At 39.5% G+C, this 72,089-nt stretch overlaps 1 protein-coding gene, 1 long non-coding RNA gene and 1 pseudogene across 2 annotated transcripts; all 3 read right to left on the reverse strand.

Moving 5' to 3' along the window:
* Positions 1 to 6,473: 6,473 nt before the first annotated feature.
* Positions 6,474 to 12,544, reverse strand: LOC145866039 (uncharacterized). The gene is made up of 2 exons (XR_014383128.1): positions 12,000 to 12,544; positions 6,474 to 9,160 (listed from the first exon to the last, which is right to left on the reverse strand). It is a non-coding gene; the product is annotated as an uncharacterized LOC145866039 (long non-coding RNA).
* A 16,060-nt stretch (positions 12,545 to 28,604) lies between these two features.
* On the reverse strand, positions 28,605 to 41,906 carry LOC145865990 (uncharacterized; annotated as a pseudogene).
* An 11,470-nt stretch (positions 41,907 to 53,376) lies between these two features.
* LOC145865991 (uncharacterized) lies at positions 53,377 to 55,062 on the reverse strand. The gene has a single exon (XM_082970876.1). It carries the CDS (start codon positions 55,060 to 55,062, stop codon positions 53,674 to 53,676), a length of 1,389 nt encoding a protein of 462 aa, XP_082827002.1. The 3' UTR covers positions 53,377 to 53,673.
* Positions 55,063 to 72,089: the final 17,027 nt, after the last annotated feature.

Raw genomic sequence — 72,089 nt, forward strand, 5'->3', positions numbered from 1 at the left:
GGTATTCCTGTCCTGAAGATGTCAGCACCAACAGGTTATGGGCCCAGGAGGGAACATGGAAGCCGATGTTATAGATTATATTTCGACGGAGATGAAAAAAACTACGAGTTATGGGAGACAAAGTTTTTGGGGCACTTGGGTTTGCTTGGGCTAAAGGCCGCCATATTGAGCGTGGATGAAGATGAAGAAGACGGAGAGAAAAATGAAGAAGCCTACGCCGAATTGATACAGGTTTTGGATGATAAAAGCCTTTCCCTGATAATGAGAGAAGCAGCAGATGATGGGAGAAAAGCGTTGAAGATATTGAGGGAACATTATGCAGGTAAAGGGAAGCCACGTGTGATTAGCCTCTACACTGAACTAACTTCTCTTCAGAAAGCCGCTGACGAAAGTGTTACGGACTATATCATTCGTGCTGAGACGGCTATTACAGCACTGAGAAATGCTGAAGAGACTTTAAGTGACGGGCTGTTGATTGCAATGATTCTGAAAGGTTTGCCCGAATCATTTAAGCCGTTTGCCATCCACATAACGCAGAGTGACGAGCCGACAACTTTTGGCAAGTTCAAAACCAAGTTGAGGAGCTATGAAAGCACCGAGAAGTTTAGCGCCATTTCCACTGACGACAACGTGATGAAGGCAAGTAACATTAAAGTTAGCTGGCCAAGAGGGAGAGATAAAGAGACCGAGATAACCTGCTTCAACTGTGGCCAGAAAGGGCACAAGGCCCGGCAATGTATCGTTAATGGAGAGCGCAAAGAACGGAGACAGTGGTGTAGTTTTTGCAAGAACTCCACTCATACTGACGCAAATTGCAGACGAAAAATAAGAGACAATGTGAAACAAGCAACAGATGCTGAAAGCCACACATTTGCATTCAGAATAAGTGACTGTCAGGTTAGTGGACTGAAACAGAAAGGGCTGATGGTTGATACGGGAGCAACGTCACATATAGTCACGGACATCGGGAAGTTTAAGGAGTTTGACGAGACTTTCAAACCGGAAAAACATTCCGTGGAGCTGGCTGACGGAACAAGAACGAATGGTGTCGCGGAGAGGAGAGGTGCAGCGGCAACATGGGTCGTCGGGTAAAAACAACGCTGACGAAGGCGCTGTACGTGCCGTCGTTTCCACAGGACATTTTCTCTGTTAAAGCAGCGACAGCCAACGGAGCTTCAGTCAACTTTCGACAGGGGTGTAACAAGCTCACCCACAAGAACGGTACCACTTTTGACATCGAGGAGTACGATAGACTTTACTATCTTAACACTGTAAGTGATGAAAATGATGATGGATGTCATGGGTGCTATGATATTCACACATGGCACAAAATTCTTGGCCACTGTAATTTTGAGGATGTGTCAAAGTTAGAACATGTGACAGAGGGAATGAAAATCACAGGTAAGATTGACAAATCTACCCTCAACTGTGAAATCTGCACTCAGGGAAAATTTGTTCAGAGCAGAAACCAAAAGCGGCTCTTGAGTTTGTGCACACTGATTTGGCTGGCCCTATTGAGCCAGAGGCGAAAGATGGGTTCAGATATACTCTAGCATTTACGGATGATTATTCAGGGGCAGTTTTTGTGTATTTCCTAAAAGCAAAGAGTGATACTGTAAAAGCTACTGAGAAGTTTATTGCTGATGTGGCCCCTTATGGGAAAATAAAGTGTGTCAGGTCAGATAATGGCACAGAGTTCACAGCCAAAGAGTTCCAGTCACTGCTCAGTAAGAACGCCATAAGACATGAAACTTCAGCCCCTTACTCACCCCATCAAAATGGGACCGCTGAGAGAAATTGGAGAACACTGTTCGAAATGGCAAGATGCATGCTACTTGAAAGCAACCTACCAAAGAACTTGTGGACATATGCTGTAATGACTGCTGCAGTAATTCGCAATAGGTGTTACAATAAGCGTGTAGGACAGACTCCACACTACATGTTTACTGGGAGAAAGCCTGATCTTTCAAAGATGAAAGAATTTGGATCTGTTTGCTATGCATATAGACAGAACAAGAAAAAGTTAGACTCAAGATGTGAAAAGGGTATTTTTGTCGGGTATGATAAAAATAGTCCAGCATACCTAGTCTACTACCCAGACACTGGGAAAGTTCTTAAAAACAGATTAGTCAAGTGTGTTACAAAAGGTGTAGTCGAACACCAAACTCAGACAGATTTGGAAAACAGTGATGATCTTCATGGGGAGAGATTTGAAAACCCCATGCCGAAAGCCAAGATGGCAGATCAAAACTCAGAAGAGACACAAGATGTGCAAATTGAGACTTCAGATGGTCAGAGTCCACGATATCCAGACAGAGCGAGGAAGAAACCCCAGTACTTAAAAGACTATGAGTGTAAAGTGAAATGTGATGACCAGATACCACCTAGTGTTGACTACTGCTACAGAGTAATGTGCAATGCACCACAAACCTTCAAAGAAGCAATGATTTCACCAAAATCAGAGATTTGGGCTACTGCTATGAAGGAGGAGATGGATTCCCTTAGGGAAAATGATACATTCACATTAACCACACTGCCAGAGGGTAAAAATGCAGTGGGGGGCAGGTGGGTCTATGCGGTCAAAAAACAATTCAGATGAGACTGAGACATACAAGGCAAGATATGTTGCAAAGGGGTATAGTCAAGTGGCAGGAATAGACTATAAGGAGACTTTTTCTCCAACTGCAAATATGACATCAGTACGCTGTTTGATGCAGCTAGCAGCTCAGTATGACTTAGAGTTACATCAGATGGATGTCAAAACAGCATATCTACATGCTCCTATTGACTGTGAAGTGTACATGGAGCAACCAGAGGGTTTTGAAGTCAGGTCAGATACAGGTGAGCAACTAGTCTGCAAACTGAACAAGTCACTGTACGGCCTGAAACAGTCAGGAAGGAACTGGAACAAAATGTTGCATGATCACCTTAGTGAAAATGGTTTTACACAGAACCCAGCTGATCACTGTGTTTATAACAAACAAACTGCAACAGAAAGGATCATTTTGATAATTTGGGTCGATGATCTAATTATCGCTGCTAGTGATAGTGACTCACTCACAAGTGTAAAAGAAATGTTAAGTGAAAAATGTAAGATGAAAGATCTTGGGAGGCTTGGACATTTCCTAGGCATTGATTTTACACAAAGTGAAGGGAAAATAACGATGAACCAAACAAGGTACATAACCAAGATACTGGAAAGGTTTGGTATGTCAGACTGTAAGACAAGGTCAACACCATGTGAACAAAAACTAAACTTTGATGGTGATGGTGAACTTATTGATTCAAAAAGGTATCGTGAAGTGATAGGCAGCTTGATATATGTGATGACATGTACAAGACCGGATATCAGTTGGATTGTCAGCAAGCTGTCACAATACCTATCAGAACCAAAAGAGCAACACTGGATAACAGCTAAACATGTGTTGAGGTACTTGAAGGGAACAATGAATCAGGAGTTGTGTTACAAAAAGGGGGTGGAAAAACTCAACCTCGTAGCATATAGTGATGCTGATTGGGCAGCAGATCAAAGTGACAGACGAAGCATAACAGGGTATTGTTTTAGTTTAACTAAATGTGGACCTGTCATTTCATGGAGGTCTAAGAAGCAGCCAACAGTAGCTTTATCTACATGTGAAGCAGAGTACATGGCACTGGCTGCTACTACACAAGAAAGTTTGTACCTTGTACAGTTATTGGGCGAGATGGATAGTGAGTGCCAATATACACCAGTAACAATCTTTGAAGATAACCAAGGTGCAATTGCTCTGTCAAAGAACCCAGTATGTCGTCAGAGATGTAAACATGTCGACATCAGATATCATTTCATTCGATCTGCACTCAGTGATGGTAAAATAAGTATTGAATATTGTCCAACGGCAGACATGGCTGCAGATGTTTTGACTAAACCTGTAACGAAGTTCAAAAATGAAAAATTCTTGGGTTACATGTTTGGAATATAAACTGACATTTGTGAGATGAATAACTGTAAGCTAAATGTGTTGATAAAGTTAGGTTGAATACGACTTGTACAGTATAAGAGCAAGTGGGGGTGTTGGCATGTGGACTAATATGTTGTTGAATTGTGTTCTTACACTGGTACAGTCATGCCCTATGAGAGATGTATGACTGCGCATGTGCGAAAATAAATAAAGTGCATTTTCCCCCGTTCTGGTTGAAACACCAATGATGAACATGTGTGTTTATTCCTCCGTTAAGTAAACCGGTATTCCTGTCCTGAAGATGTCAGCACCAACACATGTATTTGAAATGTAGTACCCGGACGGAGAAAATCCAATAAGCGTTTTATAGTTACATCGTTAGGGTAACTTACCCTAAAGTGGACACACTCCCATCAGTTTCTGAGACAACTGCTCAGACTTTGTAGACAGTTTAATAATGCTTAAACCTCATCTTTATCAAATGATCCATTAAAGATACCAACTCAAAACCTACGTTCGTCTACATATGGGTTGTTTAAATTGTATCTAATTATATTCCCAGTATTACTTCATCAAATCTCTAGTAATCATTATACACACATACAATTCATCATATTTTCATAGAATCCATATAAAACGTAAGAAATTCTCAGGTAGTCACGACAACCATTCCATTTGCTTTTTCAGGGACTCTCCATAGCAACGAAGCATCTCTCCAAACATCCTCCCAGCAGAACCAAAAATAAACTTTAGTTTCCATGACAATGACCATGGGATCCTCAACGGTTCTCTAACCTCCCAGAGACCACGGCAAAATCAAGTCTCCCAGGAACTATAGACCTTCCGCTGCTTTCTAAAATATCATCCCGCTTATTATCCACATTTCAATCATCTGATTAAGCATATTTCTATGATACTATGCAAACATCAAATTAAGACTCATTTCCACAACTCTCATATCACAGTCACACAACTCTCATATCACAGTCACACAATGCTATTCCCAAACATACCTAATCAATTAGTTGTTTTTCAACAATATTTTAACCTGCAGGAATATTTTCACATTTATCTAATGGTTAGTTCCTAGGATAATGAAACTCATACATTTACATCTTTCAATACTTCTAAAATGGGGTACAGGTTTAAAATAATTCCAGGTGCACCGTACCATCTTATACTATATCACAAATGGTCTTAACTAGTAAACACAGATTCTAGTTTTCATCCAGTTCACAGATAGCTGACTCAGCCTCAGAGCCTTCTGACTGGGCCCTGTTTACACCTCCACACAGGAATACACACTCAGAGCCTTCTGACTGGGCCCTGTTTACACCTCCACACAGGAATACACACTCAGAGCCTACTGACTGGGCCCTGTTTACACCTCCACACAGGAATACACACTCAGAGCCTACTGACTGGGCCCCGTTTACACCTCCACACAGGAATACACACTCAGAGCCTACTGACTGGGCCCTGTTTACACCTCCACACAGGAATACACACTCAGAGCCTCCTGACTGGGCCCTGTTTACACCTCCACACAGGAATACACACTCAGAGCCTACTGACTGGGCCCTGTTTACACCTCCACACAGGAATACACACTCAGAGCCTCCTGACTGGGCCCTGTTTACACCTCCACACAGGAATACACACTCAGAGCCTTCTGACTGGGCCCTGTTTACACCTCCACACAGGAATACACACTCAGAGCCTCCTGACTGGGCCCTGTTTACACCTCCACACAGGAATACACACTCAGAGCCTACTGACTGGGCCCTGTTTACACCTCCACACAGCAATACACACTCAGAGCCTACTGACTGGGCCCTGTTTACACCTCTACACAGCAATACACACTCAGAGCCTCCTGACTGGGCCCTGTTTACACCTCCACACAGGAATACACACTCAGAGCCTCCTGACTGGGCCCTGTTTACACCTCCACACAGGAATACACACTCAGAGCCTCCTGACTGGGCCCTGTTTACACCTCCACACAGGAATACACACTCAGAGCCTTCTGACTGGGCCCTGTTTACACCTCCACACAGGAATACACACTCAGAGCCTCCTGACTGGGCCCTGTTTACACCTCCACACAGGAATACACACTCAGAGCCTACTGACTGGGCCCTGTTTACACCTCCACACAGGAATACACACTCAGAGCCTATGAGGCTTTTCTAAAAACTCCACTTTGCGTGCTTCGCTCACCTCTTTCTTTTTTAAACTACGTTTGAGATGTGGTATCCACTATATATACTATACTGATGGTATCCACTATATATACTATACTGATGGTATCCACTCGGCTCGCTGCCTCTCAGATCAAAGGTGGGTCCATCTGCTCCGTTCCTGAAGTGTGGTCTCCCTGAGATCCCATGTTTGAGGGATCCCTTGTGCACCATTTACCCAGGTCACCAGGAGCGGTCACCAAGTCAAGATTCACATCCCCATCGCCAAATGTGGTGGTTAATTTCTTTAATATCAATTGAGGAGACAAACTTATCACACAAGTCAGAGTTATTCTTAAACTAAATCTTTATTCACTTATCTGCTGTAAAAACAGTACTCTTTATGTAGAGAGCAGGGTCTGGCCCTGGGGTCATCTCTCCCTGGTACCATATAGAACAGAAACATTAACTCATGTTCTGGAATGCAGTCTCTTTAGGTTTTATCACCCAAAAGACATTGTAAATCTCCTGTCAGTGTTTTCTCCCAGAGGCCCATCCTCAGTAGAACACAGAGACAATAGTTATAAGAACCCTCTATTCTGTTGCATAAAACAACCATTTGATGCAATAAAAGTATTATAACATAATGTTTCACTTTTGCTCTCAGTGTCCACTAAAAGTTGACTAGTAACAACAACTGGGACCTAAAAGACACCCACCATGAGACCCACTAAATCTGCCCAAGAAGAGGAAAACAAAAGAAAAACCCACACCAAACTTAAAGACAGGAAGTAAACCAAAAAGGTGGAGCAACTAAAGGTGTTGACTCTCCACATGTATCAAGACAACTGGAGCACTGGGCCAGACACTCTTAAATAGAACCTGGACCAGCTCAGGTGAAACACCTTCCCACTAACGAGATGGACAAGCCAGCACAGGTGTAACACATACTGACTAACGAGGTGACACCAATCAGTGCGTCCTACGTGCTAACGAGCTAGACGAGCTAATGAGCTAGACGTGGTAACGGGCTAGACGGGCTAACGAGCTAGACGGGCTAACGAGCTAGACGTGCTGACGGAGCTAGACGGGCTAACGAGCTAGACGGGCTAACGAGCTAGACGTGCTAGACGTGCTAACAAGCTAGACGGGCTAACGAGCTAGACGTGCTAACGAGCTAGACGTGCTAAAGTCCAACTTCAAAACATAAATGGAAAAACCAAAGCCTGTAACACCTTCCCCCTTAAGACAACAAATATATCCTACATTTCTTTTGGACAAATTTGCTCACCACCAACAGAAAACAACTTCCATTTCACATGATAATCAACTACAATGCTTCACCTTCACCAATATAAACATGGTGTCTACTGGATGTCAACAATTAAAAACAAGAAAAAACACGTATTTCTAAATAATAATATACAATAGGATTATTAGTTTCTCCTTTTTCTTTCTATAGAATCCTAAATCCCACTAGCTTCTAGAACACTCGTCTTCCTAAAACTCACTAGCTGGAACGAGCCCAAACAAAACTCATCTCCAATACGGAAAAACATGCAGTCAAAATAAATAAAGATCCATAGCAACGCACTAGCTAAACGCAAAACACAAATCTTATATCCATTTGGGGGGAAATCAGGTTGAATCTGCTCTTCAAACTAACACAACAAAACAAAAAACACATGGAAATGGGAGATATATTTTACCTCACTGGTTAGAGGACAACCTGCAGAAGACAGTCAGCTACATTTTGGAGTGATGCATTTAAATTTAGGGATCCCTAAACAAAGGAACACAACACTTATTTGTCATAACTCATCGATATCATGTTGAAATCAATTGTGCCGAGAGGAGGGAGATGAGGTTGCACGTCCTGTTAAAACTAACAGCTCAAAAACCACACGGAATCTGGGAATAATGTGTACATCCCTGGTTAGAGGACAACTTGTAGAAAACAGCTAGCTACCTTTTGAAGTGTTGCATTTTGATTCAAGTGGGTCACCAATATGGTAAGTGTAACAGAACTCTTTTTTTGTTAGTCACTTTTTGTTAAATCTCATAAATAGTAACTCTTCCATTTCAGAGCCTGGATTTTCCCCCTGAGGCTAATATCCATATCATGTTGAAATCAATAGAACAGGGGACAAACGTTTAGGGTTCTACATTGTGACATCATTAAAATACTCCTTCTACAATGTTTAAACATTCTACATTGTGACATTATTTCATTGATATCATGAAACAACTCCATGTATTTTCTGATGTTTAATCAGAGATCTTTTACTAGAGTATCTCTTCCCACATTGATTGCAGCTATAAGGTTTCTCTCCTGTGTGTGTTCTATGGTGTCTAGTCAGCATGCTAGAACAAGTAAAACTCTTCCCACATTGAGCACAGCTATAAGGTTTCTCTACCGTGTGTGTTTTCTGGTGGTATATCAGGCTGCTTAGCAGAGTAAAACTCTTCCCACATTGATTACAGCCAAAAGGTTTCTCTCCTGTGTGTGTTCTCTGGTGTGCTGTCAGGCCGCCAGGTGAAGCAAAACTCTTCCCACATTCATCACAGCTATACGGTTTCTTTCCTGTGTGTGTTCTCTGGTGTGATATCAGGGTGATTAAAATAGGAAAACTCCTCCCACATTGATCACAGCTATAAGGTTTCTCTCTTGTGTGTGTTCTCTGGTGTGATATCAGGCTGGTTGACAGAGGAAAACTCTTCCCACAGTCAGAGCAGAAGTAAGGTTTCCTTTTGTGTGATTTCTCAGGTGTATTTTGAGTTCTGATGAAGATTTAAAAAATTTCCCACAATCAGAGCAGCAGTGAGAATTATCCCTTGTGTGAATTCTCCGGTGTGATATAATGCCTGATGAGGTGCATCTTTTCCCACAGTCAAAGCAGCGGTGAGATCTTTTCCCTGTGGTTCTCCGCTGGCGTTTCTTGAGGTGTTCTGATGTGGAGAGACTCTTCTCTGCCCTGTCAGCATCATGAGGTTGTTGAGGCTCCCCAGAGGATCCCCGATAGTCACGTCTCTCTCCTGTGAGAACAACAAAGTCAGACAGATGGTTAAAGGCCCACAACAACAGAAATCCACTGTTTATTTGAGGTAAAAGGTGATGCCCAGATCATACCCATGAAGTTGTACAACAGTTGACTTCTGTTAACTGTCTTAATGGTCAAATCATTTAACTAATGAGGAAACCACTAGTTATGGATGTAGTATATCTGGTAATGAGGAAACCACTAGTTATGGATGTAGTATATCTGGTAATGAGGAAACCACTAGTTATGGATGTAGTATATCTGGTAATGAGGAAACCACTAGTTATGGATGTAGTATATCTGGTCATGAGGAAACCACTAGTTATGGATGTAGTATATCTGGTAATGAGGAAACCACTAGTTATGGATGTAGTATATCTGCATGGAGCAAAAATGGTGAGCAAAGATTTAAATTTTTCACAATGTATTCTGAATATTACAGCACACTATCAGGAGTGCTACTCAAGGAAACTCACATTAAGCTCTGTGTCTATTCACTAATTCACCACCATGGGGGAAAACTCAGGGGAGTTCTCATAGGCTGACAGCAAAATTAGCCTCCTTTTCCAGGTTGCTTATGAGTGCATTTCACATTACTTTGGATTATAATTGTAAGGCTCGTTTGAATCTCCTGCTTAATATGTTTGTGTTATTGTCGCAAATCAACTGCTTTATACTTAAAAAACACTTCAACCAGTAAAATGCTCTTTGGCTTTTCCATCAGCCTGACAATGAGGGTTTGTACACCAAGTGTTTAACAAATTGGCTCATAACTTCACCTAACAATAACATAGACCTACTGTAGGACCCATAACTTCACCTAACAACATAGACCTACTGTAGGACCCATAACTTCACCTAACAACAACATAGACCAACTTTAGGACCCATAACTTCACCTAACAACAACACAGACCTACTGTAGGACCCATAACTTCACCTAACAATAACATAGACCTACTGTAGGACCCATAACTTCACCTAACAATAACATAGACCTACTGTAGGACCCATAGCTTCCCCTAACAACAACATAGACCTACTGTAGGACCCATAACTTCACCTAACAACAACATAGACCTACTGTAGGACCCATAACTTCACCTAACAATAACATAGACCTACTGTAGGACCCATAACTTCACCTAACAATAACATAGACCTAGGACTATAAATCATTTAATATTTCAGGTGAAACATGGAAACTAACATGTCTTTGTCATGACATTTCATAACCTGATCACCAGATGATTTTGTGAATAATCCCACTAGGCTACTCTGTAATGTGTTGTCATTCTAAATGTCCTGAATATAGGAAAATAGCTCTGTGTGTTGTACAATAGCCTATCCATCAAGGAACAGTTCTCTACACATTATGAGCGAAGTATCTCTGTGTCCAGACAGACTAACGAGACCCTACAGTACATCAACCAGACAATAGCACATTATAAACATGAATTTGTTAGGGATGTTGGATCCAATGTGCAGCACAGCATAACTGTCTTTACCAGAGTAATGAATGAAGAAGCACTTTGGTTGTTGTTGCATGTCGTGATGTTTGTCATGTGACTGTCATTCAGAAAATGATTTCCTGGATCAGCTGATGATAGTTGAACATGTGACTGTAACTAAACAGCTACAGTATTAAGTATTATGTGTAATTATTGAAGAACCGCATTAATGACAGTATCCATTTGGGTGTTGTCAATAAAGTTAAGGTGACTCTCGGTTTTTACCATTGGATTTAGCAAACTCTGAAATTATTTAGTATTTCTGTGCCCATGAAAACTGTTTTCCCAGCGTAACACAAGGAGACACTAAATGTTACATAGGTAGAGAGCATTTCAGAGATCTGAATACAAAAAACTGTCCTAACAGGACAATAACCTAAACCACAAGGCCAAATCTACACTGGAGGAGCTTACCAAGATGACATTGAATGTTCCTGAGTGGCCTAGTTACAGTTTGGACTTAAATTGTCTTGAAAGTCTATGGCAAGACTTGAAAATGGCTTTCTAGCAATGATCAACAACATACTTGACAGAACAGGAAGGATTTTAAAAAGAATAATGAATATTCACATGAATATTAGTCTCCTATTGGATGACATCACGACTTCCCATCAAGCCAACTCATTGAAGGCCTTACTATGACATCACTCACCCCTTCTAGTTTGCAGTTGTCTAAAAAAACTATTTTGCTCAAAACATTTATTTGTTTCCCTTTAGTGTGTTTATAATTTACTGTATTTATATCACTTTTCAACAGGAAAGGACGTCATGAACAATTCATACAGTACAAAAACATATTTGAGTGTAGAATGCCCTTTTAAAAATCACACATTAGTTCAACAACTGCAGAGTTTGTGTCCCTGTTTTATAAGATAGTACTCACTGTATTTACTGGTGTTAACCAGAACAATGTCCCTGTTTTATTAGATAGTACTCACTGTATTTACTGGTGTTAACCAGATCAATGTCCCTGTTTTATAAGATAGTACTCACTGTATTTACTGGTGTTAATCAGATCAATGTCCCTGTTTTATTAGATAGTACTCACTGTATTTACTGGTGTTAATCAGATCAATGTCGCTGTTTTATAAGATAGTACTCACTGTATTTACTGGTGTTAATCAGATCAATGTCCCTGTTTTATTAGATAGTACTCACTGTATTTACTGGTGTTAATCAGATCAATGTCCCTGTTTTATTAGATAGTACTCACTGTATTTACTGATGTTAATCAGATCAATGTCCCTGTTTTATTAGATAGTACTCACTGTATTTACTGGTGTTAATCAGATCAATGTCCCTGTTTTATTAGATAGTACTCACTGTATTTACTAGTGTTAATCAGTTCTCCAGTCTTCTCTTCTTCGTCCTCCTCTAATGTGACAGTAATCTCCCCCTCTTCATCTTTCACTCCAAAAACTGCATCTTCCTCCTTTTCTTTCACAGTAACATCCTCCTCCTCTTTCACTCTGAACGCGTCTTCCTCTTCTTTCACTGTAACGTCTTTCTCTTCTTTTTTCACGGTAACAGCCTCACCCTCTACTTGTTTTTGTATTGTAACAGCCTCCTCTTCCTCCTCCTCTTTCACGAGAGCTTCTTTCTCCGTCCAGCAGACCTCCTCTTCTTTAGCAGGAGGAGAGTAGATTAGTGAACTCATGGTCGGGGATGTTAGCTAGCTAGGCTAATGCTAACTTAACCAGCCAGCTAGTTGACTTACAACGTAAATATTAAATTAAATGGGGTAGCAAGTTGTTTCCACATAAGTATGTTTAAATCATAGTGACAAATAAACCACGAAATTGTCTAAAGAACTTGAATGTTCCGACTTTGTCGGCTAGCGAGCTACCGAGGTGGCTGCAGTTGTTGAAGAAGCGTTCCGTCCACTAAATTATACGTCACACTAGAAACATCGCCTGAAAGACACATATCGCCATCTGCTGTCTGGAGGGAGGAAACGCAGTTGAGGAGGGAAAACTTTTTTTATTCTTCATTGAATTATAATATTATAAAGCAGTTTAGGGAAACGTTTTTTTCTCTCCATTAAATATGAATATTATATCAACACGTACAAAGAGCAACAAGTGTTGTTTGATTAGTTCAGATTTTTTTATTGAGAATTTAAAACAAACTTAACCTCTACTCCACATCTGTATTTCTGATTCAGTCAAATAACTAGATATCAAAATAAGCACCTAGTTATTGATACCCTTGATAAAGATGAGCTAAAATTACTGTATGAAATAAATAAATTAACTTTACCCACTACTAGGATATTTTAGCCCAAAACCTGGTTACCTCTCTGCTAGGAGGCTGAGACTTGGCCATAAGAGGATCTTCCAGCAAAACACATCAACATCCACCAAGAAATGGTTAATTGGGCACAAAATCAACATTTTCAATGGCCATCTCAGTCTTCGGACTTTAACTCCATTGAAAACCTGTGGTTTGAATTGATCAGGGCAGTCCATAAGACAGACTAAATAAATCAAGGACCTGGAGAGATTCTGTATGGAGGAATGGTCTAAGATACCACCCAATGTGTTCTCTAATCTCATAAAACATTTCAGTGTCGTTATTCTCCCAAGGGGAGGGTGCTGGAGTACTGAAAACATGGGAGGCAATAATTCAGACCCCAACCTTTTGAGAATTACATTTTAAACTAAATCTCTTTCTCTGAGCAATTGTATTAGTATAAAATAATATAGGACTAGCTATAGGACTAGGTCTATACTGCTCCTACATGGTGTAACAATACATCATGTAGATGTATATAATGAACAGACTAGGTCTATACTGCTCCTACATGGTGTAACAATACATCATGTAGATGTATATAATGAACAGACTAGGTCTATACTGCTCCTACATGGTGTAACAATACATCATGTAGATGTATATAATGAACAGACTAGGTCTATACTGCTCCTATATGGTGTAACAATACATCATGTAGATGTATATAATGAACAGACTAGGTCTATACTGCTCCTACATGGTGTAACAATACATCATGTAGATGTATATAATGAACATACTAGGTCTATACTGCTCCTACATGGACTAACAATACATCATGTAGATGTATATAATGAACAGACTAGGTCTATACTGCTCCTACATGGTGTAACAATACATCATGTAGATGTATATAATGAACAGACTAGGTCTATACTGCTCCTACATGGTGTAACAATACATCATGTAGATGTATATAATGAACAGACTAGGTCTATACTGCTCCTACATGGTGTAACAATACATCATGTAGATGTATATAATGAACAGACTAGGTCTATACTGCTCCTATATGGTGTAACAATACATCATGTAGATGTATATAATGAACAGACTAGGTCTATACTGCTCCTACATGGTGTAACAATACATCATGTAGATGTATATAATGAACAGACTAGGTCTATACTGCTCCTACATGGTGTAACAATACATCATGTAGATATATACTACCGTTCAAAAGTTTGGGGTCACTTAGAAATGTCCTTGTTTTTTAAAGAAAGCACATTTTTCATCCATTAAAATAATAATACAATTTATCAGAAATACAGTGTAGACATTGTTAATGTTGTAAAAAAATTAAGAAACAAAAAAATTAAACAAATTCACCTTTATTTAACCAGGTAGGCCAGTTGAGAACAAGTTCTCATTTACATCTGCGACCTGGCCAAGATAAAGCAAAGCAGTGCGACACAAACAACAACTTGTTCTTTAACAAAGCTTTTGTAAACAGTGTTGTTGCATAACAATCAGGCAGTAGAACAACAATAATCATCACCCTCTTGACCAATCTACCCTCCCCTTAACATTGGGTTGATTCAGACCCTGTCAGTGTACCAGGTGGACATTGGGTTTGATTCAGACCCTGCCAGTGTACCAGGTGGACATTGGGTTGATTCAGACCCTGTCAGTGTACCAGGTGGACATTGGGTTGATTCAGACCCTGTCAGTGTACCAGGTGGACATTGGGTTTGATTCAGGCCCTGCCAGTGTACCAGGTGGACATTGGGTTTGATTCAGACCCTGCCAGCATGGCCAGAAATGTATTCCAAGGTCAGTAACTTATAACCACAGAACCACCACAGACCTTTCATGCATGACTAAAAACACCTAAGTATTAGATTTACTGCCATGGTCTAGTATGTCATCGCCTCAGACACCATTCACAATGCTGGCTGAGGTACTAGTAAAACATGACATATTATTTCCTAACCATTCACAATGCTGGCTGAGGTACGAGTAAAACATGACATATTATTTCCTAACCATTCACAATGCTGGCTGAGGTACTAGTAAAACATGACATATTATTTCCTAACCATTCACAATGCTGGCTGAGGTACGAGTAAAACATGACATATTATTTCCTAACCATTCACAATGCTGGCTGAGGTACTAGTAAAACATGACATATTATTTCCTAACCATTCACAATGCTGGCTGAGGTACGAGTAAAACATGACATATTATTTCCTAACCATTCACAATGCTGGCTGAGGTACGAGTAAAACATGACATATTATTTCCTAACCATTCACAATGCTGGCTGAGGTACTAGTAAAACATGACATATTATTTCCTAACCATTCACAATGCTGGCTGAGGTACGAGTAAAACATGACATATTATTTCCTAACCATTCACAATGCTGGCTGAGGTACGAGTAAAACATGACATATTATTTCCTAACCATTCACAATGCTGGCTGAGGTACGAGTAAAACATGACATATTATTTCCTAACCATTCACAATGCTGGCTGAGGTACGAGTAAAACATGACATATTATTTCCTAACCATTCACAATGCTGGCTGAGGTACGAGTAAAACATGACATATTATTTCCTAACCATTCACAATGCTGGCTGAGGTACGAGTAAAACATGACATATTATTTCCTAACCATTCACAATGCTGGCTGAGGTACGAGTAAAACATGACATATTATTTCCTAACCATTCACAATGCTGGCTGAGGTACTAGTAAAACATGACATATTATTTCCTAACCATTCACAATGCTGGCTGAGGTACTAGTAAAACATGACATATTATTTCCTAACCATTCACAATGCTGGCTGAGGTACGAGTAAAACATGACATATTATTTCCTAATTGTAAAAAAAATCCCCACTGTTTAACCAGAACAACATGAGTTGTGTCCTTCAAAGTGTTAGTCCATAATCATATTCAGCTACTTAGATGTCATGTATTGTCATGTTCTCTATAATGAAACATCACCACTGTAGATGTCATGTATTGTTATGTTATGTTCTCTATAATGAAACATCACCACTGTAGATGTCATGTATTGTCATGTTATGTTCTCTATAATGAAACATCACCACTGTAGATGTCATGTATTGTTATGTTCTCTATAATGAAACATCACCACTGTAGATGTCATGTATTGTCATGTTATGTTCTCTATAATGAAACATCACCACTGTAGATGTCATGTATTGTCATGTTATGTTCTCTATAATGAAACATCACCACTGTAGATGTCATGTATTGTTATGTTCTCTATAATGAAACATCACCACTGTAGATGTCATGTATTGTCATGTTCTCTATAATGAAACATCACCACTGTAGATGTCATGTATTGTCATGTTCTCTATAATGAAACATCACCACTGTAGATGTCATGTATTGTCATGTTCTCTATAATGAAACATCACCACTGTAGATGTCATGTATTGTCATGTTCTCTATAATGAAACATCACCACTGTAGATGTCATGTATTGTCATGTTCTCTATAATGAAACATCACCACTGTAGATGTCATGTATTGTCATGTTCTCTATAATGAAACATCACCACTGTAGATGTCATGTATTGTCATGTTCTCTATAATGAAACATCACCACTGTAGATGTCATGTATTGTTATGTTCTCTATAATGAAACATCACCACTGTAGATGTCATGTATTGTCATGTTCTCTATAATGAAACATCACCACTGTAGATGTCATGTATTGTTATGTTCTCTATAATGAAACATCACCACTGTAGATGTCATGTATTGTTATGTTCTCTATAATGACACATCACCACTGTAGATGTCATGTATTGTTATGTCATGTTCTCTATAATGAAACATCACCACTGTAGATGTCATGTATTGTTATGTCATGTTCTCTATAATGAAACATCACCACTGTAGATGTCATGTATTGTTATGTCATGTTCTCTATAATGAAACATCACCACTGTAGATGTCATGTATTGTCATGTTATGTTCTCTATAATGAAACATCACCACTGTAGATGTCATGTATTGTTATGTTCTCTATAATGAAACATCACCACTGTAGATGTCATGTATTGTTATGTTCTCTATAATGACACATCACCACTGTAGATGTCATGTATTGTTATGTCATGTTCTCTATAATGAAACATCACCACTGTAGATGTCATGTATTGTTATGTTATGTTCTCTATAATGAAACATCACCACTGTAGATGTCATGTATTGTCATGTTATGTTCTCTATAATGAAACATCACCACTGTAGATGTCATGTATTGTTATGTTCTCTATAATGAAACATCACCACTGTAGATGTCATGTATTGTCATGTCATGTTCTCTATAATGAAACATCACCACTGTAGATGTCATGTATTGTTATGTTCTCTATAATGAAACATCACCACTGTAGATGTCATGTATTGTCATGTTATGTTCTCTATAATGAAACATCACCACTGTAGATGTCATGTATTGTTATGTCATGTTCTCTATAATGACACATCACCACTGTAGATGTCATGTATTGTTATGTCATGTTCTCTATAATGAAACATCACCACTGTAGATGTCATGTATTGTTATGTTCTCTATAATGACACATCACCACTGTAGATGTCATGTATTGTCATGTTATGTTCTCTATAATGAAACATCACCACTGTAGATGTCATGTATTGTTATGTTCTCTATAATGAAACATCACCACTGTAGATGTCATGTATTGTTATGTCATGTTCTCTATAATGAAACATCACCACTGTAGATGTCATGTATTGTTATGTCATGTTCTCTATAATGAAACATCACCACTGTAGATGTCATGTATTGTCATGTTCTCTATAATGAAACATCACCACTGTAGATGTCATGTATTGTTATGTCATGTTCTCTATAATGAAACATCACCACTGTAGATGTCATGTATTGTCATGTTATGTTCTCTATAATGAAACATCACCACTGTAGATGTCATGTATTGTTATGTTATGTTCTCTATAATGAAACATCACCACTGTAGATGTCATGTATTGTCATGTTCTCTATAATGAAACATCACCACTGTAGATGTCATGTATTGTCATGTTCTCTATAATGAAACATCACCACTGTAGATGTCATGTATTGTCATGTTATGTTCTCTATAATGACACATCACCACTGTAGATGTCATGTATTGTTATGTCATGTTCTCTATAATGAAACATCACCACTGTAGATGTCATGTATTGTTATGTTATGTTCTCTATAATGAAACATCACCACTGTAGATGTCATGTATTGTCATGTTCTCTATAATGAAACATCACCACTGTAGATGTCATGTATTGTCATGTTCTCTATAATGAAACATCACCACTGTAGATGTCATGTATTGTTATGTCATGTTCTCTATAATGAAACATCACCACTGTAGATGTCATGTATTGTTATGTTCTCTATAATGAAACATCACCACTGTAGATGTCATGTATTGTTATGTTCTCTATAATGAAACATCACCACTGTAGATGTCATGTATTGTTATGTCATGTTCTCTATAATGAAACATCACCACTGTAGATGTCATGTATTGTTATGTTCTCTATAATGAAACATCACCACTGTAGATGTCATGTATTGTTATGTTCTCTATAATGACACATCACCACTGTAGATGTCATGTATTGTCATGTTATGTTCTCTATAATGAAACATCACCACTGTAGATGTCATGTATTGTTATGTTCTCTATAATGAAACATCACCACTGTAGATGTCATGTATTGTCATGTCATGTTCTCTATAATGAAACATCACCACTGTAGATGTCATGTATTGTCATGTTCTCTATAATGAAACATCACCACTGTAGATGTCATGTATTGTTATGTCATGTTCTCTATAATGAAACATCACCACTGTAGATGTCATGTATTGTCATGTTATGTTCTCTATAATGAAACATCACCACTGTAGATGTCATGTATTGTCATGTTCTCTATAATGAAACATCACCACTGTAGATGTCATGTATTGTCATGTTATGTTCTCTATAATGAAACATCACCACTGTAGATGTCATGTATTGTCATGTTCTCTATAATGAAACATCACCACTGTAGATGTCATGTATTGTCATGTCATGTTCTCTATAATGAAACATCACCACTGTAGATGTCATGTATTGTCATGTTATGTTCTCTATAATGAAACATCACCACTGTAGATGTCATGTATTGTCATGTTATGTTCTCTATAATGAAACATCACCACTGTAGATGTCATGTATTGTTATGTCATGTTCTCTATAATGAAACATCACCACTGTAGATGTCATGTATTGTTATGTTCTCTATAATGAACCATCACCACTGTAGATGTCATGTATTGTTATGTCATGTTCTCTATAATGAAACATCACCACTGTAGATGTCATGTATTGTTATGTTCTCTATAATGAAACATCACCACTGTAGATGTCATGTATTGTCATGTTATGTTCTCTATAATGAAACATCACCACTGTAGATGTCATGTATTGTCATGTTATGTTCTCTATAATGACACATCACCACTGTAGATGTCATGTCATGTCATGTTCTCTATAATGAAACATCACCAAGTGAAATAAAGTTGATCAGATATTCTTAATAGACATTAAATAAAAAATGGTTGTTCAGAAATCATTAATTATCATGTTGCTCTGATGAAATGAACTAAATATTTCACAATCATTACCACTGCTGATATTCACAGAGAATAATTACAAGGATCATATTTCACAATCATTACCACTGCTGATATTCACAGAGAATAATTACAAGGATCATATTTCACAATCATTACCACTGCTGATATTCACAGAGAGTAATTACAAGGATCATATTTCACAATCATTACCACTGCTGATATTCACAGAGAGTAATTACAAGGATCATATTTCACAATCATTCCCACTGCTGATATTCACAGAGAATAATTACAAGGATCATATTTCACAATCATTACCACTGCTGATATTCACAGAGAATAATTACAAGGATCATATTTCTCAGTTGCATTGACCTGCAGACATCAGACACCACCTCTCCCTTATGCACATGTGACTGAAATGGAACCAATCACAAAAATCCCTGACACAGCTTTGATGGCCCAATAAAAACGAAACTGCACGTTTCTGCCAGCCAATGGGATAATTCCAGTGCAGTACATGTGTAGAGGGGTAATTCCAATTCAGGAAGTTCCTACCGTTTAACTTTTTGTCTGAACATTATAATATACATTTTACTCAACTATGTTACCCACTCCAGTCAGCAGATGGCGGTGTGGGAATTTAAGGTAATGCTGTTGGTGTGACGTATAATGTAGTGGACGGAACGCTTCTTTCAACAGCAGCAACAGTTAGTCAGCCACCTCAGTAGCTTGCTAGACAAAATAGCCAAACCAATAAAGCTCTTTAGATGCTTTCGTGTATATTAGCCACTGTGTTTTAAACCCACTACTGTCGTCTAGTTAGTTATCCGATTTAATTTCATATTTACGGTGTTGTTGTTATTATTCAGCTAGCGGGCTGGTTAAGTTAGCATTAGCCTAGCTAGCTAACATCTCCGACCATGCGCTCACTAAGCTACTCTCCTCCTGCTAAAGAAGAGGTCTGTTGGACGGAGAAAGAAGCTCTCGTCAAAGAGGAGGAGGAAGAGGAGGCTGTTTCAATGCAAAAACAAGTAGAGGGTGAGGCTGTTACAGTGAAAGAAGAAGAGAAAGACGTTTCAGTAAAAGAAGAGGAAGATGCGTTCAGAGTGAAAGAGGAGGAGGATGTTACTGTAAAAGAAGAGGAGGAAGATGCAGTTTATGGAGTGGAAGAGGAGGGGGAGATGACTGTCACATCGAAGAAGGAAGAAGAGGAAGAATCTGGATATCTGGGCCCGGTTTCCCAAAGGCATGTTAAGGCATCCAATGGTTTTAACAATGAACGGGCCCTGATAAACACTAGTAAGTACTGTCTTAAATACAGAGTCACAAACTCTGCAGTTGTTGAACTGATGTGTGATGTTAAAGCTGAAATATGCAATAGCTACATCCATATTGCGACTTTTAAATTATTAATTTATAGCCATTGATTCTTGAAGAATATAACACATGCCTCATGAGCTTAGTTCGACTGTTGTACCCCATCAGAACCCCAAATAAGCTTTTTTTTACTCCAATGTTTAGAAATGTAAACCAACACTGTATAGCCTCAACATAGTTAAAACTATAATGTTGATATCATGGATGGTCAGTCCTTGCATCCATAGGTCAGTCTATGAATTTGAAAGTAGTTACATTTCTCCAACCCCATAATCATCTTATAACCAAAACAGTGGTGGAATGACAGCTTTGTTGTTGTATGAACTGCAGATTGCTGGGTTGTGTGGGTTTTTTAAACAGTAACAAAATGGCTGCCCAGAGGCTTGGTTTGGTAAACAGCTGAGGGATGGGGGAAGGAGGAGTGTAACCACTCAAATTTATTCATCCAGGATGTCATAATGATAGTTTAACCAGGTTTCTAGGCTATATAGTATATTCTAGAATTCATCCATGATGTCATAATGATAGTTTAACCAGGTTTCTAGGCTATATAGTATATTCTAGAATTCATCCATGATGTCATAATGATAGTTTAACCAGGTTTCTAGGCTATATAGTATATTCTAGAATTCATCCATGGTGTCATAATGATAGTTTAACCAGGTTTCTTGGCTATATAGTATATTCTAGAATTCATCCATGATGTCATAATGATAGTTTAACCAGGTTTCTAGGCTATATAGTATATTCTAGAATTCATCCATGATGTCATAATGATAGTTTAACCAGGTTTCTAGGCTATATAGTATATTCTAGAATTCATCCATGGTGTCATAATGATAGTTTAACCAGGTTTCTTGGCTATATAGTATATTCTAGAATTCATCCATGATGTCATAATGATAGTTTAACCAGGTTTCTAGGATGTATAGTATATTCTAGAATTCATCCAGGATGTCATAATGATAGTTTAACCAGGTTTCTAGGATATATAGTATATTCTATAACTGCCAGTGTAGATTTCCTGTGGAGGCAAATTATTAGAGCTGTTGATAAGTCATTGTATAATATTCAGACAATTGTTTTTCATGCCATTACATTAAAGGCAAGACATACCTAGATTCAATTACATTCATGAATTGGTTTGAAACCTTTGTTTTAAACCCTTCTCAAAATTGGTGCCTTGCCGGATTTGTAAAAAATGGTTTGTCATGAAACTCTATTTTTTAAATGTATTTAAATGTAACCTTTATTTAACTAGACAAGTCAGTTAAGAACAAATTCTTATTTACAATGACTGCCTACCCCGGACAACGCTGGGCCAATTGTGCGCCGCCCTATGGAACTCCCAATCACGGCCGGTTGTGATACAGCCTGGATTTGAACCAGGGTGTCTGTAGTGAAGCCTCAAGCACTGAGATGCAGTGTCCGCTGCGCCACTCGGGAGCCCCAAAATCACTATAACCTGACTGGAGGGAGCCAGTCATCACTATAACCTGACTGGAGGGAGCCAGTCATCACTATAACCTGACTGGAGGGAGGGAGCCAGTCATCACTATAACCTGACTAGAGGGAGGGAGCCAGTCATCACTATAACCTGACTGGAGGGAGCCAGTCATCACTATAACCTGACTAGAGGGAGCCAGTCATCACTATAACCTGACTGGAGGGAGCCAGTCATCACTATAACCTGACTGGAGGGAGCCAGTCATCACTATAACCTGACTAGAGGGAGCCAGTCATCACTATAACCTGACTAGAGGGAGCGAGCCAGTCATCACTATAACCTGACTAGAGGGAGCCAGTCATCACTATAACCTGACTGGAGGGAGCCAGTCATCACTATAACCTGACTGGAGGGAGCCAGTCATCACTATAACCTGACTGGAGGGAGCCAGTCATCACTATAACCTGACTAGAGGGAGGGAGCCAGTCGTCACTATAACCTGACTAGAGGGAGCCGACCAGTTCTGAAAGCCTTTTGCCGTACCCTCATCCTACTCCTCTGGTGATGTAGACGTTATCCCAGGCCCTGTGTGTCCCCAGGCGCTCTCATTTGTTGACTTCTGTAACCGTAAAAGCCTTGGTTTCATGCATGTTAACATCAGAAGCCTCCTCCCTAAGTTTGTTTTACTCACTGCTTTAGCACACTCCGCCAACCTTGATGTCCTTGCCGTGTCTGAATCCTGGCTTTGGAAGGTCACCAAAAATTCTGAAATTTCCATCCCCAACTACAACATTTTCCATCAAAATGAGAGGAGTTGCAATCTACTGCAGAGATGGCCTGCAATGTTCTATCATACATTCCAGGTCTAAGCCCAAACAGTTCAAGCTTTTAATTAAAAAAATGAATCTCTCCAGAAATAAGTCTCTCACTGTTGCCGCCTGTTACAGACCCCCCTCAGCTCCCAGCTGCCCTGGACACCATATGTGAATTGATTGGCCCCCATCTATCTTCAGAGTTTGTTCTGTTAGGGGACCTAAACTGGGATATGCTTAACCTCTCTAGGGGGTGTGGGACGCTACCGTCCCACATGGCCAACATCCAGTGAAATTGCAGAGCGCCAAATTCAAAAACAGAAATACTCATAAGAATTCATAAAACATACAAGTGTTATACATCGGTTTAAAGATTAACTTCTTGTTAATCCAACCACGGTGTCAGATTTCAAAAAGGCTTTACCGTGAAAGCATACCATGCGATTATCTGAGAACAGTGCCCAGCAGACAAATCATTACAAACAGTTACCAGCCAAGTAGAGGAGTTACACAAGTCAGAAATAGCGATAAAATGAATCACTTACTTTTGATGATCTTCATATCGTTGCAACTCACAAGACTCCCATTTACTCAATAAATGTTTGTTTTGTTCGATAAAGTCTCTCTTTATATCCAAAAACCTCCGTTTTGTTCATGCGTTTTGTTCAGTAATCCACAGGCTCAAAGGCAATCACAACAGCCAGACGAAAAATCCTAAAAGTATCAGTAAAGTTCGTAGAAACATGTCAAACGATGTTTATAATCAATCCTCAGGTTATTTTTAGCCTAAATAATATATAACATTTCAACCGGACAATAACGTCGTCAATATAAAAGGTAAACAAGAAAGGTGCGCTCTCGGTCTCGCGCATGAAAAATCTCTGAGATACTGAATGGTCCACTCATTCAGAGTGGTCTTACACTCTCATTTTTCAGGATGCAAGCCTGAAACTATTTCTAAAGACTGTTGACATCTAGTGGAAGCCCTAGGAAGTGCAATTTGAGACCTAAGTCAATGGAATCTGTATAGGCAGTCAATGGAAAACTACAACAACAACAAATCCCACTTCCTGGATGTATTTTTCTCAGGTTTTCGCCTGTCATATCAGTTCTGTTATACTCACAGACATTGTTTTGGAAACTTTAGAGTGTTTTCTATCCAAATCTACCAAGTTTACTTTGGCACGCTTTTCATCCGGAGGTGAAAACAGTGCCCCCTACCCTAGTGAGGTTAACACCCCCGGCCGTCCTACAATTCAAGCTAGATGCCCTCAATCTCACACAAATTATCAAGGAACCCACCAGGTACAACCCCTAAATCTGTAAACATGGGCACCCTCATAGATATTATCCTGACCAACTTGCCCTCCAAATACACCTCTGCTGTTTTCAATCAGGATCTCAGCGATCACTGCCTCATCGCCTGCATCCGTTATGGGTTTGCGGTCAAACGGCCACCCCTCATCACTGTCACATGCTCCCTAGAACACTTCTGCGAGCAGGCCTTTCTAATCGACCTGGTATACATATTCGTCGCCAAACCCACTGGCTCCAGGTCATCTATAAGTCTTTGCTAGGCCGACTTCACTCAGCTCACTGGTCACCATAGCAACACCCACCCATAGCACGCGCTCCAGGAGGTATATCTCACTGGTCATCCCCAAAGCCAACACCTCCTTTGGCCGCCTTTCCTTCCAGTTCTCTGCTGCCAATGACTGCAACGAATTGCAAAAATCGCTGAAGTTGGAGACATATATCTCCCTCACTAACTTTAAGCATCAGCTATCTGAGCAGCTTACCGATCGCTGCAGCTGTACACAGCCCATCTGTAAATAGCCCATCTGTAAATAGCCCATCCAACTGCCTACCTCATCCCCATGTTTTTATTTACGTTTTTTTGCTCTTTTGCACACCAGTATTTCTACTTGAACATCTATCACTCCAGTGTTAAATTGTAATTACTTCACTACTATGGCCTATTTATTGCCTTACCTCCGTACTCCATTTGCACACACTATATATAGATTTTTCTATTGTGTTATTGACTGTTCGTTTGTTTATCCAACGTGTAACTCTGTTGTTTTTGTCGCACTGCTTTGCTTTATCTTGGCCAGGTTGCAGTTGTAAATGAGAACTTGTTCTCAACTAGCCTACCTGGTTAAATAAAGGTGAAATACATTATTTATTTTTTTTAATCTTAGCTTTATTGACAACACTCAAATGGATACTGTCATTAACGTAGTTCTTCAATAATTACACATAATACTTAATAACTGTAGATGTTTAGTTACAGTCACATGATCAACTATCAGAAGATCCAGGAAATACTTTTCTGAATGCCAGTCAAATTACAAACATCACGACATGCAACAACAACCAAAGTGCTTCTTCATTCATTACTCTGGTAAAGACAGTTATGCCGCGCTCCACGTTGGATCCAACATCCCTAACAAATTGATGTTTATAATGTGTTATTGTCCTGCTTGATTTACTGTAGGGTCTCGTTAGTCCGTTTGGAAACGGAGATACTTAGCTCATAATGTGTAGAGAACTGTTCCTTGATGGATAGGCTATTGTTCAACACACAGAGCTATTTTCCTATATTTGTTGTTAAGTTATGGGTCCTACAGTAGGTCTATGTTATTGTTAGGTGAAGTTATGGGTCCTACAGTAGGTCTATGTTGTTGTTGTTAGGTGAAGTTATGGGTCCTACAGTAGGTCTATGTTAATTGTTATGTGAAGTTATGGGTCCTACAGTAGGTCTATGTTATTGTTAGGTGAAGTTATGGGTCCCTACAGTAGGTCTATGTTATTGTTATGTGAAGTTATGGGTCCTACAGTAGGTCTATGTTATTGTTAGGTGAAGTTATGGGTCCTACAGTAGGTCTATGTTTGTTGTTAGGTGAAGTTATGGGCCAATTTGGCAAACAGTGTACAAACCCTCATTGTCAGGCTGATGGAAAAGCCAAAGAGCATTTTACTGGTTGAAGTGTTTTTTAAGTACAAAGCGGTTGATTTGCGACGACGGACACAAACATATTAAGCAGGAGATTCAAGCGAGCCTGACAATTATAATCCAAAGTAGTGTGAAATGAACTCATTAGCAACCTGGTAATGGAGGTTACTCCCCTGAGCAAAAATCTTTTCTCACCAGCAAACATAGAAAAGGGCCTCCAATCTTAGATGTTACTACTAATGTGAAAACAAGACAAAATATGACTATTGTTGCTCATTTTAAGACAAATGTCAAGTAATCATTACATTCAATTACAGATGTCAATTGTTGTACAACATCATGGCTACGCTGTTGGCATGACCTTTTACAGTGGATTTCTGCTGTTTGTGGGCCTTTACCCATCTGTCTGACTTTGTTGTTCACACAGGAGAGAGACGTGACTATCGTGGATCCTCTGAGGAGCCTCAACAACATCATGATGCTGACAAGGCAGAGAAGAGTCTCTCCAGATCAGAACACCTCAAGAAACACCAGCAGAGACCCACAGGGAAGATAATTAACCTCTCTGACTGAGGGAAGAGATTCACCTCATCAGGCATTAAAATTCATCGGAGAAGCCACACAGTAGAGAAAGCTTATTGCTGTACTCAATGTGGGAAGAGTTTTGATACATCTAGCCATCTTATTGTACACCAAAGAACACACACAGGAGAGAAACCTTTTAGCTGTGATGAATGTGGGAAGAGTTTTACTCATCGAAGCAGCCTGATATCACACCAGAGAGAAACTTTCTAGCTGTGATGACTGTGGGAAGAGTTTTACTCGTTCAACCAGCCTGAAATTACACCAGAGAACACACACAGGAGAGAAACCTTTTAGCTGTGATCAATGTGGGAAGAGTTTTACTCATCGAAGCAGCCTGATATCACACCAGAGAAACACACACAGGAGAGAAACTTTCTAGCTGTGATGAATGTGGGAAGTGTTTTACTCAGCTAATCAACCTGATAACACACAAGAGAACACACACAGGAGAGAAAACCTTTTAGCTGTGATCAATGTGGGAAGTGTTTTACTCATCGAAGCAGCCTGATATCACACCAGAGAATACACACAGGAGAGAAACCGTATATCTGTGATGAGTGTGGGAAGAGTTTTACTTGCCTTCGCAATCTGACTCTTCACCAGAGAACACACACAGGAGAGAAACCCTATAGCTGTACTCGATGTGGGAAGTTTTTTTTTAAATCTAACCATCTGACGATACACCAAAGACGACACACAGGAGAGAAACCCTATAGCTGTACTCAATGTGGGAAGAGTTTTGTTCAATCTGGCGAACTGAAGATACACCAGAGAACACACACAGGAGAGAAACCTTATAGCTGTGGTCAATGTGGGAAGCGTTTTGGTCAATCTGGCCAGCTGACATCACACCAGAGAACACACACAGGAGAGAAATCTTATAGCTTGTGATCAATGTGGGACAAGATTTGCTTGGCTAACCAGCCTAGTATCACACCAAAGAACACACACGGGAGAAAAACCTTATAGCTGTGGTCAATGTAACAAGAGATACTCCGATAAAAGACATCTGATCAAACATCAGAAAATACATGGAGGAGTTGTTTCATGATATCAATGATATAATGTCACAATGTAGAATGTTTTAACATTGCAGTAGGAGTATTTTAGTGATGTCACAATGTAGAATGTTTTAACATTGTAGTAGGAGTATTTTAGTGATGTCACAATGTTACAACGAACTGAATCGTCAATGGAGGTCTTCCTCTTTATATAGCCTGCTACAGCATGCGAATACTATTAACTCACAAAGGGGCATAACGTTACATGTACAATACTATCCCATTTTGAAACGTTACATGAACAATACTATCCCATTTTGGAAACGTTACATGTAAAATACTATCCCATTTTGGAAACGTTACATGTACAATACTATCCCATTTTGGAAACGTTACATGTAAAATACTATCCCATTTTGGAAACGTTACATGTACAATACTATCCCATTTTGGAAATGTTACATGTGCAATACTATCCCATTTTGGAAATGTTACATGTGCAATACTATCCCATTTTGAAACGTTACATGAACAATACTATCCCATTTTGGAAACGTTACATGTACAATACTATCCCATTTTGGAAACGTTACATGTACAATACTATCCCATTTTGGAAACATTACATGGACAATACTATCCCATTTTGGAAACGTTACATGGACAATACTATCCCATTTTGGAAACGTTACATGGACAATACTATCCCATTTTGGAAACGTTACATGGACAATACTATCCCATTTTGGAAACGTTACATGTACAATACTGTCCCATTTTGGAAACGTTACATGGACAATACTATCCCATTTTGGAAACGTTACATGTACAATAATATCCCATTTTGGAAACGTTACATGTCCGCCCCCTTGTGGAGGGAAATTAATATCTTAGATGGTAGCTGTAGATGGGATTCAAATGCATAATGGTATTAATACAGTGTCTAGACTACCTCTTTTGTATAAATGCCCTTCAGAATCCAAACACAGTATTGCCACGCAGTAAAATGTTGAGTAAAATCTTTCAAGTCAGCCTGTCACACAATGCTATTCTCAAACATAACTAATATTAATAATCAATTAATATTTTAACCTACAGGAATATTTTCATTTTTCACATTTCTATGTCAAGGTTAGTTCCTAGGATTTTGCAACTCATACATTTATATCTTTCAATACTTCTAAAATGGGGTACAGGTGTAAAATAATTACAGGTTTAAAACAATTACAGGTTTAAAATAATTCCAGGTGCACCTTACTAGCTTATACTATATCATAAACTGTCTTAAATAGTAAACAAAGATTCTAGTTTTCATCCAGTTCACACAGATAGCTGACTCAGCCCTGTTTACACCTCCAAGGTGCCCCCCACTTAGGAATACACACTCAGAGGCTTTTCTAAAAACTCCACTTTACGTGCTCACCACCAACAGAAAACAACTTCCATCCACTACAATGCTTCACCTTCACCAATATAAACATGGTGTCCACTGGCTGTCAACAATTAAAAACAATTAAAAAAATAATAATTACCACGAGCTTCTAGAACTCTCGTCCCCTTGGAATGAACCCAAACAAAACTCATATCCAATACGGAAAACTAACTTCTTAATAATTTGTAGAGAACAGCTAGATACATTTTGAAGTGTTGCATTTTGATTCAAGTGGGTCACCAACGTGGTAAGTGTAACACAACTCTTTTTTTGTTAGTCATTTTTTGTTAAATCACATAAATAGTACTCTTTCAATTCAGAGCCTGGATTTCCCCCTGAGGCTAATATCCATATCATGTTGAAATCAATAGAACAGGGGACAAACGTTTAGGGTTCAACATTATGACATCATTAAAATACTCCTACTACAATGTTAAAACATTCTACATTGTGACATTATTTCATTGATTGAGGTATTTTATCAGATTATCTCTGGTCACACTGATCACAGCTGAGGTTTCTCCTGTATGTGTTATATGGTGTGAAGTCCGCTTGTTAGACATAGTAAAACTCTTCCCACATTGAGCACAGCTATAAGATTTCTCTCCTGTGTGTGTTTTCTCTGGTGTGACATCAGGCTGGTTGACTGAGTAAAACTCTTCCCACATTGATTACAGCTAAAAGGCTTCTCTCCTGTGTGTGTTCTCTGGTGTTTAGTCAGACAGCTTTTCTCATTAAAGCTCTTCCCACATTGAGCACAGCTATAAGGTTTCTCTCCTGTGTGTGTTCTCCGGTGTTTAGTCAGACAGCTAGATGTAACATAACTCTTCCCACATTCATCACATCTATAAGATTTCTCTCCTGTGTGTGTTCTCTGGTGTTTAGTCAGACTGTTAGATGTAACAAAACTCTTCCCACATTCATCACAGCTATAAGATGTCCTCTCCTGTGTGTGTTCTCTGGTGTTTAGTCAGACTGCTAGATTTAACATAACTCTTCCCACATTCATCACATCTATAAGGTTTCTCTCCTGTGTGTGTTCTCTGGTGTTTAGTCAGACTGCTAGATTTAACATAACTCTTCCCACATTCATCACATCTATAAGGTTTCTCTCCTGTGTGTGTTCTCTGGTGTTTAGTCAGACTGTTAGATGTAACAAAACTCTTCCCACATTCATCACAGCTATAAGGTTTCTCTCCTGTGTGTGTTCTCTGGTGTGATATCAGGCCAGTTGACCTAGTAAAACTCTTCCCACATTGAGCACAGTTATAAGGTTTCTCTCCTGTGTGAGTTCTCTGGTGTGATATCAGGCTGGTTGATTGAGTAAAACTCTTCCCACATTGAGTACAGCTAAAAGGTTTCTCTCCTGTGTGGATTCTCTGATGAATTTTAATGCCTGATGGGGAGGTGAATCTCTTCCCACAGTCAGAGCAGCAGTGAGTTCTCTTCCCTGTGGATCTCTGCTGGTGTTTCTTGAGGTGTTCTAATGTGGAGAGACTCTTCTCTGCCTCTTCAGCATCAAGAGGTTGTTGAGGCTCCCCAGAGGATCCACGATAGTCACGTCTCTCTCCTGCATGAACAACAAAGTCAGACAGATGATTAAAGGCCCACAAAATGAGCAAGAATAGTCATATTTTGTATTGTTTTCACATTAGTAGTAACATCGATGATTGAGGGCGATGCACACACAATCTGATTGTAGAAACTCCTCCCTGCTAATGAGGAAACCGCTAGTTATGGATGTAGTATATCTGGTAATGAGGAAACCACTAGTTATGGATGTAGTATATCTGGTAATGAGGAAACCACTAGTTATGGATGTAGTATATCTGGTAATGAGGAAACCACTAGTTATGGATGTAGTATATCTGGTAATGAGGAAACCACTAGTTATGGATGTAGTATATCTAGTAATGAGGAAACCACTAGTTATGGATGTAGTATATCTGGTAATGACGAAACCACTAGTTATGGATGTAGTATATCTGGTAATGAGGAAACCACTAGTTATGGATGTAGTATATCTGGTAATGAGGAAACCAGTAGTTATGGATGTAGTATATCTGGTAAATAACCACTAGTTATGGATGTAGTATATCTGGTCATGAGGAAACCACTAGTTATGGATGTAGTATATCTGGTAATGAGGAAACCACTAGTTATGGATGTAGTATATCTGGTAATGAGGAAACCACTAGTTAATGGGATGTAGTATATCTGCTAATGAGGAAACCACTAGTTATGGATGTACTATATCTGCTAATGAGGAAACCACTAGTTATGGATGTAGTATATCTGCCTGGAGCAAAAATGGTGAGCTAAGATTTTAGTTTTTCACGATGTATTCTGAATATTACAGCGCAAGATCAGGAGTGCTACTCAAGGAAACTCACATTAAGCTCTGTGTCTATTCACTAATTCACCACCGTGGGGGAAAACTCAGGGGAGTTCTCATAGGCTGACAGCAAAAATAGCCTCCATTTACAGGTTGAGTACATTTCACATTACTTTTGGATTATAATTGTAAGGCTCGTTTGAATCTCCTGCTTAATATGTTTGTGTTATTGTCGCAAATCAACTGATTTATAGTTAAACACTTCAACCAGTTAAATGCTCTTTGGCTAGCTTTTCCATCAGCCTGACATAGTAGAGGTCCACCCATAACATCACCACCAATAACATAGTAGAGGTCCACCCATAACATCACCACCAATAACATAGTAGAGGTCCATAACATCACCACCAATAACATAGTAGAGGTCCATAACATCACCACCAATAACATAGTAGAGGTCCACCCATAACATCACCACCAATAACATAGTAGAGGTCCACCCATAACATCACCACCAATAACATAGTAGAGGTCCACCCATAACATCACCACCAATAACATAGTAGAGGTCCACCCATAACATCACCACCAATAACATAGTAGAGGTCCACCCATAACATCACCACCAATAACATAGTAGAGGTCCACCCATAACATCACCACCAATAACATAGTAGAGGTCCATAACATCACCACCAATAACATAGTAGAGGTCCATAACATCACCACCAATAACATAGTAGAGGTCCACCCATAACATCACCACCAATAACATAGTAGAGGTCCACCCATAACATCACCACCAATAACATAGTAGAAGTCCATAACATCACCACCAATAACATAGTAGAGGTCCCATAACATCACCACCAATAACATAGTAGAGGTCCACCCATAACATCACCACCAATAACATAGTAGAGGTCCACCCATAACATCACCACCAATAACATAGTAGAGGTCCACCCATAACATCACCACCAATAACATAGTAGAGGCCCATAACATCACCACCAATAACATAGTAGAGGCCCATAACATCACCACCAATAACATAGTAGAGGTCCACCCATAACATCACCACCAATAACATAGTAGAGGCCCATAACATCACCACCAATAACATAGTAGAGGTCCACCCATAACATCACCACCAATAACATAGTAGAGGTCCACCCATAACATCACCACCAATAACATAGTAGAGGTCCACCCATAACATCACCACCAATAACATAGTAGAGGTCCATAACATCACCACCAATAACATAGTAGAGGTCCACCCATAACATCACCACCAATAACATAGTAGAGGTCCACCCATAACATCACCACCAATAACATAGTAGAGGTCCACCCATAACATCACCACCAATAACATAGTAGAGGTCCATAACATCACCACCAATAACATAGTAGAGGTCCACCCATAACATCACCACCAATAACATAGTAGAGACCCACCCATAACATCACCACCAATAACATAGTAGAGGTCCATAACATCACCACCAATAACATAGTAGAGGTCCACCCATAACATCACCACCAATAACATAGTAGAGGTCCACCCATAACATCACCACCAATAACATAGTAGAGGTCCATAACATCACCACCAATAACATAGTAGAGGTCCATAACATCACCACCAATAACATAGTAGAGGTCCATAACATCACCACCAATAACATAGTAGAGGTCCACCCATAACATCACCACCAATAACATAGTAGAGGTCCACCCATAACATCACCACCAATAACATAGTAGAGGTCCATAACACCACCACCAATAACATAGTAGAGGTCCACCCATAACATCACCACCAATAACATAGTAGAGGTCCATAACATCACCACCAATAACATAGTAGAGGTCCACCCATAACATCACCACCAATAACATAGTAGAGGTCCACCCATAACATCACCACCAATAACATAGTAGAGGTCCATAACATCACCACCAATAACATAGTAGAGGTCCATAACATCACCACCAATAACATAGTAGAGGTCCATAACATCACCACCAATAACATAGTAGAGGTCCACCCATAACATCACCACCAATAACATAGTAGAGGTCCACCCATAACATCACCACCAATAACATAGTAGAGGTCCACCCATAACATCACCACCAATAACATAGTAGAGGTCCACCCATAACATCACCACCAATAACATAGTAGAGGTCCATAACATCACCACCAATAACATAGTAGAGGTCCACCCATAACATCACCACCAATAACATAGTAGAGGTCCACCCATAACATCACCACCAATAACATAGTAGAGGCCCATAACATCACCACCAATAACATAGTAGAGATCCATAACATCACCACCAATAACATAGTAGAGGTTGACCCATAACATCACCACCAATAACATAGTAGACGTCCACCCATAACATCACCACCAATAACATAGTAGAGGTCCATAACATCACCACCAATAACATAGTAGAGGTCCATAACATCACCACCAATAACATAGTAGAGGTCCATAACATCACCACCAATAACATAGTAGAGGTCCACCCATAACATCACCACCAATAACATAGTAGAGGTCCATAACATCACCACCAATAACATAGTAGAGGTCCACCCATAACATCACCACCAATAACATAGTAGAGGTCCACCCATAACATCACCACCAATAACATAGTAGAGGCCCATAACATCACCACCAATAACATAGTAGAGGTCCACCCATAACATCACCACCAATAACATAGTAGAGGTCGACCAATAACATCACCACCAATAACATAGTAGAGGTCCACCCATAACATAACCACCAATAACATAGTAGAGGTCCATAACATCACCACCAATAACATAGTAGAGGTCCATAACATCACCACCAATAACATAGTAGAGGTCCACCCATAACATCACCACCAATAACATAGTAGAGGTCCACCCATAACATCACCACCAATAACATAGTAGAGGTCCACCCATAACATCACCACCAATAACATAGTAGAGGTCCATAACATCACCACCAATAACATAGTAGAGGTCCATAACATCACCACCAATAACATAGTAGAGGTCCACCCATAACATCACCACCAATAACATAGTAGAGACCCATAACATCACCACCAATAACATAGTAGAGGTCCACCCATAACATCACCACCAATAACATAGTAGAGGTCCACCCATAACATCACCACCAATAACATAGTAGAGACCCATAACATCACCACCAATAACATAGTAGAGGTCCACCCATAACATCACCACCCATAACATAGTAGAGGTCCATAACATCACCACCAATAACATAGTAGAGGTCCATAACATCACCACCAATAACATAGTAGAGGTCCACCCATAACATCACCACCAATAACATAGTAGAGGTCCACCCATAACATCACCACATATAACATAGTAGAGGTCCATAACATCACCACCAATAACATAGTAGAGGTCCACCCATAACATCACCAACAATAACATAGTAGAGGTCCATAACATCACCACCAATAACATAGTAGAGGTCCACCCATAACATCACCACCAATAACATAGTAGAGGTCCACCCATAACATCACCACCAATAACATAGTAGAGGTCCATAACATCACCACCAATAACATAGTAGAGGTCCACCCATAACATCCCCACCAATAACATAGTAGAGGTCCACCCATAACATCACCACCAATAACATAGTAGAGGCCCATAACATCACCACCAATAACATAGTAGAGATCCATAACATCACCACCAATAACATAGTAGAGGTCCACCCATAACATCACCACCAATAACATAGTAGAGGTCCATAACATCACCACCAATAACATAGTAGAGGTCCATAACATCACCACCAATAACATAGTAGAGGTCCACCCATAACATCACCACCAATAACATAGTAGAGGTCCATAACATCACCACCAATAACATAGTAGAGGTCCATAACATCACCACCAATAACATAGTAGAGGTCCATAACATCACCACCAATAACATAGTAGAGGTCCACCCATAACATCACCACCAATAACATAGTAGAGACCCATAACATCACCACCAATAACATAGTAGAGGTCCATAACATCACCACCAATAACATAGTAGAGGTCCACCCATAACATCACCACCAATAACATAGTAGAGGTCCATAACATCACCACCAATAACATAGTAGAGGTCCATAACATCACCACCAATAACATAGTAGAGGCCCATAACATCACCACCAATAACATAGTAGAGGTCCACCCATAACATCACCACCAATAACATAGTAGAGGTCCACCCATAACATCACCACCAATAACATAGTAGAGGTCCACCCATAACATCACCACCAATAACATAGTAGAGGTCCACCCATAACATCACCACCAATAACATAGTAGAGGTCCATAACATCACCACCAATAACATAGTAGAGGTCCACCCATAACATCACCACCAATAACATAGTAGAGACCCATAACATCACCACCAATAACATAGTAGAGGTCCACCCATAACATCACCACCAATAACATAGTAGAGGTCCATAACATCACCACCAATAACATAGTAGAGGTCCATAACATCACCACCAATAACATAGTAGAGGTCCATAACATCACCACCAATAACATAGTAGAGGTCCATAACATCACCACCAATAACATAGTAGAGGTCCACCCATAACATCACCACCAATAACATAGTAGAGGTCCACCCATAACATCACCACCAATAACATAGTAGAGGTCCACCCATAACATCACCACCAATAACATAGTAGAGACCCACCCATAACATCACCACCAATAACATAGTAGAGGTCCATAACATCACCACCAATAACATAGTAGAGGTCCACCCATAACATCACCACCAATAACATAGTAGAGGTCCACCCATAACATCACCACCAATAACATAGTAGAGGTCCATAACATCACCACCAATAACATAGTAGAGGTCCATAACATCACCACCAATAACATAGTAGAGGTCCATAACATCACCACCAATAACATAGTAGAGGTCCACCCATAACATCACCACCAATAACATAGTAGAGGTCCATAACATCACCACCAATAACATAGTAGAGGTCCACCCATAACATCACCACCAATAACATAGTAGAGGTCCACCCATAACATCACCACCAATAACATAGTAGAGGCCCATAACATCACCACCAATAACATAGTAGAGGTCCATAACATCACCACCAATAACATAGTAGAGGTCCATAACACCACCACCAATAACATAGTAGAGGTCCACCCATAACATCACCACCAATAACATAGTAGAGGTCCATAACATCACCACCAATAACATAGTAGAGGTCCACCCATAACATCACCACCAATAACATAGTAGAGGTCCACCCATAACATCACCACCAATAACATAGTAGAGGTCCATAACATCACCACCAATAACATAGTAGAGGTCCATAACATCACCACCAATAACATAGTAGAGGTCCATAACATCACCACCAATAACATAGTAGAGGTCCACCCATAACATCACCACCAATAACATAGTAGAGGTCCACCCATAACATCACCACCAATAACATAGTAGAGGTCCACCCATAACATCACCACCAATAACATAGTAGAGGTCCACCCATAACATCACCACCAATAACATAGTAGAGGTCCATAACATCACCACCAATAACATAGTAGAGGTCCACCCATAACATCACCACCAATAACATAGTAGAGGTCCACCCATAACATCACCACCAATAACATAGTAGAGGCCCATAACATCACCACCAATAACATAGTAGAGATCCATAACATCACCACCAATAACATAGTAGAGGTCGACCCATAACATCACCACCAATAACATAGTAGAGGTCCACCCATAACATCACCACCAATAACATAGTAGAGGTCCATAACATCACCACCAATAACATAGTAGAGGTCCATAACATCACCACCAATAACATAGTAGAGGTCCATAACATCACCACCAATAACATAGTAGAGGTCCACCCATAACATCACCACCAATAACATAGTAGAGGTCCATAACATCACCACCAATAACATAGTAGAGGTCCACCCATAACATCACCACCAATAACATAGTAGAGGTCCACCCATAACATCACCACCAATAACATAGTAGAGGCCCATAACATCACCACCAATAACATAGTAGAGGTCCACCCATAACATCACCACCAATAACATAGTAGAGGTCGACCAATAACATCACCACCAATAACATAGTAGAGGTCCACCCATAACATAACCACCAATAACATAGTAGAGGTCCATAACATCACCACCAATAACATAGTAGAGGTCCATAACATCACCACCAATAACATAGTAGAGGTCCACCCATAACATCACCACCAATAACATAGTAGAGGTCCACCCATAACATCACCACCAATAACATAGTAGAGGTCCACCCATAACATCACCACCAATAACATAGTAGAGGTCCATAACATCACCACCAATAACATAGTAGAGGTCCACCCATAACATCACCACCAATAACATAGTAGAGGTCCACCCATAACATCACCACCAATAACATAGTAGAGACCCATAACATCACCACCAATAACATAGTAGAGGTCCACCCATAACATCACCACCAATAACATAGTAGAGGTCCATAACATCACCACCAATAACATAGTAGAGGTCCATAACATCACCACCAATAACATAGTAGAGGTCCACCCATAACATCACCACCAATAACATAGTAGAGGTCCACCCATAACATCACCACCAATAACATAGTAGAGGTCCATAACATCACCACCAATAACATAGTAGAGGTCCACCCATAACATCACCAACAATAACATAGTAGAGGTCCATAACATCACCACCAATAACATAGTAGAGGTCCACCCATAACATCACCACCAATAACATAGTAGAGGTCCACCCATAACATCACCACCAATAACATAGTAGAGGTCCATAACATCACCACCAATAACATAGTAGAGGTCCACCCATAACATCCCCACCAATAACATAGTAGAGGTCCATAACATCACCACCAATAACATAGTAGAGGTCCACCCATAACATCACCACCAATAACATAGTAGAGGCCCATAACATCACCACCAATAACATAGTAGAGATCCATAACATCACCACCAATAACATAGTAGAGGTCCACCCATAACATCACCACCAATAACATAGTAGAGGTCCATAACATCACCACCAATAACATAGTAGAGGTCCATAACATCACCACCAATAACATAGTAGAGGTCCACCCATAACATCACCACCAATAACATAGTAGAGGTCCATAACATCACCACCAATAACATAGTAGAGGTCCATAACATCACCACCAATAACATAGTAGAGGTCCATAACATCACCACCAATAACATAGTAGAGGTCCACCCATAACATCACCACCAATAACATAGTAGAGACCCATAACATCACCACCAATAACATAGTAGAGGTCCATAACATCACCACCAATAACATAGTAGAGGTCCACCCATAACATCACCACCAATAACATAGTAGAGGTCCATAACATCACCACCAATAACATAGTAGAGGTCCATAACATCACCACCAATAACATAGTAGAGGCCCATAACATCACCACCAATAACATAGTAGAGGTCCACCCATAACATCACCACCAATAACATAGTAGAGGTCCACCCATAACATCACCACCAATAACATAGTAGAGGTCCACCCATAACATCACCACCAATAACATAGTAGAGGTCCATAACATCACCACCAATAACATAGTAGAGGTCCACCCATAACATCACCACCAATAACATAGTAGAGACCCATAACATCACCACCAATAACATAGTAGAGGTCCACCCATAACATCACCACCAATAACATAGTAGAGGTCCATAACATCACCACCAATAACATAGTAGAGGTCCATAACATCACCACCAATAACATAGTAGAGGTCCATAACATCACCACCAATAACATAGTAGAGGCCCATAACATCACCACCAATAACATAGTAGAGGTCCACCCATAACATCACCACCAATAACATAGTAGAGGTCCATAACATCACCACCAATAACATAGTAGAAGTCCACCCATAACATCACCACCAATAACATAGTAGAGGTCCACCCATAACATCACCACCAATAACATAGTAGAGGTCCACCCATAACATCACCACCAATAACATAGTAGAGGTCCATAACATCACCACCAATAACATAGTAGAGGTCCACCCATAACATCACCACCAATAACATAGTAGAGACCCATAACATCACCACCAATAACATAGTAGAGGTCCATAACATCACCACCAATAACATAGTAGATGTCCACCCATAACATCACCACCAATAACATAGTAGAGGTCCACCCATAACATCACCACCAATAACATAGTAGAGGTCCACCCATAACATCACCAACAATAACATAGTAGAGGTCCACCCATAACATCACCACCAATAACATAGTAGAGGCCCATAACATCACCACCAATAACATAGTAGAGGTCCACCCATAACATCACCACCAATAACATAGTAGAGGTCCACCCATAACATCACCACCAATAACATAGTAGAGGTCCATAACATCACCACCAATAACATAGTAGAGGTCCATAACATCACCACCAATAACATAGTAGAGGTCCACCCATAACATCACCACCAATAACATAGTAGAGGTCCACCCATAACATCACCACCAATAACATAGTAGAGGTCCACCCATAACATCACCACCAATAACATAGTAGAGGTCCACCCATAACATCACCACCAATAACATAGTAGAGGTCCATAACATCACCACCAATAACATAGTAGAGGTCCATAACATCACCACCAATAACATAGTAGAGATCCATAACATCACCACCAATAACATAGTAGAGGTCCACCCATAACATCACCACCAATAACATAGTAGAGGTCCATAACATCACCACCAATAACATAGTAGAGGTCCACCCATAACATCACCACCAATAACATAGTAGAGGTCCATAACATCACCACCAATAACATAGTAGAGGTCCACCCATAACATCACCACCAATAACATAGTAGAGGTCCATAACATCACCACCAATAACATAGTAGAGATCCACCCATAACATCACCACCAATAACATAGTAGAGATCCACCCATAACATCACCACCAATAACATAGTAGAGGTCCATAACATCACCACCAATAACATAGTAGAGGTCCACCCATAACATCACCACCAATAACATAGTAGAGGTCCACCCATAACATCACCACCAATAACATAGTAGAGGCCCATAACATCACCACCAATAACATAGTAGAGGTCCACCCATAACATCACCACCAATAACATAGTAGAGGTCCACCCATAACATCACCACCAATAACATAGTAGAGGTCCATAACATCACCACCAATAACATAGTAGAGGCCCATAACATCACCACCAATAACATAGTAGAGATCCATAACATCACCACCAATAACATAGTAGAGGTCCATAACATCACCACCAATAACATAGTAGAGGTCCATAACATCACCACCAATAACATAGTAGAGGTCCACCCATAACATCACCACCAATAACATAGTAGAGGTCCATAACATCAACACCAATAACATAGTAGAGGTCCACCCATAACATCACCACCAATAACATAGTAGAGGTCCACCCATAACATCACCACCAATAACATAGTAGAGGCCCATAACATCACCACCAATAACATAGTAGAGGTCCATAACATCACCACCAATAACATAGTAGAGGTCCATAACATCACCACCAATAACATAGTAGAGGTCCACCCATAACATCACCACCAATAACATAGTAGAGGTCCACCCATAACATCACCACCAATAACATAGTAGAGGCCCACCCATAACATCACCACCAATAACATAGTAGAGGTCCACCCATAACATCACCACCAATAACATAGTAGAGATCCACCCATAACATCACCACCAATAACATAGTAGAGGTCCACCCATAACATCACCACCAATAACATAGTAGAGGCCCATAACATCACCACCAATAACATAGTAGAGGTCCATAACATCACCACCAATAACATAGTAGAGGTCCACCCATAACATCACCACCAATAACATAGTAGAGGTCCATAACATCACCACCAATAACATAGTAGAGGTCCACCCATAACATCACCACCAATAACATAGTAGAGGTCCATAACATCACCACCAATAACATAGTAGAGGTCGACCGATTATGATTTTTCAATGCCGATGCCGATTATTGGAAGACCAAAATAAGCCAATACCGATTAATTGGACCATTTTTTATATATATTTGTAATAATGACAACTACAACAATACTGAATGAACACTTATTTTAACTTAATATAATACATCAATAAAATCTATTTAGTCTCAAATAAATAATGAAACATGTTCCATTTGGTTTAAATAGTGCAAAAACACAGTGTTGGAGAAGAAAGTAAAAGTGCAATATGTGCCATGTAAAAAAGCTTTTAACATATAACTATTTCTCTCTATATCATTTGAAATTCATATACATTTTTATTTATTTATTTAATTTATATATTTTCTTACCTTTAGTGGCTTAACTGCCTGTTCAGGGGCAGAACGACAGATTTGTACCTTGTCATCTCGGGGATTTGAACTTGCAACCTTTCAGTTACTAGTCCAACGTTCTAACCACTAGGCTACCCTGCCACCCAGAATGTTCTTATAGGCACTTTAGTATTGCCAGCCTAATCTTGGGAGTTGACAGGCTTGAAGTCATAAACAGAGCTGTGCTTCAAGCATTGCAAAGAGCTGCTGGCAAACGCAGGAAAGTGCTGTTTGAATGAATGTTTGAATGAATGCTTACGAGCCTGCTGCTGCCTACCACCACTCAGTCAGACTGCTATATCAAATATCAAATCATAGACTTAATTATAATATAATAACACACAGAAATACGAGCCTTAGGTCATATTCAATTTAATATCGCTCTTCAAAGACCCAGGAAGGGGTGGAGCCAAACAGGTGTTGTACCTCGTTTCCCTCCTTCAGGGAACAGTAATTATAGTCATAAAGTTACACTCCCTTTCAGTCGGTCAACTTCGGTACAACATACTATGGGGAAATACAATCATTCCCCAACTGACCCAAACAGATACTAAATGAAACGGCCCCTGGCAGACCACCCAGACCTGACCCCGCAAGATGCGTCAGTTTTGTCAATTTATTAATTGTCTTTTGTTTGAAACACTCCTGTCAATGTTGAGTAAGGACGCACACCTGGTTACCCATATAGAAGTAGGACTAGTCTACCTGGTTACCCATATAGAAGTAGGACTAGTCTACCTGGTTACACATATAGAAGTAGGACTAGTCTACCTGGTTACACATATAGAAGTAGGACTAGTCTACCTGGTTACACATATAGAAGTAGGACTAGTCTACCTGGTTACACATATAGAAGTAGGACTAGTCTACCTGGTTACACATATAGAAGTAGGACTAGTCTACCTAATTACCCATATAGAAGTAGGACTAGTCTACCTGGTTACCCATATAGAAGTAGGACTAGTCTACCTGGTTACCCATATAGAAGTAGGACTAGTCTACCTGGTTACACATATAGAAGTAGGACTAGTCTACCTGGTTACACATATAGAAGTAGGACTAGTCTACCTGGTTACCCATATAGAAGTAGGACTAGTCTACCTGGTTACACATATAGAAGTAGGACTAGTCTACCTGGTTACACATATAGAAGTAGGACTAGTCTACCTGATTACACATATAGAAGTAGGACTAGTCTACCTGGTTACCCAGATAGAAGTAGGACTAGTCTACCTGGTTACACATATAGAAGTAGGACTAGTCTACCTGGTTACCCATATAGCAGTAGGACTAGTCTACCTGGTTACCCATATAGAAGTAGGACTAGTCTACCTGGTTACACATATAGAAGTAGGACTAGTCTACCTGGTTACACATATAGAAGTAGGACTAGTCTACCTGGTTACCCATATAGAAGTAGGACTAGTCTACCTGGTTACACATATAGAAGTAGGACTAGTCTACCTGGTTACCCATATAGAAGTAGGACTAGTCTACCTGGTTACACATATAGAAGTAGGACTAGTCTACCTGGTTACACATATAGAAGTAGGACTAGTCTACCTGGTTACCCATATAGAAGTAGGACTAGTCTACCTGGTTACACATATAGAAGTAGGACTAGTCTACCTGGTTACCCATATAGAAGTAGGACTAGTCTACCTGGTTACACATATAGAAGTAGGACTAGTCTACCTGGTTACCCATATAGAAGTAGGACTAGTCTACCTGGTTACACATATAGAAGTAGGACTAGTCTACCTGGTTACCCATATAGAAGTAGGACTAGTCTACCTGGTTACACATATAGAAGTAGGATTAGTCTAATAGCCTACAGCTGTGTCTGTCCCAAACTCACTGGCGCAGGAAACTCTGTGGGCCCAGAATATTTTATACAATGTTGCAAGCTTGCCTTCTTCAGTTTCAGGCTACCCAGTTGATAGTAGATACAATGTTTCAAAATCATTGTAGACAGGCCATGTGCAGCCAATGTGATTTATAAGGTATTTATTTTGATCAGGATATTTTCTAACTGCAGTCTGCAATGTTTTTATTTGTTGGCTATTTTTACATAGTTGGCAATAAAAGTTACTTTTAGATTTGTATAATTTATATTTAGATTTAGATAGAATGTAGATTAATCACAGACAATGATTTTGAGATACTATTAGGAATTAAAATGAAACTGTTCCATGAAAATGAAAATATGAAAATCATAACTGGCACCAGATCAGTAGAAATGGTCAGATAAATTGGCACCAAATGGAAAAGGTTGCTGACTGCTGGTGTAGTCTATTACCAGAAACTATAGGAGCATAACGACTGTAGTCTATTACCAGAAACTATAGGAGCATAACGACTGCTGGTGTAGTCTATTACCAGAAACTATAGGAGCATAACGACTGTAGTCTATTACCAGAAACTATAGGAGCATAACGACTGCTGGTGTAGTCTATTACCAGAAACTATAGGAGCATAATGACTGCTGGTGTAGACTATTACCAGAAACTATAGGAGCATAACGACTGCTGGTGTAGTCTATTACCAGAAACTATAGGAGCATAACGACTGCTGGTGTAGCCTATTACCAGAAACTATAGGAGCATAACGACTGCTGGTGTAGTCTATTACCAGAAACTATAGGAGCATAACGACTGCTGGTGTAGCCTATTACCAGAAACTATAGGAGCATAACGACTGTAGTCTATTACCAGAAACTATAGGAGCATAACGACTGCTGGTGTAGCCTATTACCAGAAACTATAGGAGCATAACGACTGCTGGTGTAGCCTATTACCAGAAACTATAGGAGCATAACGACTGCTGGTGTAGCCTATTACCAGAAACTATAGGAGCATAACGACTGTAGTCTATTACCAGAAACTATAGGAGCATAACGACTGCTGGTGTAGTCTATTACCAGAAACTATAGGAGCATAACGACTGCTGGTGTAGTCTATTACCAGAAACTATAGGAGCATAACGACTGCTGGTGTAGCCTATTACCAGAAACTATAGGAGCATAACGACTGCTGGTGTAGTCTATTACCAGAAACTATAGGAGCATAACGACTGCTGGTGTAGTCTATTACCAGAAACTATTGGAGCACAACGACTGCTGGTGTAGCCTATTACCAGAAACTATAGGAGCACAACGACTGCTGGTGTAGTCTATTACCAGAAACTATAGGAGCATAACGACTGCTGGTGTAGTCTATTACCAGAAACTATAGGAGCATAACAACTGCTGGTGTAGTCTATTACCAGAAACTATAGGAGCATAACAACTGCTGGTGTAGCCTATTACCAGAAACTATAGGAGCATAACGACTGCTGGTGTAGTCTATTACCAGAAACTATAGGAGCATAACGACTGCTGGTGTAGTCTATTACCAGAAACTATAGGAGCATAACAACTGCTGGTGTAGCCTATTACCAGAAACTATAGGAGCATAACGACTGCTGGTGTAGTCTATTACCAGAAACTATAGGAGCATAACGACTGCTGGTGTAGTCTATTACCAGAAACTATAGGAGCATAACAACTGCTGGTGTAGCCTATTACCAGAAACTATAGGAGCTTTGTGGGCTATACTCGGCCTTGTCTTCGGACGGTAAGTTGGTGGTTGTAGACATCCCTCTAGTGGTGTGGGGGCTGTGCTTTGGCAAAGTGGGTGGGGTTATATCCTGCCTGTTTGGCCCTGTCCGGGGGTATCATCGGATGGGGCCACAGTGTCTTCTGATCCCTCCTGTCTCAGCCTCCAGTACTTATGCTGCAGTAGTTTATGTGTCGGGGGGCTAGGGTCAGTCTGTTACATCTGGAGTATTTCTCTTGTCTTATCCGGTGTCCTGTGTGAATGTAAATATGCTCTCTCTAATTCTCTCTTTCTCTCTTTCTTTCTTTCTCTCGGAGGACCTGAGCCCTAGGACCATGCCTCAGGACTACCTGGCATGATGACTCCTTGCTGTCCCCAGTCCACCTGGCCATGCTGCTGCTCCAGTTTCAACTGTTCTGCCTGCGGCTATGGAACCCTGACCTGTTCACCGGACGTGCTTGTTGCACCCTCGACAACTACTATGATTATTATTATTTGACCATGCTGGTCATTTATGAACATTTTAACATCTTGACCATGTTCTGTTATAATATCCACCCGGCACAGCCAGAAGAGGACTGGCCACCCCTCATAGCCTGGTTCCTCTCTAGGTTTCTTCCTAGGTTTTTGGCCTTTCTAGGGAGTTTTTCCTAGGGAGTTTTTCCTAGCCACCGTGCTTCTTTCACATGCATTGCTTGCTGTTTGGGGTTTTAGGCTGGGTTTCTGTACAGCACTTTGAGATTTCAGCTGATGTACAAAGGGCTATATAAATAAATTTGATTTGATGATAACGACTGCTGGTGTAGCCTATTACCAGAAACTATAGGAGCATAACGACTGCTGGTGTAGCCTATTACCAGAAACTATAGGAGCATAACGACTGCTGGTGTAGCCTATTACCAGAAACTTTAGGAGCAGAACATCAGAATGTACGAAGGCCAGCAGCAGCGGGAGGAGTAGGCTAAGGAAGAGGTTTTTCTGATGGTTAGGCTATCTTGTTTCAGAGGGGTGTCATCAATAGCCCATAATGACAAAGTGAAAACAGGTAAAAAACAGAAATACCTTATTTACTGAAGTATTCAGACCCTTTGCTATGAGACTCGAAATTGCTTTCAGGTGCATCTTGTTTCCATTAATCATCCTTGAGATGTATCTACAAGTTGTTCGGAGTCCACCTGTGGTAAATTCAATTGATTGGATATGATTTGGAAGGCACATACCTGTCTATATAACGTCCCAGAGTTGACAGTGCATGTCAGAGCAAAAACCAAGCCATGAGGTCGAAGGAACTGTCCGTAGAGCTCCAGGACAAGCTTGTGTCGAGGCACAGATCTGGGGAACGGTACCAAAAACAAATTCTGCAGCATTGAAGGTCCCCAAGAACACAGTGACCTCCATCATTCTTAAATGGAATACTCTTCCTAGAGCTGGTCACCCGGCCAAACTGAGCAATTGGGGGAGAAGGGCCTCGGTCAGGGAGGTGACCACAAACCTGATGGTCACTCTGACAGAGCTCCAGAGTTCCTCTGTGGAGATGGGAGAACCTTCCAGAAGGACAACCATCTCTGCAGCAGTCCACCAATCAGACCTTTATGGTAGAGTGGCCAGACAGAAGCCACTCCTCAGTATAAAGCATATGACAGCCCTCTTGGAGTTTGACAAAAGGCACCTTAAGACTCTAAGACCATGAGAAACAAGATTCTCTGACTTGATGAAACCAAGATTGAACTCATTGGCCTGACTGCCAAGAGTCACATCTGGAGGAAACCTGGCACCATCCCTACGGTGAAGCATGGTGGTGGCAGCATCATGCTGTGGGGATGTTTTTCAGCAGCAGGGACTGGGAGACTAGTCCGGAAAGTATTATGTGAAATTATTTTGATGTGATATTTAAATATTGTGTGAAATTACTCTGAATTGATATGAAAGTACAGCAATTTATGCTTCTAGAAAAGTATTGCAATTGAGAATCAATTCACATTTAGATGGATTATTTGACTATTTTACCTGAACAGAGCCAGTCTACCTCTGAAAATAACATACAGTCCTTGGACCTTGAGGAGTAACGGGGGCAGCAATCAGCAGTAGAAACAATAACAAAGCGAACTCCCTGCCCGTTTCAGTAAAAAGCTGAGGGATGGGGCTGGAGAAATGTAACCATTCATGATATCAACATTCTAGTTTTAACCATGTTTTGAGGATATACAGTGTTTGTTTATATTTACTGACAAACATTGGAGTAAAAAAATGCTTATATTTTGGGTTCTGATGGAGTACAACAGTTGAACTAAGCTCATGAGACATTTCTAAGTGATTTATTCAGGAAACAGATGGGTACATATCATTAATGTATAAGTCCCAAAATGGATGTAACAACTGCTGATTGCCCCTTTAAGAGAACATCTTGGGCTAATCTAATAGGAGATATTGAGGACTACAGTATTTCAGGCATTGTCATTGGATGTATTTGATCAATTGTTAACGTTTTGTTGATGGTCCACTCTTGATGTTCTACACGTTACAGTGTAGCTTCAGCCATTCCTACAGAACAACATTAAAGTGTAGAACCCCTTTACTGCAGAGACGGTTCTTACTGGTGTTAAACAGATCTCCAACCTCCTCTTCTACCTCCTTCTCCTCTTTCAATGTGACAGTCATCTCCCCCTCCTCATCTTTCACTCCAAAAACGACATCCTCCTCTTCTTCCTCTTCTTTTACTGTAACATCCTCCTCCTCTTTCACTCTGAACGCGTCTTTCTCTTCTTCTTTCACGGTAACAGCCTCACCTTCTACTTGTTTTTGTATTGTAACATCTTTCTCTTCCTCCTCCTCTTTCACGAGAGCTTCTTTCTCCGTCCAGCAGACCTTCTCTTCTTTAACAGGAGGAGAGTAGCTTAGTGAACTCATGGTCGGTATGTTAGCTAGTTAGCATTAGCGACTAGGCTAGTTCTAAGCTAACTTAGCAAACCAGCTAGCTGACAAACAACGTAAATATATCATTAAATGGGCCAACAAGTACATACGACAGAAGTGTGTTTAATACACAGCGACTAATATACACCAAACCAGTGTAAAGAGCGTGAATGTTGTAGCTATGTTTGCTAGAAAGCTACCGAGGTGTCTGACTAGCTGTTGTTGTTGAAGGAGCGTCCCGTCCACTAGATTATACGTCACACTGGCAGCATCGCCTGAACCTAAAAGACGCACATCGCCATCTGCTGACTGGACTGGGCAACGCAGTTGAGGAACCAAACGTTTATTTTTCATTTATTTCATAAAAGTGTAATATTATATTAAGTCGTTCAAAGAGAAGCATGTGTTGATTGATTCGTTTTTAATGAGTGAGAATTTAAAGCCAACTTTACACCCACTACATATTTGCATTGAACCATACTTCTGACATGGATCATTTTCACCCCAGAGGCATATCTTTTATCATAGACAAAATGTGGTTTATTCAATTGTTCCAATTTTTCATGACTTTGTCAATCAACTTGTTCTTAATAAATCTATATCATGGTTTAGTGTTTCTGTATCAATATGGACTTTTAACAAATTCAAATCCTTTGGAGTCATTTTGACCCCAGACAAAAGCACCTTTGATAAATAGGACGTTTATTTCAAATCAAAATCACATTTTATTGGTCACATACACGTGTTTAGCAGATATTATTGCGGGTGTAGCGAAATGCTTGTGTTTGTAGCTCCGACAGTGCAGTAATATCTAACAAGTAATATCTAACAATTTCACAACATATACCCAATACACACATATCTAAGTATTTGAATCTAAGTTTCTCTATAGACATGATCCATCCCACCAGATGGTGGAGGGGCACCTGTATCAGTGGTTTTGACCAGATAGACACCTGCAGACACACAGTATAGTGCCTCCCATGTACTCTCCTAAGATTGGACCTTTCTATACCACGTATCACATGACTGTGTACAAAACTGCCAATGGTAGAAAACTCTGCCAGCGGTTTACAATGCATTCGTGAAGTATTCAGACCCCTTCACTTTGGAGGAGAGAGCAGCTGTAACACAGTACCTGGTCTAGTTCATGACATTGAGGAGGAGAGAGCAGCTGTAACAGTACCTGGTCTAGTTCATGGCATTGAGGAGGAGAGAGCAGCTGTAACACAGTACCTGGTCTAGTTCATGGCATTGAGGAGAGAGCAGCTGTAACAGTACCTGGTCTAGTTCATGGCATTGAGGAGGAGAGAGCAGCTGTAACACAGTACCTGGTCTAGTTCATGACATTGAGGAGGAGAGAGCAGCTGTAACACAGTACCTGGTCTAGTTCATGGCATTGAGGAGGAGAGAGCAGCTGTAACACAGTACCTGGTCTAGTTCATGACATTGAGGAGAGAGAGCAGCTGTAACACAGTACCTGGTCTAGTTCATGACATTGAGGAGAGAGCAGCTGTAACAGTACCTGGTCTAGTTCATGACATTGAGGAGAGAGCAGCTGTAACACAGTACCTGGTCTAGTTCATGACATTGAGGAGGAGAGCAGCTGTAACAGTACCTGGTCTAGTTCATGGCATTGAGGAGGAGAGAGCAGCTGTAACACAGTACCTGGTCTAGTTCATGGCATTGAGGAGGAGAGAGCAGCTGTAACACAGTACCTGGTCTAGTTCATGGCATTGAGGAGAGAGCAGCTGTAACACAGTACCTGGTCTAGTTCATGACATTGAGGAGGAGAGAGCAGCTGTAACACAGTACCTGGTCTAGTTCATGACATTGAGGAGTAGAGAGCAGCTGTAACACAGTACCTGGTCTAGATCATGACATTGAGGAGGAGAGAGCAGCTGTAACAGTACCTGGTCTAGTTCATGACATTGAGGAGGAGAGAGCAGCTGTAACACAGTACCTGGTCTAGTTCATGACATTGAGGAGGAGAGAGCAGCTGTAACACAGTACCTGGTCTAGTTCATGGCATTGAGGAGGAGAGAGCAGCTGTAACACAGTACCTGGTCTAGTTCATGGCATTGAGGAGAGAGCAGCTGTAACACAGTACCTGGTCTAGTTCATGACATTGAGGAGGAGAGAGCAGCTGTAACACAGTACCTGGTCTAGTTCATGACATTGAGGAGTAGAGAGCAGCTGTAACACAGTACCTGGTCTAGTTCATGACATTGAGGAGGAGAGAGCAGCTGTAACACAGTACCTGGTCTAGTTCATGGCATTGAGGAGGGGAGAGCAGCTGTAACACAGTACCTGGTCTAGTTCATGACATTGAGGAGGAGAGAGCAGCTGTAACACAGTACCTGGTCTAGGTCATGACATTGAGGAGGAGAGAGCAGCTGTAACAGTACCTGGTCTAGTTCATGACATTGGGAAAGGGACAAGGGGGATACTAAGGTGGACCAAGAGTCTGTTGATTGGTCAGTCATTGGGTTAATTTGTTTTACAATATGTTCAAATCAAATCAAGCTTTATTTATACAGCACATGTCAGACATGGATGCAACACAATGGCTTCACAGGAAAAAACTATGAAAATAATCCGAAATATTTAGTACACAAATATGAGGATAAAAAACAATAATAACAACTGAAAGACTAATAAGCATTGTAAGGAAATGCCATTGATTAAAATATCAACAATATGATGCTATATTCAACCCAAAATATAACTTGTTTTTTAGGAGGGGCTCTGAAAGACACTATGGGGGTGTCCACTGGAAGTTGACTAGTAACAACAACTGGGACCTAAAAGACACCCACCATGAGACCCACTAAATCTGCCCAAGAAGAGGAAAACAAGAGAAAATCCCACACCAAACTTAAAGACAGGAAGTAAACCAAAAAGGTGGAGCAACTAAAGGTGTTGACTCTCCACATGTATCAAGACAACTGGAGCACTGGGCCAGACACTCTTAAATAGAACCTGGACCAGCTCAGGTGAAACACCTTCCCACTAACGAGATGGACAAGCCAGCACAGGTGTAACACATACTGACTAACGAGGTGACACCAATCAGTGCGTCCTACGTGCTAACGAGCTAGACGTGCTAACGGGCTAGACGTGCTAGACGTGCTAACGAGCTAGACGTGCTAACGAGCTAGACGTGCTAACGTCCAACCTCAAAACATAAATGGAAAAACCAAAGCCTGTAACACCTTCCCCCTTAAGACAACAAATATATCCTATAGTTTGCTCACCACCAACAGAAAACAACTTCCATTTCACATGATAATCAACTACAATGCTTCACCTTCACCAATATAAACATGGTGTCTACTGGCTGTCAACAATTAAAAACAAGAAAAAACACGTATTTCTAAATAATAATATACAATAGGATTATTTGTTTCTCCTTTTTCTTTCTATAGAATCCTAAATCCCACTAGCTTCTAGAACTCTCCTCTTTCTAAATACCACTAGCTTCTAGAACTCTCGTCTTCCTAAAACTCACTAGCTTCTAGAACACTCGTCTTCCTAAAACTCACTAGCTTCTAGAACTCTCGTCTTCCTAAAACTCACTAGCTTCTAGAACACTCGTCTTCCTAAATCCCACTAGCTTCTAGAACTCTCGTCTTCCTAAAACTCACTAGCTTCTAGAACTCTCGTCTCCTTGGAACGAGCCCAAACAAAACTCATCTCCAATACGGAAAAACGTGCAGTCAAAATACATTGTGATCCATGGTAACGCATTGTCTAAACACAAAACTTTTTAACTGCCCACCCTTGAGACAATCAGCAACCAAGTTGTCCTCACCACAGACATGTCTGATTTCAAGAGGAAACTCCTGCAATATCCGTAGTAACTTTCCACCTCATTGCAGAGCTTCTCTCTCTTTTCAGTGTTCACTAGATAGGCATGTTGTTGGATCGGGGCCCAGTCCCCAATGTCATGTTCTAGTACATTTGGGTTGGCACATCTGAGAATGAACCCTGATATTTTAAAAGCAGGGCAACAATGTCAATATAATTGTACCAAAAATTGTCAGTTGGTTGCATGAATAAATATCATCAATAAATCGATTACTAAATCTGATCATGAAATGTAAATATGAAATATTTGTTTGCATAGTCATATTTTCAACGTCTTATCAATGACATGTTGCTAGGTGGGATATCCCCAATGTCAAAACACAGTTTTAACGTGTCCTAATCAATAACCAATAAGCAGAAACAGTTGGGATATATTGAAAACCTAAACATAACATGTGCTATATACACAAACATCTGCCACAATAATCATATTACTTAAACAAGCACCTTATAAACTGCACAAGTAGCAATAAATCACTGATATCGATTAGGGGGGAAATCAGGTTGTACGTGCTGTTGAAACTAACACAACTAAAAAAACACATGGAAATGGAGATATATTTTACCTCACTGATTAGAGGACAACCTGCAGAAGACAGTCAGCTACATTTTGGAGTGATGCATTTAAATTTAGGGGTCCCTAAACAAAGGAACACAACACTTATTTGTCATAACTCATCGATATCATGTTAAAATCATTTGTGTGACAGGAGGGAGATGAGGTTGCACGTCCCGTTAAAACTAACAGCTCAAAAACCACACGGAATCTGGGAATAATGTGTACATCCCTGGTTAGAGGACAACTTGTAGAAAGCAGCTAGCTACATTTTGAAGTGTTGCATTTTGATTCAAGTGCGTCACCAACGTGGTAAGTGTAACACAGCTCTTTTTTTGTTAGTCACTTTTTGTTAAATCACATAAATAGTACTCTTCCATTTCAGAGTCTGGATTTTCCCCCTGAAACTAAAATCAATAGAACAAATATAATATAATATTTAGGCAAATATTTAGGGTTCTACATTGTGACATCATTAAAATACTCCTACTACAATGTTAAAACATTCTACATTGTGACATAATTTCATTGATATCATGAAACAACTCCTTCATGTATTTTCTGATGTTTAATCAGAGATCTGTTATCAGAGTATCTCTTCCCACATTGATCACAGCTAGGAGATTTCTCTCCTGTGTGTGTTCTCTGATGTGATACTAGGCTGGTTAGCCAAGAAAATCTTGTCCCACATTGACTACAGCTATATTGTTTCTCTCCTGTGTGTGTTCTCTGGTGTATAGTGAGATAGCTAGACGTAGAAAAACTCTTCCCACATTGAGTACAGCTATAAGGTTTCTCTCCTGTGTGTGTTCTCTGGTGTATAGTGAGATAGCTAGACGTAGAAAAACTCTTCCCACATTGAGTACAGCTATATGGTTTCTCTCCTGTATGAGTTCTCTGGTGTTTAGTGAGATGGCTAGACGTAGAAAAACTCTTCCCACATTGAGTACAGCTATATGGTTTCTCTCCTGTGTGTGTTCTCTGGTGTATAGTGAGATAGCTAGACGTAGAAAAACTCTTCCCACATTGAGTACAGCTATAAGGTTTCTCTCCTGTGTGTGTTCTCTGGTGTAATATCAGGCCGTCTGACCGAGTAAAACTATTCCCACATTGATTACAGCTATAAGGTTTCTCTCCTGTGTGTGTTTTCTGGTGCTTCTTCATATTGTGTGAAGTTGAGAATATTTTTCCACAATCTGAACAGTGGAAAGATTTCTCTCCTGTGTGTGTTTTCTGGTGTAGAGTCAGAGAGCCAGATGCAGCAAAACTCTTCCCACATTGGTTACAGCTATAAGGTTTCTCTCCTGTGTGTGTTCTCTGGTGTAATATCAGGCCGTCTGACCGAGTAAAACTCTTCCCACATTGATTACAGCTATAAGGTTTCTCTCCTGTGTGTACTCGCTGGTGTTTAGTCAGATGGCAAGATGAAATATAAGTCTTCCCACATTGATCACAGCTATAAGGTTTCTCTCCTGTGTGTGTTCTCTGGTGTATTATCAGGCTGTCTGGCCGAGTAAAACTCTTCCCACATTGATTACAGCTAAAAGGTTTCTCTCCTGTGTGTACTCGCTGGTGTCTACTCAGATGGCAAGATGAAATATAAGTCTTCCCACATTGATCACAGCTATAAGGTTTCTCTCCTGTGTGTGTTCTCTGGTGTGATAACAGGTTGCTTGACTGAGTAAAACTCTTAACACATTGATCACAGCTGTACGGTTTCTCTCCAGTGTGAATTCTCAGGTGTACTTTTAGTGCTTTTAAACTTGAGTAACTCTTCCCACAATCAAAACAGTGGTGAGATTTCTCTCCTGTGTGTGTTCGCTGGTGTATTTTAAGTTCTGATGAAGATTTGCAATGTTTTCCACAGTCAGAGCAACAGATACATTTCTTCCCTGTGGGTCTTCTCTGACTCGTTAGCATCATGATGTTGAGGCTCCCCAGAGGATCCATGATAGTCACGTCTCTCTCCTGTGTGAACAAGTCAGACAGATAGTTAAAGGCTCACAACAGCAGAAATCCACTGAAAAAGGTGATGCCAACAGCGTAGCCATGATACTGTACAACAATTGACGTCTGTAATGAATGTTAAAATTACTTGACAATTGTCTTAAGACAGTCAAGTGAGCAACAATAGTCATATTTAGTCTTGTTTTCACATTAGTAGTAACTAGAAATAAGTAAAAGGTGTTGAACTCCTAAGCAGTGTGCCAGGCGACTTTTGTTCTCAAATATAGGCACCTTTCTGTGTTTGCTAAAATTGCGACAAGGGCGATGCGCACACAATTTGATTGCAGAAACACCTCCCTGCTAATGCAGAAACCGCTAGTTATGGATGTAGTATATCTGCCTGGAGCAAAAATGGTGAGCAAGTGGCCTAAGCTGTGCCATTAGAGATTCTGGGTTCGAGTCCAAGCTCTGTTGCAGCCGGCCGCGACCGGGAGGCCCATGGGGCGACGCACAATTGGCCCACCGTCGTCCGCGTTAGGGGAGGGTTTGGCCGGCAGGGATATCCTTGTCTCATCGCACACTAGCGACTCATGTGGCAGGCCGGGCGCAGTGCACACTGACCAGGTCACCAGGTGTACGGTGTTTCCTCCGACACATTGGTGCTGCTGGCTTCCGGGTTGGATGGGCATTGTGTCAAGAAGCAGCGCGGCTAGGTTGGGTTGTGTTTCAGAGGACGCATGGCTCTCGACCTTCGCCTCTCCAGAATCCGTATGGGAGTTGCAGCGATGAGACAAGACTGTAAGTACCAATTGGGGAGAAAAAAGGGGTGAAAAAAATATATATATTTAAAAAATGGTGAGCAAAGATTAGTTTTCACAATGTATTCTGAATATTACAGCACTAGATCAGGAGTGCTACTCAAGGAAACTCACATTAAGCTCTGTGTCTATTCACTAATTCACCACCGTGGGGGAAAACTCAGGGGAGTTCTCATAGGCTGACAGCAAAAATAGCCTCCATTTCCAGGTTGATTATGATTATTATTATCATTTGACACTACTTTGGATTATAATTGAAAGGCTCGTTTGAATGTCCTGATTTAATATAATGTTTGTGTTATTGTCGAAAATGTACTACTTTATATTTAAAAACGACTTCAACCAGTAAAATGATCATTGGCTAGTTTTCCATCAGCCTGACATCAGCCTGACAATGAGGTTTTGTCCACTAAGTGTATGCCAAAATGGTCTATAATCTCACCTAACAATAACATAGACCTACTGTAGGACCCATAACTTCACCTAACAACAACATAGACCTAGGACTATAAATCATTTAATATTTTAGGTGAAACAAGGAGACTAAAATGTCTTTGTCATGACAATTCATAACCTGATCACCAGATAATTTTGTGAATAATCCCACTAGGCTACTCTGTAATGTGTTGTCATTCTAAATGTTCTGAATAAAGGAAAATAGCTCTGTGTGTTGTACAATAGCCTATCCATCAAGGAACAGTTCTCTACACATTATGAGCTAAGTATCTCCATTTCCAAATGGACTAACGAGACCCTACTGTAAATCAAGTAGACAATAACGCATTATAAACATCAATTTGTTTGGGATGTTGGATCCAACGTGGAGCACGGCATAACTGTCTTTACCGGTGTAATGAATGAAGAACTACATTTGACTGGCATGCAGAAAATGATTTCCTGGATCAGCTGATGATAGTTGAACATGTGATTGTAACTAAAAGGCTACAGTATTAAGTATTATGTGTAATTATTTACGAACCGCATTAATGACAGTATCCATTTGGGTGTTGTCAATAAAGTTAAGGTGACTCTCGGTAAGAACCATTGGATTTAGTAAACTGAAATAATTTAGGATTTCTGTGCCCATGAAAACTGTTTTCCCAGCGTAACATAAGGAGACACTAAATGTCACGTAGTTAGAGAGCATTTCAGAGATCTGAATACAAAAAAACTGTCCGACAGCAAGATCCAGTATATAAGTTCATCATATTACAAGCCTAACGTTATGACTATAACTACTGTTCCCTGAAGGAGGGAAACTAGGTACAACATACTATTAAATCCTCATGTTATGACTATAACTACTGTTCCCTGAAGGAGGGAAACTAGGTACAACATACTCTTAAATCCACACGTTATGACTATAACTACTGTTCCCTGAAGGAGGGAAACTAGGTACAACATACTATTAAATCCACACATTATGACTATAACTACTGTTCCCTGAAGGAGGGAAACTAGGTACAACATACTATTAAATCCTCATGTTATGACTATAACTACTGTTCCCTGAAGGAGGGAAACTAGGTACAACATACTATTAAATCCACACGTTATGACTATAACTGCTGTTCCCTGAAGGAGGGAAACTAGGTACAACATACTATTAAATCCACACCTCGCTGGAAGCCCCGCATTCCACAGGTGATGAGCGTGAGACTCGGATATATTCCTTAAATGATTTAATCCTTAAATTTAATACCTCACTTCACCGACCCAGGAAGTGGCGGAGCCAAACAGGTGTTGTAACTCGTTCATAACTGGCACGCAGATCGGTAGAAATGGTAAGATAAATTGGCACTTCAAACGGAAATGAAAAAAGTTTGCCTATTTTACCGGAAACTTCAGGAGCATAACGTCAGAATTAACGAAGGCCAGCTGCAGGTGGGGAATTGGTTATTTTCTTCTGGTTATATTGATCTCTGGCTTCCTCAAGTCATTTGTGTGTGTTAATTATTTAATCAAACGCTTGAAGCATCAGTTCAATTTAAGTTCTGCACATACAATTGATTTTATTAAACACATGGGGTGTGTCTATATGAACAAATACACGTCGTAAAATTTCAACCAATCAATTGGTAGAAAGAATACAGTAGGTTGTATCTCTCTAGGTCATGCCAGTAGGTTACAGCAGGTTGTAACTCTCCAGGACATGCCATACCGACAACTTTGATAAAAACACTATTGGAGTTGTCTCCAGATCGCTATGCATATTCATGCTAGTAGCTTAGCATCTCTCTCCATTGAATACAGGCGGTTGACGACAACAACCCTCATAGAATATAAACAATAGATTACAATATTAAGATGTATCCACCAATCCAAAGACAGGATAGGCGGGAGCGAGACAACCCACAATGCTGCTTTGTGGACAACGACTCCCCTTGTCAGGGCGGAGAGACATCTTGTCAGTATATCCATAATCTTTGGTGTAGCCAACCCAACTCTCACATGGCTCTAATGGGGGGAACGGTGTGTAGTAAAACATCACTACATTAAAATCACTACATGCCGTGGCCCCCCAGTCTGCGGTCAGCAGATAGACCCTCCTGAAATATATATGTTAAGTCACTTTTTGGAAACGGAACGGAGAAAACAAGGGGTAGCTTGTCTCTACGTCGTCTGATTCTAGACATATCAGTCATCATCCCAGGACCCTCCGTTGAAGAGGTATTGACGAGCCAACTCCGAATATCCAAAGTTAAAAACTAATTGAAGGCGGTACTTACTGGTGTTAATCAGATCTCCCGTCTCCTCCTCTTCATCTTCCAATGTGACAGTAATCTCTCCTTCCTTCTTCACTCCAAAAACAGCATCATCCTCTTCTTCCTCTTGTTTAACTGAAACGTCTTTCTCTTCATCTTTCACTGTAACAGCCTCACCCTCTACTTCTTGTTTTACTGTGACATCCTCCTCTTCCTTCTCCTCTTTCACGACAATGTTCAGCCCCAGAGCTTCTTTCTCCGTCCAGCAGACCTCCTCTTCTTTAACAGGAGGGGAGTAGTTTAGGGAGCTCATGTTCGGGGATGTTAGCTAGCTAGCTATCATGAGCGACTAGGCTAATGCTAACTTAACCAGCCAGCTACTATAGTTGACTAATAAAAAAATAACATAATATTAAATTAAATAGGTTAACAAGTAGATACGACAGAAGTGTGTCTAAAACACAGTAGCTAATATAGACTGAAAGCGTATAAATAGCTTGAATCTTTCGGCTATGTTGGCTAGCAAGCTACCGAGGTGGTTGACGAGCTGTTTATGAAGAACCGTCCACTAGATTATACGTCACGCTGCAGAATCGCCTGAAAGACGCACATCGCCGTCTGCTGACTGGAGGGAAACGCAGTTGAGGATCAGATTTTATTTTCAGACAAATATTATTTTACATTAATTTAATTAAATAATACTATTATATTGAGACATACAAAGACAGGAATGTGTTGGTTGATTAGTGAGAATAAAACATGTTTACTACAGCACATTTAAGGCAGTTTCATTCAGTCAAACAACATATAAATAAGTAGCCAGCTACTGTAGGTCTATACTGCTCCTACATGGTGTAACAATACATCATGTAGATGTATATAATGAACAGACTAGGTCTATACTGCTCCTACATGGTGTAACAATACATCATGTAGATGTATATAATGAACAGACTAGGTCTATACTGCTCCTACATGGTGTAACAATACATCATGTAGATGTATATAATGAACAGACTAGGTCTATACTGCTCCTACATGGTGTAACAATACATCATGTAGATGTATATAATGAACAGACTAGGTCTATACTGCTCCTACATGGTGTAACAATACATCATGTAGATGTATATAATGAACAGACTAGGTCTATACTGCTCCTACATGGTATAACAATACATCATGTAGATGTATATAATGAACAGACTAGGTCTATACTTCTCCTACATGGTGTAACAATACATCATGTAGATGTATATAATGAACAGACTAGGTCTATACTGCTCCTACATGGTGTAACAATACATCATGTAGATGTATATAATGAACAGACTAGGTCTATACTGCTCCTACATGGTGTAACAATACATCATGTAGATGTATATAATGAACAGACTAGGTCTATACTGCTCCTACATGGTGTAACAATACATCATGTAGATGTATATAATGAACAGACTAGGTCTATACTGCTGCTACATGGTGTAACAATACAGTGCATTCGGAAAGTATTCAGACCCCTTCACTTTTTCCACATTTTGTTACATTACATCCTTATTCTAAAAGGATTAACACTACCGTTCAAAAGGTTGGAGTCACTTAGAAATGTTCTTGTTTTTGAAAGAAAAACACTTTTTTTGTCCATTAAAATAACATCAAATTGATCTGAAATACAGTGTAGACATTGTTAATGTTGTAAATGACTATTGTAGCTGGAAACAGCTGATTGTTTATGGAATATCTACATAGGCGTACAGAGGCCCATTATCAGCAACCATCACTCCTGTGTTCCAATGCCACGTTGTGCTAGCTAATCCAAGTTTATCATTTTAAAAGGCTAATTGATCATTAGAAAACCCTTTTGGAATTATGTTAGCACAGCTGAAAACTGTTGTGCTGATTTAACTAAGCTTTTGTAAACAGTGTTGTTGCATAACAATCAGGCAGTAGAACAACAATAATCATCACCCTCTTGACCAATCTACCCTCCCCTTAACATTGGGTTGATTCAGACCCTGTCAGTGTACCAGGTGGACATTGGGTTGATTCAGACCCTGTCAGTGTACCAGGTGGACATTGGGTTTGATTCAGACCCTGTCAGTGTACCAGGTGGACATTGGGTTGATTCAGACCCTGTCAGAGTACCAGGTGGACATTGGGTTGATTCAGACCCTGTCAGTGTACCAGGTGGACATTGGGTTGATTCAGACCCTCTCAGTGTACCAGGTGGACATTGGGTTGATTCAGACCCTGTCAGTGTACCAGGTGGACATTGGGTTGATTCAGACCCTGTCAGTGTACCAGGTGGACATTGGGTTGATTCAGACCCTGTCAGTGTACCAGGTGGACATTGGGTTTGATTCAGACCCTGTCAGTGTACCAGGTGGACATTGGGTTTGATTCAGACCCTGCTAGTGTACCAGGTGGACATTGGGTTTGATTCAGACCCTGCCAGCATGGCCAGAAATGTTTTCCAAGGTCAGTAACTTATAACCACAGAACCACCCCAGACATTTCATGCATGACTAAAAACACCAAAGTATTAGATTTACTGCCATGGTCTAGTATGTCACTGCATTAGACACCATTCACAATGCTGGCTGATGTACGAGTAAAACATGACATATTATTTCCTAACCATTCACAATGCTGGCTGAGGTACTAGTAAAACATGACATATTATTTCCTAACCATTCACAATGCTGGCTGAGGTACTAGTAAAACATGACATATTATTTCCTTACCATTCACAATGCTGGCTGAGGTACGAGTAAAACATGACATATTATTTCCTAACCATTCACAATGCTGGCTGAGGTACGAGTAAAACATGACATATTATTTCCTAACCATTCACAATGCTGGCTGAGGTACGAGTAAAACATGACATATTATTTCCTAACCATTCACAATGCTGGCTGAGGTACTAGTAAAACATGACATATTATTTCCTAACCATTCACAATGCTGGCTGAGGTACGAGTAAAACATGACATATTATTTCCTAACCATTCACAATGCTGGCTGAGGTACGAGTAAAACATGACATATTATTTCCTAACCATTCACAATGCTGGCTGAGGTACTAGTAAAACATGACATATTATTTCCTAACCATTCACAATGCTGGCTGAGGTACGAGTAAAACATGACATATTATTTCCTAACCATTCACAATGCTGGCTGAGGTACGAGTAAAACATGACATATTATTTCCTAACCATTCACAATGCTGGCTGAGGTACGAGTAAAACATGACATATTATTTCCTAACCATTCACAATGCTGGCTGAGGTACGAGTAAAACATGACATATTATTTCCTAACCATTCACAATGCTGGCTGAGGTACGAGTAAAACATGACATATTATTTCCTAACCATTCACAATGCTGGCTGAGGTACGAGTAAAACATGACATATTATTTCCTAACCATTCACAATGCTGGCTGAGGTACGAGTAAAACATGACATATTATTTCCTAACCATTCACAATGCTGGCTGAGGTACTAGTAAAACATGACATATTATTTCCTAACCATTCACAATGCTGGCTGAGGTACTAGTAAAACATGACATATTATTTCCTAACCATTCACAATGCTGGCTGAGGTACGAGTAAAACATGACATATTATTTCCTAACCATTCACAATGCTGGCTGAGGTACGAGTAAAACATGACATATTATTTCCTAATTGTAAAAAAAATCCCCACTGTTTAACCAGAACAACATGAGTTGTGTCCTTCAAAGTGTTAGTCCATAATCATATTCAGCTACTTAGATGTCATGTATTGTCATGTTCTCTATAATGAAACATCACCACTGTAGATGTCATGTATTGTTATGTCATGTTCTCTATAATGAAACATCACCACTGTAGATGTCATGTATTGTTATGTTCTCTATAATGAAACATCACCACTGTAGATGTCATGTATTGTCATGTTATGTTCTCTATAATGAAACATCACCACTGTAGATGTCATGTATTGTTATGTTATGTTCTCTATAATGAAACATCACCACTGTAGATGTCATGTATTGTCATGTTATGTTCTCTATAATGAAACATCACCACTGTAGATGTCATGTATTGTCATGTTCTCTATAATGAAACATCACCACTGTAGATGTCATGTATTGTTATGTTCTCTATAATGAAACATCACCACTGTAGATGTCATGTATTGTTATGTTATGTTCTCTATAATGAAACATCACCACTGTAGATGTCATGTATTGTCATGTTCTCTATAATGAAACATCACCACTGTAGATGTCATGTATTGTTATGTTCTCTATAATGAAACATCACCACTGTAGATGTCATGTATTGTTATGTTATGTTCTCTATAATGAAACATCACCACTGTAGATGTCATGTATTGTCATGTTATGTTCTCTATAATGAAACATCACCACTGTAGATGTCATGTATTGTTATGTCATGTTCTCTATAATGAAACATCACCACTGTAGATGTCATGTATTGTTATGTTCTCTATAATGAAACATCACCACTGTAGATGTCATGTATTGTTATGTTATGTTCTCTATAATGAAACATCACCACTGTAGATGTCATGTATTGTTATGTTCTCTATAATGAAACATCACCACTGTAGATGTCATGTATTGTCATGTTATGTTCTCTATAATGAAACATCACCACTGTAGATGTCATGTATTGTCATGTTCTCTATAATGAAACATCACCACTGTAGATGTCATGTATTGTTATGTTATGTTCTCTATAATGAAACATCACCACTGTAGATGTCATGTATTGTTATGTCATGTTCTCTATAATGAAACATCACCACTGTAGATGTCATGTATTGTCATGTTATGTTCTCTATAATGAAACATCACCACTGTAGATGTCATGTATTGTCATGTCATGTTCTCTATAATGAAACATCACCACTGTAGATGTCATGTATTGTTATGTTATGTTCTCTATAATGAAACATCACCACTGTAGATGTCATGTATTGTTATGTCATGTTCTCTATAATGAAACATCACCACTGTAGATGTCATGTATTGTCATGTTCTCTATAATGAAACATCACCACTGTAGATGTCATGTATTGTCATGTTCTCTATAATGAAACATCACCACTGTAGATGTCATGTATTGTTATGTTATGTTCTCTATAATGAAACATCACCACTGTAGATGTCATGTATTGTCATGTTATGTTCTCTATAATGAAACATCACCACTGTAGATGTCATGTATTGTCATGTCATGTTCTCTATAATGAAACATCACCACTGTAGATGTCATGTATTGTCATGTCATGTTCTCTATAATGAAACATCACCACTGTAGATGTCATGTATTGTTATGTCATGTTCTCTATAATGAAACATCACCACTGTAGATGTCATGTATTGTCATGTCATGTTCTCTATAATGAAACATCACCACTGTAGATGTCATGTATTGTTATGTCATGTTCTCTATAATGAAACATCACCACTGTAGATGTCATGTATTGTCATGTCATGTTCTCTATAATGAAACATCACCACTGTAGATGTCATGTATTGTTATGTCATGTTCTCTATAATGAAACATCACCACTGTAGATGTCATGTATTGTTATGTTCTCTATAATGAAACATCACCACTGTAGATGTCATGTATTGTTATGTTCTCTATAATGAAACATCACCACTGTAGATGTCATGTATTGTCATGTTATGTTCTCTATAATGAAACATCACCACTGTAGATGTCATGTATTGTTATGTCATGTTCTCTATAATGAAACATCACCACTGTAGATGTCATGTATTGTCATGTTATGTTCTCTATAATGAAACATCACCACTGTAGATGTCATGTATTGTTATGTCATGTTCTCTATAATGAAACATCACCACTGTAGATGTCATGTATTGTTATGTCATGTTCTCTATAATGAAACATCACCACTGTAGATGTCATGTATTGTTATGTTATGTTCTCTATAATGAAACATCACCACTGTAGATGTCATGTATTGTTATGTTATGTTCTCTATAATGAAACATAACCACTGTAGATGTCATGTTATGTTCTCTATAATGAAACATCACCACTGTAGATGTCATGTATTGTTATGTCATGTTCTCTATAATGAAACATAACCACTGTAGATGTCATGTATTGTCATGTTCTCTATAATGAAACATCACCACTGTAGATGTCATGTATTGTTATGTTATGTTCTCTATAATGAAACATCACCACTGTAGATGTCATGTATTGTTATGTTCTCTATAATGAAACATCACCACTGTAGATGTCATGTATTGTTATGTTCTCTATAATGAAACATCACCACTGTAGATGTCATGTATTGTTATGTTCTCTATAATGAAACATCACCATTGTAGATGTCATGTATTGTCATGTCATGTTCTCTATAATGAAACATCACCACTGTAGATGTCATGTATTGTTATGTTATGTTCTCTATAATGAAACATCACCACTGTAGATGTCATGTATTGTTATGTCATGTTCTCTATAATGAAACATCACCACTGTAGATGTCATGTATTGTTATGTTATGTTCTCTATAATGAAACATCACCACTGTAGATGTCATGTATTGTTATGTCATGTTCTCTATAATGAAACATCACCACTGTAGATGTCATGTATTGTCATGTTATGTTCTCTATAATGAAACATCACCACTGTAGATGTCATGTATTGTCATGTTCTCTATAATGAAACATCACCACTGTAGATGTCATGTATTGTCATGTTATGTTCTCTATAATGAAACATCACCACTGTAGATGTCATGTATTGTCATGTTATGTTCTCTATAATGAAACATCACCACTGTAGATGTCATGTATTGTCATGTTCTCTATAATGAAACATCACCACTGTAGATGTCATGTATTGTCATGTTCTCTATAATGAAACATCACCACTGTAGATGTCATGTATTGTTATGTCATGTTCTCTATAATGAAACATCACCACTGTAGATGTCATGTATTGTCATGTTATGTTCTCTATAATGAAACATCACCACTGTAGATGTCATGTATTGTTATGTTCTCTATAATGAAACATCACCACTGTAGATGTCATGTATTGTCATGTCATGTTCTCTATAATGAAACATCACCACTGTAGATGTCATGTATTGTTATGTTATGTTCTCTATAATGAAACATCACCACTGTAGATGTCATGTATTGTCATGTTATGTTCTCTATAATGAAACATCACCACTGTAGATGTCATGTATTGTCATGTTCTCTATAATGAAACATCACCACTGTAGATGTCATGTATTGTCATGTTCTCTATAATGAAACATCACCACTGTAGATGTCATGTATTGTTATGTTATGTTCTCTATAATGAAACATCACCACTGTAGATGTCATGTATTGTTATGTTATGTTCTCTATAATGAAACATCACCACTGTAGATGTCATGTATTGTCATGTTATCTATAATGAAACATCACCACTGTAGATGTCATGTATTGTTATGTTCTCTATAATGAAACATCACCACTGTAGATGTCATGTATTGTCATGTCATGTTCTCTATAATGAAACATCACCACTGTAGATGTCATGTATTGTTATGTTATGTTCTCTATAATGAAACATCACCACTGTAGATGTCATGTATTGTTATGTTCTCTATAATGAAACATCACCACTGTAGATGTCATGTATTGTTATGTTCTCTATAATGAAACATCACCACTGTAGATGTCATGTATTGTTATGTCATGTTCTCTATAATGAAACATCACCACTGTAGATGTCATGTATTGTTATGTTATGTTCTCTATAATGAAACATCACCACTGTAGATGTCATGTATTGTTATGTTATGTTCTCTATAATGAAACATCACCACTGTAGATGTCATGTATTGTCATGTTCTCTATAATGAAACATCACCACTGTAGATGTCATGTATTGTTATGTCATGTTCTCTATAATGAAACATCACCACTGTAGATGTCATGTATTGTCATGTTCTCTATAATGAAACATCACCACTGTAGATGTCATGTATTGTTATGTTATGTTCTCTATAATGAAACATCACCACTGTAGATGTCATGTATTGTCATGTCATGTTCTCTATAATGAAACATCACCACTGTAGATGTCATGTATTGTTATGTTCTCTATAATGAAACATCACCACTGTAGATGTCATGTATTGTCATGTCATGTTCTCTATAATGAAACATCACCACTGTAGATGTCATGTATTGTTATGTCATGTTCTCTATAATGAAACATCACCACTGTAGATGTCATGTATTGTTATGTTATGTTCTCTATAATGAAACATCACCACTGTAGATGTCATGTATTGTCATGTCATGTTCTCTATAATGAAACATCACCACTGTAGATGTCATGTATTGTTATGTTCTCTATAATGAAACATCACCACTGTAGATGTCATGTATTGTTATGTTCTCTATAATGAAACATCACCACTGTAGATGTCATGTATTGTTATGTTCTCTATAATGAAACATCACCACTGTAGATGTCATGTATTGTCATGTTCTCTATAATGAAACATCACCACTGTAGATGTCATGTATTGTTATGTTCTCTATAATGAAACATCACCACTGTAGATGTCATGTATTGTTATGTTCTCTATAATGAAACATCACCACTGTAGATGTCATGTATTGTCATGTTATGTTCTCTATAATGAAACATCACCACTGTAGATGTCATGTATTGTCATGTTATGTTCTCTATAATGAAACATCACCACTGTAGATGTCATGTATTGTCATGTTATGTTCTCTATAATGAAACATCACCACTGTAGATGTCATGTATTGTCATGTTATGTTCTCTATAATGAAACATCACCACTGTAGATGTCATGTATTGTCATGTTATGTTCTCTATAATGAAACATCACCACTGTAGATGTCATGTATTGTTATGTTCTCTATAATGACACATCACCACTGTAGATGTCATGTATTGTCATGTTCTCTATAATGAAACATCACCACTGTAGATGTCATGTATTGTTATGTCATGTTCTCTATAATGAAACATCACCACTGTAGATGTCATGTATTGTCATGTTATCTATAATGAAACATCACCACTGTAGATGTCATGTATTGTTATGTTATGTTCTCTATAATGAAACATCACCAAGTGAAATAAAGTTGATCAGATATTCTTAATAGACATTAAATAAAAAATGGTTGTTCAGAAATCATTAATTATCATGTTGCTCTGATGAAATGAACTAAATATTTCACAATCATTACCACTGCTGATATTCACAGAGAATAATTACAAGGATCATATTTCACAATCATTACCACTGCTGATATTCACAGAGAATAATTACAAGGATCATATTTCACAATCATTCCCACTGCTGATATTCACAGAGAATAATTACAAGGATCATATTTCACAATCATTACCACTGCTGATATTCACAGAGAATAATTACAAGGATCATATTTCACAATCATTACCACTGCTGATATTCACAGAGAATAGTTACAAGGATCATATTTCTCAGTTGCATTGACCTGCAGACATCAGACACCACCTCTCCCTTATGCACATGTGACTGAAATGGAACCAATCACACAAATCACTGACACAGCTTTGATGGCCCAATAAAAACGAAACTGCACGTTTCTGCCAGCCAATGGGATAATTCCAGTGCAGTACATGTGTAGAGGGGTAATTCCAATTCAGGAAGTTCCTACCGTTTAACTTTTTGTCTGAACATTATAATATACATTTTACTCAACTATGTTACCCACTCCAGTCAGCAGATGGCGGTCTGGGAATTTAAGGTAATGCTGTTGGTGTGACGTAAAATCTAGTGGACGGAACGCTTCGTTCAACAGCAACAACAGTTAGTCAGCCACCTCGGTAGCTTGCTAGACAAAATATCCAAACCAATAAAGCTCTTTAGATGCTTTCGTGTATATTAGCCACTGTGTTTTAAACCCACTTCTGTCGTCTAGTTAGTTATCCGATTTAATTTCATATTTACGGTGTTGTTGTTATTATTCAGCTAGCGGGCTGGTTAAGTTAGCATTAGCTTAGCTAGCTAACATCTCCGACCATGCGGTCACTAAGCTACTCTCCTGCTAAAGAAGAGGCCTGCTGGACGGAGAAAGAAGCTCTTGTGAAAGAGGAGGAGGAAGAGAAAGATGTTACAATACAAAAACAAGTGGAGGGTGAGGCTGTTACAGTGAAAGAAGAAGAGAAAGACGTTACAGTGAAAGAAGAGGAAGATGCGTTCAGAGTGAAAGAGGAGGAGGATGTTACAGTAAAAGAAGAGGAGGAAGATGCAGTTTATGGAGTGGAAGAGGGGGAGATGACTGTCACATCGAAAAAGGAAGAAGAGGAGGAAACTGGATATCTGGGCCCGGTTTCCCAAAGGCATGTTAAGGCATCCAATGGTTTTAACGATGAACGGGCCCTGATAAACACTAGTAAGTACTGTCTTAAATACAGAGGCACAAACTCTGCAGTTGTTGAACTGATGTGTGGTGTTAAAGGGGAAATCTGCAATTGCTACATCCATATTGTGACTTTATAATTATTAATTTATAGCCATTGATTCTTGAAGAATATAACACATGCCTCATGAGCTTAGTTCAACTGTTGTACCCCATCAGAACCCCCAAAGAAACTTTTTTTACTCCAATGTTTAGAAACAATGTAATCAACACTGTATAGCCTCAACATGGTTAAAACTATAATGTTGACATCATGGATGGTCAGTCCTTGCATCCATAGGTCTGTCTATGAATTTGAGAGTAGTTACATTTCTCCAACCCCATAATCATCTTATAACCAAAACAGTGGTGGAATGACAGCTTTGTTGTTGTATGAACTGCAGATTGGTTGATTGTGTGGGTTTTTTAAAGGGGCAACCTAGTTTTAAAACAGAAACAAAATGGCTGCCCAGAGGCTTGGTTTGGTAAACAGCTGAGGGATGGGGAAAGGAGAAATGTAACCACTCTCAAATTCATAGGGACCTCGTCAAGAAGTTCAGACATCTTGGCGTAACAGTTATAAGGTGTTGGCTTGACAGTCACTGGACCCAGGTTTGAGTTCAGCTCAGGGCCTCCCCCTGAATTCACTACACTATGAATACAAGGACTGGCCATCCATGAGGTCATAATGATAGTTTAACCAGGTTTCTAGGCTATATAGTATATTCTAGAATTCATCCATGATGTTATAATGATAGTTTACCCTGTTTGGGATAGGGGGCAGTATTTTCACGTCCGGATAAAAAACGTACCCGATTTAATCTGGTTACTACTCCTGCCCAGAAACTAGAATATGCATATAATTAGTAGATTTGGATAGAAAACACTCTAAAGTTTCTAAAACTGTTTGAATGGTGTCTGTGAGTATAACAGAACTCATATGGCAGGCAAAAACCTGAGAAGATTCCATACAGGAAGGCCCTGTCTGATAATTTGTTGTCCTTCTGCATCTCTATCGACATTACAGCATCTGTGCTGTAACGTGACACTTTCTAAGGCTTCCATTTGCTCTCTAAAGCCACCAGAAAGTGGAATGGGGTGTCTGCTGTCTCTGGGCAAAGTACAGCAGCTCTGTTTGTGATCAGTCAGCCTGGGGACAGTGAGACTGAGATGCGCGTTCACGAGAATTCAATTTTTTTTTCTTTCAGCCTTTGAATGAATACAACGTTGCCCGGTTGTAATATTATCGCTATTTTACGAGAAAAGTAGCATAAAAATAGATTTTAAACAGCGTTTGATATGTCACAAAAACCAAAACCACAGCTAAATGCAGTACTAACCTTTGATAATCTTCATCAGATGACACTCCTAGGACATTATGTTATACAATACATGCATGTTTTGTTCAATCAAGTTCATATTTATATCAAAAACCAGCTTTTTACATTAGCATGTAAAAAGCCCATAGAGGTTAACCTCTATGGGCTAGGTGGGACGAATTCGTCCCACCTACGTAACAGCCACTGGCAGCCTGTGGCGCGATTTTCAAAACGTTAAAAATCCTATTACTTCAATTTCTCAAACATATGACTATTTTACAGCTATTTAAAGACAAGACTCTCGTTAATCTAACCACACTGTCCGATTTCAAAAAGGCTTTACAACGAAAGCAAAACATTAGATTATGTCAGCAGAGTACCAAGCCAGAAATAATCAGACACCCATTTTTCAAGCCAGCATATAATGTCACCAAAACCCAGAAGACAGCTAAATGCAGCACTCACCTTTGATGATCTTCATCAGATGACAACCCTAGGACAATATGTTATACAATACATGCATGTTTTGTTCAATCAAGTTCATATTTATATCAAAAACCAGCTTTTTACATTAGCATGTGACGTTCAGAACTAGCATACCCCCCGCAAACTTCCGGGGAATTCGCTAACATTTTACTAAATTACTCACGATAAACGTTCACAAAAAGCATAACAATTATTTTAAGAATTATAGATACAGACCTCCTCTATGCACTCGATATGTCCGATTTTAAAATAGCTTTTTGGTGAAAGCACATTTTGCAATATTCTAAGTACATAGCCCAGGCATCACGGGCTCGCTATTTAGACACCCGGCAAGTTTAGCACTCACCATAATCATATTTACTATTATAAAAGTTTGATTACCTTTTGTTGTCTTCGTCAGAATGCACACCCAGGACTGCTACTTCAATAACAAATGTTGGTTTGGTCCAAAATAATCCATCGTTATATCCGAATAGCGGCGTTTTGTTTGTGCGTTCCAGACACTATCCGAAATAGTAAAGAAGTGTCGCGCGCATGGCGCAATTCGTGACAATAAAATTCTAAATATTCCATTACCGTACTTCGAAGCATGTCAACCGCTGTTTAAAATCAATTTTTACGACATTTTTCTCGTAGAAAAGCGATAATATTCCGACAGGGAATCTCCTTTTCGGCAAACAGAGGAAAAAATCCCAAAGGCGGGGGCGGTCGGGTCACGCGCCTAAGCCCAGTGTCCCTTGATCGGCCACTTGAGAAAGGCGATAATGTGTTTCAGCCTGGGGCTGGAATGACGACATTCTGTTTTTTCCCGGGCTCTGAGCGCCTATGGACGACGTGGGAAGTGTCACGTTAGAGCAGAGATCCTTAGTAAATGATAGAGATGGAAAAGAAGTTCAAGAAATGGTCAGACAGGCCACTTCCTGTAAAGGAATCTCTCAGGTTTTGACCTGCCATTTGAGTTCTGTTATACTCACAGACACCATTCAAACAGTTTTAGAAAATGTAGGGTGTTTTCTATCCATATGTAATAAGTATATGCATATTCTAGTTACTGGGTAGGAGTGGTAACTAGATTAAATCGGGTATGTTTTTTATCCAGCCGTGTCAATACTGCCCCCTAGCCCTAACAGGTTAACTTCGGCGATGTCATTTTCAAAATAGCCTCCAAC

The sequence above is a fragment of the Salmo salar genome, unplaced genomic scaffold, assembly GCF_965601325.2.
Source record: "Salmo salar unplaced genomic scaffold, fSalSal1 ptg000117l, whole genome shotgun sequence".
Lineage (NCBI taxonomy): Eukaryota > Metazoa > Chordata > Actinopteri > Salmoniformes > Salmonidae > Salmo > Salmo salar.

What these genes read in the sequence shown, in the direction of transcription:
- LOC145865991 (XM_082970876.1), bottom strand. Translation starts at nt 55,062, where the DNA reads ATGATGCTAACGAGTCAGAGAAGACCCACAGGGAAGAAATGTATCTGT.